The 72089-nt window shown below is 30.5% G+C and overlaps 1 protein-coding gene and 3 long non-coding RNA genes across 10 annotated transcripts; 2 read left to right on the top strand and 2 right to left on the bottom strand.

The window, feature by feature from the left end:
• Nucleotides 1–10033: 10033 nt before the first annotated feature.
• On the bottom strand, nucleotides 10034–12765 carry LOC133039155 (uncharacterized). The gene is made up of 4 exons (XM_061117983.1): nucleotides 12355–12765; nucleotides 11268–12278; nucleotides 10655–11172; nucleotides 10034–10563 (listed from the first exon to the last, which is right to left on the bottom strand). The coding sequence occupies exons 1-4, from the start codon at nucleotides 12751–12753 to the stop codon at nucleotides 10425–10427; spliced, it is 2067 nt and encodes a 688-aa protein (XP_060973966.1). The 5' UTR covers nucleotides 12754–12765; the 3' UTR covers nucleotides 10034–10424.
• A 19384-nt stretch (nucleotides 12766–32149) lies between these two features.
• Nucleotides 32150–37058, top strand: LOC115694797 (uncharacterized). Of its 4 annotated transcripts, none has more exons than XR_009688287.1 (4): nucleotides 32150–33600; nucleotides 34130–34290; nucleotides 34789–34883; nucleotides 36445–37058. It is a non-coding gene; the product is annotated as an uncharacterized LOC115694797 (long non-coding RNA). The 4 variants fall into 4 exon arrangements; XR_009688288.1 differs by lacking the exon at nucleotides 36445–37058 and having other exon boundaries at nucleotides 32154–33056; nucleotides 33497–33600; nucleotides 34789–35778; XR_009688286.1 differs by lacking the exon at nucleotides 36445–37058 and having other exon boundaries at nucleotides 32166–32655; nucleotides 33497–33600; nucleotides 34789–35778.
• A 1911-nt stretch (nucleotides 37059–38969) lies between these two features.
• Nucleotides 38970–42341, bottom strand: LOC115695327 (uncharacterized). The gene is made up of 5 exons (XR_009688594.1): nucleotides 41686–42341; nucleotides 40865–40973; nucleotides 40327–40428; nucleotides 39189–40201; nucleotides 38970–39100 (listed from the first exon to the last, which is right to left on the bottom strand). It is a non-coding gene; the product is annotated as an uncharacterized LOC115695327 (long non-coding RNA).
• A 1590-nt stretch (nucleotides 42342–43931) lies between these two features.
• On the top strand, nucleotides 43932–53660 carry LOC133038772 (uncharacterized). Of its 4 annotated transcripts, XR_009688289.1 has the most exons (4): nucleotides 43932–44831; nucleotides 45131–45777; nucleotides 47182–47348; nucleotides 47430–47759. It is a non-coding gene; the product is annotated as an uncharacterized LOC133038772 (long non-coding RNA). The 4 variants fall into 4 exon arrangements; XR_009688292.1 differs by lacking the exon at nucleotides 47430–47759 and adding an exon at nucleotides 53525–53660 and having other exon boundaries at nucleotides 43933–45777; XR_009688291.1 differs by having other exon boundaries at nucleotides 43933–45777; nucleotides 47637–47884.
• The last annotated feature ends 18429 nt before the right edge of the window (nucleotides 53661–72089 follow it).

The raw sequence follows: 72089 nt of genomic DNA, 5'->3' as shown, positions 1-72089 counted from the left end.
TGTTTATTTTTTATTGTTTGAGTAATAATTATTAATTATTTTTTATTATCAATTAATAATTATTTTTTAATTATTAAATTTTTTTATTATGAATTATTAATTATTGTTTTATTATGAATTATGAATTATTATTTTATTATCAATTAATTATTATTGTTTTGTTATTAATGATTAATTAAGATTTTTTTCGGTGAGATTTTTGTTGTAAATTATAACTGTATTTTTTTAAATGTTTGTGACAGATTCAACTGTTAATGCGTGTGTTATGTATAATGGTGTTTGGGAGCTTGATGGTAGAGATTGGATTTATAAAGGGAGTGCCGCTTTGACAATTGACATTGATCCGAACCTAAGCTACTCAGGTTTGGTTGATGTTTTGTACGAAGAACTGGATGTTGACAAAGCGGAGTATGACTTGAAATTGGAAGTAAATTACAAGTACAGGAAAGGCTATGAGTATCCTCCTGAAGTTATTCGAAATGATAAGCGTGCAAGGTACTTTTTATCTACACTTGCGAAGAAGCCAGATGAATTTATTCCTTTGTTTGTGACTTTGTTAAAGAAGAATGTTTGCGTCGATCCTAGTCCCACACCAAGTTTTGTTAAGGATAATCGTAGCGAGGTTGGGAGTTTTGTTGGTCCAGAAACAAATCCAGAGGTGTTGGTTGCAGATGTATTACCTGAATTAAACAATATGATGCCGAGTGCTGATATTGTAGCACAAATGCCGTTCATCGATGGTTTTTTTAATGGTCCAGACCCTGAATGTTATGTTGAGGGCAATGATGGCGTAAGAGACGACCAAGGTGCAGAGGCCCCTGCTGCTGTACCTTTGAACTTGACTCCACTATCGTACCAAATACCGCCGAGGCCACCGACACGGAAAAGAATGCCTCGTAGAGAAAATTGTCAAACACCTGGTACTAGTAGTAGTCGTCCAGGTGAAACCAGTCATGCTAGAGGAACTACTGACAGTACAGGTCCTAATAATGGTAGAGAGACCAATGATATTAGTGGTCCTACTGATGCTCGAGGTACCAATGTGACTGGATGGAGCGATCCATTTTCTTCTTCGACAAGTTACGGTAAATTCAAGGAGAAAATGTATACAAGAGAAGACATCGAGGATCATAGTCATTATATATCTACGGGTGGCACACCAGGCGGGGAGTTACATGTGGGAAAGTTTTTTAGAGACAAAGAGCATTTAAAGATGGTTGTTGGCCTGTATGCAATGAAGAAAGGGTTTGACTACTACGTTAGGAAGTCCGGTACTGATATTTGGTACGTCACATGTAAGGATACAGATTGTGGGTGGAGATTAAGAGCGAAGAAGAACGTACTTTCTAACATGTTTGAGGTGAGTACATTTCATAATGTACATACATGTTCCCTTGATCTTCGAGGAAAAGATAACCGTCAAGCATCACCTGTAATAGTTGCCCATCTAATTAAGGATAAGTTCACAACTGACGGCTCGGATCAGTTGCCCTCTGATATAAGAAAAAGTATGCACAAGGATTACGGGATCCAAATGAGTTACGAAAAGGCATGGAGGTGCAGAGAGAAGGCAATACACCTGACTCGGGGTACACCTGAAGATTCGTACTCTTTATTACCTAGTTACTTGCACATGCTACAGTTGCGGAATCCAGGTACCATCACGGATTTTGTGGTAGAAGATGGTCGCTTCAAGTATTGTTTCTTCTCTCTGGGTCCTTCTATTCGGGGTTTTAAGTTTTGTCGACCTGTTATATGCGTTGATGGGTCTTTCTTGAAGACTAGGTATGGTGGGCAAATGTTGTGTGCAGTGGCTTTGGATGCAGGGAGTCATATCTTTCCGATAGCTTTTGCTATAGTGGACAGTGAAAACCACAATTCCTGGACCTATTTTATGAGAAAATTGAAAGAAACGATTGGTGATGTTGAGAACTTAGCTTTTGTTTCGGATAGGCATCAAAGTATTGTTCGTGCTTTGGATATCGTGTTCCCTGATGCACTTGATTTTACTAACTTTATTTAGAACTTGTGTAAATTTCATTAAGAATATGTATTCCAACAAGTCAAAATCGGTGCACATTAGAATTCTATCATATTAGAAATCATACAAGTCAATTAATTTTGAAGACATGGACTCAAATTTTGCATCTCATTTTTAACGATTACTCACATAAATTATTTTTCTGCAAAAGTATAGATTTATATGTTTCAAAGACATTTAAATCTTAAGTAGAGAAATCGTGCATTTTGCATATTAAGATAGTGAGATCAAATATAAAATGGAGAGTACTACATTAAAATTCATGAGTATGGATAAACTCCAGTCCATTTGCAAAGTTTCTTTAAAAGCATGGGTTCATCGCCCAATACATATGCCTAGTACACCCAAATTATGGTGTGTGATAGATTTAAGAAACCAAGCATTGTTGGACATAGGGTGGAGCTACATAGCAAACTCCAAACTTTCCTAAATCTTTGTCTATTGATACTCTTAAATGGGGTGTACATATCGAATCGTGTTCTAACCAAAGTTGTTTCTCAAATATATTTTGAGTTGTGATAAGGTTGAAAACCGACTGGATGACATGTACACATTTTATAAATACCCATATATAGTTAGAGTACAATTGTCGAAGAAAAGATCTGGGCCCAAAACCATAAATGAGCATATTTCTTTTGAAAAGCTATAAGGTTTAAGGGTTACATATTTTATTATCCATCTCATAACACTAGAACTGTGGAATTAAGAATTGACTTGATCAGTGGGAGTGATCAATCTAGGAACCTAGTTTCTGAGAAAGATCATTCATATTTTCTCAAACTTCCACCTCAAGTATTAGATTAATAATTATGATTTAGTACAACAACCCTTAAGGTTAATGGTTATTGAGAATTCATAACTAATCATTAATAGTCTACAAGTCATTGATAAAATTCTAATAAGTTATGTTATTTAGTAATTGCTTATAATTTCTAAAATAACATGCATATTGAACCATTTGCTCTTTTAAGAGTTTGTTGGTCCATCCTTAAGATGACTTATTAGAACAATAAGATCAATATTTTCTAGTGATTACATTTTGTACAATAAGAGTTCAACTACAATATTAATTTGAGACACAAATTAAATTATAGAATGATAAAGAATTGAAGTTGTAGTACAATATGCCATGAATGAAGAAATGAATATCTTAAAGATCAATAAAGTTTATCTTTAGTAAAGTTGCCTAATGGGGTGGAGAACATTAATTAAGCAAAGGTTTTTTCACCAATAACATTCAATAGGCAACATTGAGAAACATAAAGATATAAAAGAATATTCATTGCTAAGAAGTTCATTTTGAAATAAGAATCAATAACAAAGGAGATATGCATTCTCACTTGTTTTTATAAAAGATTCTATTATAGACCTTGGCATTTGTTGCTTGTTTTAATTCATTAATCAATTCTAAACAGTGAACTAGAGGAGAAGGTATACAGACTACCATAAAGATTTTCCTCTAATAAGTGGTGAGAATATGCAAGATTAAAGTGTCTACCTATAGATTAAAACAAACATCTCACAAATTGGTATTATATCATCTTTTCCTTTAGGTTTGAAAAGAGAATTATGGAAATAATTATATACCAGAAGGTTAGTGGGAGTAATATTTGTTTTATACGTAGACAATATGTTACTTGCAAATGATGATAAAAGTTTTTTATATAAGTTGAAATAATTCATATCTCAAATTATTATTTTTGAGATAAGGAAAATAAATAATATATATAATTTTAATTAATTAGAGAGTAGCCACAACATCTCTGATTAAATAAAATTATGTATTATTCATCTGATATAACTTTTATCTTTAAGTGTGATAAATTCAACTCAAACCAGCATCTGAAAAATGGTCTAGAGTGAGAATAAATTAAGAATATTCATTTGCTTCTAATTTTTGAAGCCTAATAATGTATGCTTAAGAGTCTGAATAAGACTTTGCATTACATTTGTTTCAGGATCGTTAAGTAGTATCAGAATAACTAAAGTTCAGACCACTTTATTCTTCATACAAAGTGATGAGGTGTCTTTAAGATACTAAAATTATATTCATACATATTTTGTTAAGATGAATTGACCATCTGGAAATATAGTTAACCAATTAGATTCTAACGTACTTCACTGGTTGTATTGATTCACGTAAATCAATATTTTATTACGTCCTTAAGATTACCAATAAGTTATATTGTAGAGAATCTTGATTGTTATTTCCACTATAGAAGTCAGATTCATTTATTGTTTTGAGGATACATCTCGTATGATGTATTATAGAGTTTCATAGTAGGCCTAGAGTTCAGAATTACAGTTTCATTAGGCCATTAAGAAAATTTTGCGATAAATTCAGCTACAATATTTATGGCTAATAACTATAAGAGTATTGGTCGAAGCTACCATATCGACATTAAGTATTTAGCCATAAAAAGGCGTGATAAGTGGTCATTAATCACACAAAGTGAATTAGGTGATCGCATATATCCTTGACTAAAGGCATGCCGCAACACAAATTCAAGGATCATAAAGTAAATATGGGATTCAGTTAACCTATATGCAGTTTTTTATATTTGTACAACCAAAAATTATTCAATGAAACTCTAATTTCGATATTTTCTTATATCTATGTGCACCTTAATTTCATCTGAGAAAATTATCGTAAGAGGACCTGAATAAACATAAGGGTTAGGGTTTATTCACTTAAGTATATTGTCACATAAAGTACATTGTTATATAATAAATATATCGTAATACATGGAAGATAATACTCGACTTATAATGAGGACATGTCGCTATGATTCGTATGTTTATTATATAATGAGGAACGTTTGGGTTTGAATGTTTTAGTCTAAATGCTGACTAAGTGGGAGAATATAAGAATATTTTTATTTAAGGAAATATATTTCTATTTAAAGAAATAAATTTCTATTTAAGGAAATAAATAAATAATTGATTTTCTGATAAATGAATATTTTATATTCATTGAATCTGGACAAAATCAATTATGTAATATTCTATATATGGTCAGATTTCTATATTCATTACCTGATTTGATTTCCTGAATTTATTGTCAAAATATTCTGACAATTAATGTGGCGCATATGCGATGGAGTATCTCACCTATAAATATAGGGTCTCGGTCCCGAGCTCCTCACTCATTCCGTTCATAACAAGAAAATTCCATCTAAAGAGAGTTGAGAGAGTGAGGAAGCCCGATTACCCACATCAACCAGTTTCCTTTGCAGATCAAAGCTTATGTGGGTTTGAAGCTCAAGAATCAATGACTGGAGGTATTTCGATCCTTAAATTATAGTGTATATATGATTTATTAATTCTGCACTTTATTCATAATCATGTATGTTTTAGTTTATACATATAAATGTCTAACAATATATATATATATAGGGATATGATTTTGTCCGTGATGTAATTTCACGGAATGTATTCCGTGGTACATTAGATGGGTCTCAGGGTACATTAAATGAGTGTGACGGTACGTTTCTACTTTTTAACCCTAATTATCCCTAGATCAATCTCAGCCGTCATATCAAATAACTCCCTCATCTGACGGCTGTCGTACATCACGGATTACAATTCGTGTACAATAACGGGACAAAATCATATCTCTAAAAATGTATGTATGTGATTTGTTATATATATATATATATATATATATATATATATAGGATCTTTATTACATTTGACTTATTGACAAAGTAAAAAAGAAAAAAAAGCTTAATTGAAAATAGAACAATTACTTAAAACAAGGATCGTGATTTAAACTAAACCAATCAGTTATTAAGTGGATTAGTTTGAATTGAGTATTTTATGGGTTTGGTTTGGTTCTGAATTTTTTTTTTTTAAAAAAAATTGGTTTGGTTTTTTAAAAATAACAATCCGAACCAAATTAAAATTAACCTGTGAACACTCCTATACCACATATTCTTCTTCTTATAATATTGATTGATGACATATTGTCTTTTTGAATAAAAACAAGGGAAATTTGAATTTCCATGCTTAAATAACCCATATATTATTCCCCTAAACTAATATTATATATAATTAATTTTATATGACACTTTTTGTATTTTTCCCATAATACCCTCCCCACCTACATCTACCCACTCCAACCTTTTTCTCATCAATTCAACAAACAAAATCCCCACCCAAAAGCTTCCACAACCACCAAAAAATTTTTCTTCTCTTCACTCATCACTAAAAGCTACAACCTTCCACGCTACAAGCTACCACACTAATCCACCACATTACAAGCTCCATCAATGGGTAAGTAATTAATTTTTTTTTTCTAAATCTTGTTTGTTGTTGTCATATTTAATTAAGAACGTTGTGTTTGATGATTGATCTGTGGATTGTTGCTGTTATTTTGTTATTTTTTCTGTTATAATTTTTGCTGCATGTGAAAACTGGGATTTTGCTGTTTTTCTGCATTTTTTTTCGTCGGGTCCGATGGGGCCCGATGCTGGGCCGATGGGTGGCCCGACGTGGGAAAAAATTTGTTGACAGGGGCGAAGACCCGATGGGTCCGATGGTTCATCACTGGGTCCGATGGTCGGACCCTCCTCGGGTCCGATGTGTTTTTCTTAATTTTTTTTTTATTTTTTGGAACAAGGGTCCGATGGTCCCCATAGGGGTCCGATGGTCGGACCATCGGACCCATCGGCCCATATTATTTTTTTTTTAATTTTTTAATATAAGGTCCGATCCATCCTTGTGGGCCCGATGGTCCGACCGTCAGACCCATTGGCCCAATTTATTTTTTTTTTAATTTTTTAATATAAGGTCCGATCCTTGTGGGGTCCGATGGTCGGACCAATCGGACCAATCGGACCCTACAGGATTTTTTTTTATTTTTTTAATCTATTATTATTTTTTATTTATTATTATTAATTTATTTTATATTGATTTATTATTTGTGTTATTAGTTATTTTTTTATTAATCATTATTAGTTATTAATTATTATTTTAGTTAATGTTTTAAGAATTATTTTTTTTTTTAGTTATTTTATTAACTATAAATTATGAATTATTATTAATTATTGTTTATTTTTTTAATCTATTATTATTTTTTATTTATTATTATTAATTTATTTTATATTGATTTATTATTTGTGTTATTAGTTATTTTTTTATTAATCATTATTAGTTATTAATTATTATTTTAGTTAATGTTTTAAGAATTATTTTTTTTTTAGTTATTTTATTAACTATAAATTATGAATTATTATTAATTATTGTTTATTTTTTATTGTTTGAGTAATAATTATTAATTATTTTTTATTATCAATTAATAATTATTTTTTAATTATTAAATTTTTTTTATTATGAATTATTAATTATTGTTTTATTATGAATTATGAATTATTATTTTATTATCAATTAATTATTATTGTTTTGTTATTAATGATTAATTAAGATTTTTTTCGGTGAGATTTTTGTTGTAAATTATAACTGTATTTTTTTAAATGTTTGTGACAGATTCAACTGTTAATGCGTGTGTTATGTATAATGGTGTTTGGGAGCTTGATGGTAGAGATTGGATTTATAAAGGGAGTGCCGCTTTGACAATTGACATTGATCCGAACCTAAGCTACTCGTGTTTGGTTGATGTTTTGTACGAAGAAGCTGGATGTTGACAAAGCGGAGTATGACTTGAAATTGGAAGTAAATTACAAGTACAGGAAAGGCTATGAGTATCCTCCTGAAGTTATTCGAAATGATAAGCGTGCAAGGTACTTTTTATCTACACTTGCGAAGAAGCCAGATGAATTTATTCCTTTGTTTGTGACTTTGTTAAAGAAGAATGTTTGCGTCGATCCTAGTCCCACACCAAGTTTTGTTAAGGATAATCGTAGCGAGGTTGGGAGTTTTGTTGGTCCAGAAACAAATCCAGAGGTGTTGGTTGCAGATGTATTACCTGAATTAAACAATATGATGCCGAGTGCTGATATTGTAGCACAAATGCCGTTCATCGATGGTTTTTTTAATGGTCCAGACCCTGAATGTTATGTTGAGGGCAATGATGGCGTAAGAGACGACCAAGGTGCAGAGGCCCCTGCTGCTGTACCTTTGAACTTGACTCCACTATCGTACCAAATACCGCCGAGGCCACCGACACGGAAAAGAATGCCTCGTAGAGAAAATTGTCAAACACCTGGTACTAGTAGTAGTCGTCCAGGTGAAACCAGTCATGCTAGAGGAACTACTGACAGTACAGGTCCTAATAATGGTAGAGAGACCAATGATATTAGTGGTCCTACTGATGCTCGAGGTACCAATGTGATCGGATGGAGCGATCCATTTTCTTCTTCGACAAGTTACGGTAAATTCAAGGAGAAAATGTATACAAGAGAAGACATCGAGGATCATAGTCATTATATATCTACGGGTGGCACACCAGGCGGGGAGTTACATGTGGGAAAGTTTTTTAGAGACAAAGAGCATTTAAAGATGGTTGTTGGCCCGTATGCAATGAAGAAAGGGTTTGACTACTACGTTAGGAAGTCCGGTACTGATATTTGGTACGTCACATGTAAGGATACAGATTGTGGGTGGAGATTAAGAGCGAAGAAGAACGTACTTTCTAACATGTTTGAGGTGAGTACATTTCATAATGTACATACATGTTCCCTTGATCTTCGAGGAAAAGATAACCGTCAAGCATCACCTGTAATAGTTGCCCATCTAATTAAGGATAAGTTCACAACTGACGGCTCGGATCAGTTGCCCTCTGATATAAGAAAAAGTATGCACAAGGATTACGGGATCCAAATGAGTTACGAAAAGGCATGGAGGTGCAGAGAGAAGGCAATACACCTGACTCGGGGTACACCTGAAGATTCGTACTCTTTATTACCTAGTTACTTGCACATGCTACAGTTGCGGAATCCAGGTACCATCACGGATTTTGTGGTAGAAGATGGTCGCTTCAAGTATTGTTTCTTCTCTCTGGGTCCTTCTATTCGGGGTTTTAAGTTTTGTCGACCTGTTATATGCGTTGATGGGTCTTTCTTGAAGACTAGGTATGGTGGGCAAATGTTGTGTGCAGTGGCTTTGGATGCAGGGAGTCATATCTTTCCGATAGCTTTTGCTATAGTGGACAGTGAAAACCACAATTCCTGGACCTATTTTATGAGAAAATTGAAAGAAACGATTGGTGATGTTGAGAACTTAGCTTTTGTTTCGGATAGGCATCAAAGTATTGTTCGTGCTTTGGATATCGTGTTCCCTGATGCACACCACGGTGCATGCTACCACCACATTATTATGAATGTCAACCACAAGTTCAAGACTGACGTCTTCACGAATCACATTTACACGTGTGCGTACACGTATTCAAGATCAGAGTTTCACAGAGAATTTGAGAACATTCGGGCCATGAATCCAGCGGTTGCAAAATATCTTGAGGAAATCGGATTTGAAAAATGGGTCCGGTCGTACTTTCCAGGGGTACGTTACAATGTAATGACGAGCAACTGGGCTGAGAGCTTCAACAACACAACTAAAGATGCAAGAGGCTTCCCGATCACTGCTGCTGTAGCATTCCTGAGGTCCAAAGTCCAGAAGTGGTTTGCTTCACGAAAAGAAAAAGCTGACAAGTGGACGAAACCCCTAGCACCAGAAATGGAGGAGGACTTGGCATTGCATTTTGAAAAAGGTCGGTTTTTGAACGTTGACTCATGCGGGCCTTACACGTTGCAGGTTCACCCTGGAAGAACAGTTCTCACCGGTGGCGTAGTGGACTTGCAGGAAAAGAGTTGCACTTGCGGCTTGTTCCAGTGCATGAAGTTTCCTTGTCCTCATGCATGTGCTGCATCTCAGGAGCGAAGTATTAGCGTGTACACACTATGCTCGCCATATTACACAACAGAATATTGGAGGAGAACATACGAAGGAACAATTATGCCAGTTGGTGACGAGGATGATTGGGAATTACCTGATGACATAAAGAACATGACGGCTTGAGTGCTCGTTGAGAAGCAACCAGTAGGGCGACCCAAGAAGCAAAAGGTTGGAAGAATTAAGAACAACCGAACTGCTTGTAATGGTGAAAGGATTATCAAATCACGAAAATGTAGCAAGTGTGGTGCCACGGGACACAACAGAAGCACTTGCACCTAACGAGGTTTAACATAAATTTTTAGTTTATTTGTATCGTGATGGGTTGGACTATTATGTATTGTTATTGAATTAATGTTGGACTATTTTAAACATTAGAATTTGTGATATTTTATGTTTACATAATTATTATAATTTGTTGCACGAAAGAAAGGCGTAAAATTTGTATGAACTCTTGAAAAAACATAAACATACCAATAAAAAAAAAACCATTTACATTGTTATCTTAATAAATACCAAATAAAAAAACATTTGTTCATGCTAAATTCTGGTAAAACAAATCTACACACCACCGCTCTCTAAATTTCTTCATATTCTCATCGTGCACATTATCAAACGTAGTCTCCAGCATACTATGCTCGATGTGCTCTATCACGTACATCCCGCAGTTACCGCTGTATGAGACAATAAAAAGTAAATGAATAAAAGTGTGCAAATTAAATTCAAGTTAAATAACAAAAAAAAAATCAATTGTAATTAAGTTACCTTGTCTTTGTCTGTGGAACAACGGCCCGATCCATGACTTTTGAAGTGAAATTTCTGACCTGGCTCTCTGAGGCGGTAAGTTGAGGCAAGAGGATCATGTCATGACTCTCGAATAGGCCAGCCTGCAGCAGCAAATTTGGTAGTAATTTTTCCCACATTGCCAGGTGACGGTTCAATTCGTTCGGGGAAATCGATCCGAGGCTGGAGTCAAATATGTTCAACAACCAATGATCCAGATCTATCTCTAATGCCACCCAATGCTTTGCTCCATCGAAGTAGAGGGCCATATATATTCTCTCCTTGTTCTTCCAACTGGCCAAGAATTGACTTTCATCCCCTCGAATCAAATCTAATATGCCCTCGTCCCACTGATAGTTAGCCTGCTCATCACCCGCAGCTTCCCACCGAGCAATAACTCCTGCTGGGAAAATACACGGCATTATGACACATCTATTCGGGTAGGACTCGGGATAAAAGTGTTGCCGCCTCCTCATCAAATGGAATGCCGCATCCAAATGCTAAAACATGAAAATTAAATATGTCAGAGTTAAATAAAAAAGAGTTAGATAAAGTCTTTAAAAGCAAAAGCAGTAAAAAAATCTTACAAACTTACATCGTTCCCAAGCCAAAATTTTGGAGTATGCAGTTCGAGGAACCAAGACGAATGGTATTGACCGGTGAAGCACTCTCTCGGGTAATTGTTCACAATCTGGCCGAGTACCCAATTGTGAAAAGTCTTGAGCAGCTTCCGATCAACCACTCTAAGTGGGTCCGCATTCACGAGTGTCGAAGTAGCCCTAGCATTCTTCTTCATTTCAGTGTACTCAGCGAACCACCTAGGCCGCCTTCTCTTCCTCCGGTTCTCCATGACTTCTGGAGCTGTCTCTAACACCTGCACCTCAGAATCCTGAGTATCCCCGATGCTGGTGATATTCGTCTTCTCAGGTGTACAGAACATGTCATCATCATCCGGTTGGTAATCATTTGGGAGAATGAAGTCATCTTCCGGTGTCTGAGCCTCCTCTTCCGGTTGTGGCTGTGGCTGTGGCTGTGGCTGTGAATCTGCTGCCGGCCTTCCAGGATCTTGCAGGAGCGTCATTATCGTCTTCAACTGATCCATAATCGCTGTTTGTCCTCTTAGCAGAGCGGCCTGCCCCCTCTCCACAGTCTCCAACCTTGCCAAAATGGCAGGGTATACTGGATCGCGAGCCTCCGAGGTGCTGGGAATGGAAGCTGACGGGGGAACAGGAGGACCCTGTGACGCTGCAAGTGAGTCAACACCAGACCCATCAGGAACTGAAGCTGCAGATGGGTCAACACCAGACCCATCAGGAACTGAAGCTGGAGATGGGTCAACACCAGACCCATCTGGAACCGCGCGGTGCACGTGGAGGAGACGGTGGAGGTGGTGTAGAGTCTTTAAATATTCGGGCTGCCTCCGCTCGTTCTTCCAATGTGGAGGCAAGCTTTTCGGCCTGGCTTCGCAAAGCATCCTGTGTTGGTTGCCCATCCTCACCCAACACAAGTTCCTCCAAATCAACAAATAACGGAGGCCCGACCCGGTTATGTAACTCACAAACTCAATCTCGTTCGGCCGAGGACATAACACGGAGTACACTGTCAACTGAAAAATATAACAAATATATTAATATAATATATGGAAATTAACATGAATTCAAAATAAAGCGTAACAAACTTACATTTTTAGCAAATAATCTGGTCACTTCATCCTTCCCGAGTGTAGTTTTCGGCTTACTCTCCCAGTTGACCATTCTCGGAAAGCCATGCGACCTCCTCACTGCATACTCGTTGCCCAGCTGTAATATGGCCTCGTATGCCCAATACTGCAACGCTGCAGCATAGCCGTAGGCTGAGTATTTTGCCTCCTTCTGAGTTACTCCCTTCTCAATCTTTTTCAACATCTTATTCTTCACATCCAAGTAATCCTTGTTACAACTTTCCATCAGCTTGGTGTAAGAAATCTTTCCCCAGGGATACTCGTAGAAGAATGGAAGGTTATCAACCATTCTTATCACAAAAGGAGGAACGGCAGTCTTCTCCTCCTTACCAGTGAGGACGCCCATAACAAACAAGGCCATCCCCAACTTGTAAACATCATCGCCTTCGTGCAGCCTCTCAAAAACTCGCGCAGCTTGGCCGAAGGTGATCGAAGCACTACCGTTGAAATATTCCCGAATCAATAGGCCGAGCTTCCATTTTGTTTGATGTCTTCCTCAGTAGGGCCGGGCAATAAGTTTAACCCGGTGACCAAGCCGAACTCCACCCTCCCAAATCTACATCTCTTCCTTCCCACATAGAAATGCACCTCGTCCGGCTTGTCAGATTTTATTTTGTGAAGCATCAACTGATGAAAAAATGCTCCATAAAATTGTATGGGCGCTCTCTCGAAAAACTGTTTGAAAGGGGATTCCCTCACCCTGTCCAATAGGTTAAATTCTTCAAATTTAGCCTTAATCTTCGGGTAGTAGTAACTACCCCCGCGCCATGTGACACGGCCAGTGTAATGGTCCGACACTGGAATTATAAGATGTGCACTTCCCTGAAAAAAAAAAACCAACAACGATAATTAATAATTAATAATACAAAAATACAACAATTATTGTTTCTTTAATAATAAAAAAAAATTACCAATTTGAAATACCCCTCTCATTTTACCAATTTAGGGGGAAAATAAATAAAAAAGAAAACAATATCAAATAATTAATATAAAACAATTATTAATAAAAAATAATTAATAAAACAATAACTAATAAATAACATAAAATAATTATTAATAAAAAAATAGAACAATAATTAATAATTAATAATAAAACAATAATTAATTATTAATAATAAAAAAAATTATTAATAAAACAATTATAAATAATTAATATAAAATAATTATTAATAAAAAAATAAAACAATAATTGAAAATTAATAATAAAACAATAATTAGTAATTATAACTAAAACAATAATTAATAATTCATATAAAATAATTATCAATATGAAATAATCAATAAAACAATAAATAATAAATAATACAAAATAATTATTACTAGAAAAAAATACTAATTCATAATTAATAACAAAACAATAATTAATCATTAATAATAATAAAACTATTAATAAAATAATTATCAATCATTAATATAAAACAATTATTAATAAACAAATTAATAATATAATAATTATTAATAATTAATAAAACAATTATTAATAATTATTGTAAAACAATTATTAATAATTAATAATAAAAAATAATTAATAGTTACTATAAAACAATTATTAATATAAAACAATACCTAATAAATAATATAAAATAATTATTAATTAAAAAAACAATAATCAATAATTAATAACAAAACAATAACTAATACTAAAACAATAATTAATAATTACTCAAACAACATAACTAATAATTAAAAAACAATGAAAATTAAAAAAAATAATAAATACAAAATTATTAATTGGTAATCAAACAATAACTAATTACTAATTAATAATAATAAAAAAAAAAAAAAATCAACCCACGGGTGGGTCCGATGGGTCCGATTGGACCCCAATCGGACCCATCGGTCCATGCACTATGCATCGGCCCACCTTAAAATACGAAAGCCAAAAAAAACTTTGGACCGATGGGTCCGATTGGCCCGATAGAGTGCCCATCGGACCCATCGGTCCATACACTAAGCATCGGCCCATCACCCCAAAACCAGCCCCATCGGTCCTATCATCTAACCATCGGACCCGAGCCAAATGAGCCATCGGACCATCGGACCAGATGGAACAATCGGACAACCATCTTCCCCAGATCCGAATGGCCACACAGTCCCATTTTCACCATTTTCACAGTCCGATCACGGACCCGAATCCCATTTTCACAACAAAATTCCTAAATCTAAACAATAATATTTCAGAAACAATCTAAACTCTTTCTAAAAAAACAAAAAAAAAACACATACCTTTGACATTTTCGGAGTGGGTCGGGGTCGGGGTTGCGAGCGTTGGGGTTGCGAGTTGGTCCGACTGTGTGCTCAACGTTGGGGGTGGGAAATCGGCCGACTGTGTGCGATTTTACTTTTGGGTTTGGGGTGGGTTTGGTTTCGGCAGAGAGACGAAGAGAGAGGATGAGAGATGCTGATTTCAAATGAGAGGGGTAGTTTAGGAAAATTGTTTAAATGGTCATATATTACCAATTTTAATAACTTTGCATTTAGGGGAAAATTTTTTAGGTAATGTAAGCATATTAATTCAAATATCACAAATGACTTTTACATTGTTGGAGATTTTTCATTACAAGAGAAAATACCAGGAGTATAATCAAAATACATAAAATAAAAATAAATGTATTAGCATCAAGATTACATGAGTAGAAGAATAAGAGATCACAACTATTTACAATAATAATATATAACACTATGAATATAAAAAAAAAAAAATATATCTCAGGCTTATAAACGAAGTTAAAAAACTTTACCTTAAAAGTCATTTTTTTTTCCTTATACGGTCACTTAGGGACTATTAAAGATTTATCAAGCCAAATATGCTCAGTATAATATCTAAATAATATCTAAAGATGAACATTATATCCTCACAAGATTCTAGCCACACAATTAGTATTTTCAACTTCATGTATCACAAGTGAATAAATAGTGAGTATTTATTGAGTTTTCACTCCTATATAAACATGAATAGCCACCATAAAATTTTTGGTTGTTACCAATCATAAAATGGATGTTTATGGTATTAAATGGATCATTTAGAAGTGTTTTGAGTTCTTAAAAAGGCTCCCAATGTTCAAAAAATGCATATAATGCCTTGCTGAAAAAAAAATCTATTTTTTCAGCTTTAGTTCATTTTTTTTCTAAAGTATTCCAAACTACTCCCACTTGATTTTGATCTATTTATATATTTTATAAAAATCTCCACCAGCAATATTTTTAATAACTGTCATTCATTCACATTTATAAATAATTACTAATATCTTTTACTATTAATTTAAAAGTAAAAAAAAAAATAAGAATTACATATTCAAGTGATGGTCAAATTGAAGAATTTGTAATTCTTATTTTGTGATCACTCTATACACATTTTGTAACTCTATTGGACGAAACTATTATTTTGCTATACTTAAATATTTAATCTAAATGATCCAAAGATATAGTAGTAATTAGGTAAATGTAGTAATCAGTGGGGTCATCTATTGCTACTTATGTTGCTGCTTCTGAGATTATACCCTTAACCATTACACGGAAAGTGGACAAATGCCTTCGGGATTTCTGGTGGGGGGACACAGAGGAAAAGAAGACAATGCACACCATTGCATGGAATTCCTTGTGTCAGTCTAAGCTTAGAGGTGGTCTCGGTTTCAGATGTGTGGAAACAGTTAATAAAGCCTTCATTCTGAAATGGGCTTGGAAGGCTCTCACGGATGACTCAAGCATGTGGAGTCAAGTGATCAAAGCCAAATATTTGAAAGATAGGAACTTCTTGGATGTTGAGCAAAACTGTGGGGACTCGGGTATGTGGAAAGCAATTCTTAAAAGCCGAACTCTACTCAATAACAGTATCTGCAGGAAAATAAGGAACGGGGCTGATACTTCGTTATGGTTTGATCCATGGGTGCCGTCTAGCAACAGCCGCCCGACACCTTTAAAAGATGCAACTTTGGGGGTGGCATGGGTAAAACAATTCATAAACGAAAACAACCAGTGGAATGTCCACATGTTGCGGGAGTGGTTTCACCGGAATGATGTTAAGGCCATCCTTAATATCGACCTCCCTCAGGGCGATGCGAGAGACAGTTGGTTATGGATGGGGGAACCAAATGGAAATTTTTCCATCAAATCGGCTTGTCGACTAGTTAAAGGTCATACTGAGACTACTACATCTTCCCCAACATGGAAAACAATATGGAATTCCAAGGTGCACCATCGTTTGAAGTTCCTATGGTGGCAACTTGTTCGAGATTCTTTTCCAACAAGGGGTAAGCTGTCAACATTCATGGATCTTCCTTCCAATTTATGCCCTTTATGTGACCAACAAATAGAGACTACTATGCACCTATTCTGGAAGTGTAATTTAGCCAAAGCCATCTGGTTTAATACTCGATGGGGAATTCAGACTGAATGTGTTATGGTGGATAATTGGAACGATTGGGAACTCTGGTTTCTCATGGATGGGAACCGACCACAGGGCGTATCCTTTGATGAATTCATGACAACAACTCTTTGTATCCTGGAAACAATTTGGAAGGAAAGGAATAAGAAGATTCATGGCACTGCTGCAACACCATTAACTCAACTCAATGAGCAGATTCGCAGAAAAGTGGTGGATCATGAGATGGTAACCACTAATGGTTTGAGAGAGCTGACTGCCTGGAAGCCGCCCCCAGTTGGATGGGTCTGCAGCAACTCGGATGTAGCGATCTCTCAAGACAGTTCTTTCTTGGCAGCAGTGATCCGGAATGATAAGGGGGAAGTGTGTGCCATTAAAACTGGTAAAAGTGTGGTTACAGACCCGGAGATTGGTGAAGCCTTGGCACTTTGCATGGCGGCTGAGCTTGTGAACTCTTTGGGATATGATCAGCTATGTTTTCAATGTGATAATTTGACTGTCACCAATGTGATGCAACCTCGGGCAGCAGCAGCATCCCACTTCAAACTGGAGACAGCAAAGGATCGATTCACCAATTATTGCAGTAAATTTAGGAGTTGGGATCTCATCCACACTCCAAGAGCCTGCAATTTCATTGCCCACAACGTTGCAAAATGGGCTCGACTCACAAACACTGTCGGGAGTATTAATCCTGTGACTTTGGAGACAAATATTCTGGATGATTATGTGGAGTGGAGCCATGATAACGGGTGATGTTAGGAGGATTCTCTGAGATTTTTCTTATTGCCGCTTTGTTTTAGTTTAGTCCTTGTTGTGCTTTCGTTCGTTTTTTCTTTGTTTTTGGGTTTCCTGCTGTTTGGTTGTTTTAGACTCTTTTGTATGTGTTGGTTGTTCAATGAATTGGGTGCCGAGGCACCCTACCATTTATCAAAAAAAAAAAAAAAAAAATTAGGTAAATGTACATTTTAAGTCACGTAGATAAATGACCCTTTTATGTTATTTAATCCTTAAATTTTCATTTGCCACATAAAATTTTCTTATTTCTCACGTTTTTAATGTTTAACCTATATTTTTTATTTTTTATTTTTCTTCATCATTTTTTTATTATTTAGAAGAATATCACTTAAATATTGTGGATGATATTTATTTTTAATTATATATAAAAATTCACTACAAAAAAAAATTGCTACTTTTAGTGACAACTTTTTAGTCACAACATAATTTTTTTGTGACTAAATGTGACTTTTTGTCACAACAAAATGTTTGTGACTAAAACATAGTATTTAATTACAAGTTTTCACTAATTTAGTTTTAGTCACAACAAATATTGTGACTAAATATACATTTAGTCACAACAAATTGTAATTTTTATGACTAATACTTTTAGTCACAAACCTTTTAGTCATAATATAAGAATAATAATTTATAATTAGTCACAATTTTTTTACTTTTAGTCACAAGTTTTGTTGTGACTAAAAGTAAAATTTTTTGTAGTGATTATATATAATTTTTTTTTGATATAGCATGTATATTTTAATGGTGGTGTATATATTTGAATAATAATATTCTAATTTTATTTTTATTAAGAAAACATATGGAATATAAATTTATTATTGAGTATATTGATTTTTTGTTTTACCTATCAAATATATTGTGTTACATACAATATATAGGGATTATTTCACATATACACAAAAATAATAAAAAAATTACAAAAATAAAGTTTTATAGAATTTTAAAATTTTTTACATTTTTTTATTTTATTTACAGAAAATACAGTATTTTTATGTTGTACTCTTGTTCATTTGTTGTTGGCTTTTTGTTATCTGTATGTTATTTTTTTATTGTTGTTTTGATGTTATTTAGATGTTACTTTTTTTTATAGTTTTGTTGTTGCTTTCGTGTAGTTTCTATGAAAAACTGTAAAAATGTAAAAAAAAAAAAAAATTAAACGTAAAAATGTAATTTTTTTTAACAAAAAATAGTGTCTTATGTAATTATCTGATATATATATATATATATGATGATATGATATATTTAATTTGTTATATTTGTTATTTTACTAATTTTTTTTTAAAAAAAAATACACATTTACCTAATTAATAATATAGGAAAATTTACGTGGTATACTAAGTTTTGCTATTTTTTTTACAAAAATACTGTCTGACGGTATTTTTTTATATTTTTACTGTATCTTTTAATAAGTTTCATACTGCAATATACTATGTTAAGTTTTCACTGTTGTTCTACTGGTATTTTTTTAGTTATTTTACTGTTGTTTTGAGTTATTATGTTTTGTGTTCTACTGATATTTTATAAAAATACACTATTTTTGAAAAGATTTCCGTATGACAGTATTTTTGTAAGTTTCCCTTAATATATGTGTTTGGGGTCATTCCTCTCCTAGCCCAAATATTTGAAAAACCCCAATAGTCAATTGGTCTTAAATTAGTCCTGTGCTCTTTTTGGGCCTTTCTAGGTGGACTTTAATAAAAAAGTTAAGCCCACTAATAATTAACCCTCCATAATGATCTCTAAGACTTTTTTTTTTTTTTTGAAAATTATACTCTATACTTTTTTTATATTGTCCTCTTTTATTTTTACTCTCTTTTTTAAAGTTTATTATTTTTACTTCTTTTTTTAAATATTGTACCAATTTTATCCATGTCACTTCAAGATACTCTCCTCTCCATATGACTCTCTTATGTCAAGATATTTTGAGTATAATACATATAAAAAGAACCATGTTTCAACTAAATATAAAAATAAAAGTAAATTTAATTAATTAATTAATAAAAATGATATTTTTTAACTTCTTCTTCTTTTTTTTTTTGGAAAATGATCATTAAGACTTAATTAGACTTTATTTTGGGCTCAATTTAACTCAATTTTATAAGAAAACGGTAAGATGTTTAGTCCCTTCTAAGCTCTAATCCCTTTCCAAAAATAGATTTTTTCTAAAGAAGTAATCAAAAGACTATTTCTGAAAGTTTCAATTTTTCTTTTCTGGCAGCAACTAGAAGTAATAATTTTTAATGGGTTTTATTATTATTGATTAGACTTGTTGGTGAAATATTTTGCTTCTAATGGATGAGCATGAGGTGAAATTGAAGACACCAATAATCATGGTTACAACGCAAGTTCATGTATCATTAACAAGTAATGAAATAGAAAGTAGAATATCCTTCCACAAAAATTGAGTATTAATTACCAATAAATAAATTTTCTAGTTCTATGTAGTCAATAAAATTTCTATTGGAAAATAATATGATAAAAAAATAAAAAAACTAAAATTAACAACCGAAATAAAAGACAAATTATGAAGAATTTAATTGTATGAATAGACACTAGGGAAGGTAATTTAACTATTTATATACTCCATAGCTCAATAGATAATACAATTTCAACTATTCATTTTTATATATTTATATATTAAATGTAATTATTTAATAGAATTTTTTATTTAACTTTTTTTTTTTTTTTAAATTCTGTTAAAATTAATGTGACATTAACTATTAAATAATTTCAAATAAAAAATATTTTATATAATTGAAGTAATTTATATATCGCATCCTTTTCTTCTTAGAAACCGAGCTGAACCCCCAAAATACTCGTATTCATAACTTGCTCTCTTCATCTTCAAACCATTCATTGACACCATTGAAGTTCTCATTGTCTAAGCTGAAACACTACAATAAGATGTTTTTTTTGAGAATTGTCGAAGTAGTGATTTAATTTATGTCGTATGATGGAATTGCCTTTTATTTTATGGATAGAGGTAATAGAATTACGTTTTTTTTTTTGTTTGCAGTGTAGATTATGTTTGGGAGAAAAATCAGCAAGCTCAAATTATTATAAAAAATGCCAAAAGTCAGAAAAGGCCCATTTTATAAGAAATACTATATATATAAGATATATCCTAGGTGAAATAAGCATATAGGTGGAAGAGTTAGATACTAAAATAGATGACATATCTCAGATAGGATGAGATAACTCAGAAGAGATGACTTATCTCGGTTGGCTGGCATATCTCGGTCGGTCGACATATCTAGATCAACTGGCGTATCTTGGTTGGCCAGCGAGGTGACATACTTTTCATGGGATGACATAGCCTCGATGACATAAACATAAACAAAATAATGACTTACATTCAAGATGGAAGGTATATCCAAAATAGATGACTTACATTCAAGATAAAGAACATATACAAGACTAATGACTTAAATATCCTATATGAAAGCTACACATTATGTATAAAAGAGATATAAATATGGACACTTAAGATAAAATAAAGGACATTTGTCAAAATATATAAAGATACCTCATAGAAAGTAATAAACATATGTCAAAGTAAAATCTTGTTACGTTGACACGTAAGGGTAAAAGAATGATATAAATAAAGGAGGTAGTATAAAAAGGAAATTCCTTTTGGGGGTGGGAGAAAAAGAAAAGATCAAGAATAATAAAATAAATTCTTGACTATTTTTTTATCAATGATAAAATCATTTTTGGTCAAAACAGACTATATTATTCTCAAAACAGACTATATTTTTGGTCAAAATAGAGGAAGTGGGCATTTTGCTGAGACTGTAGAAGTCGTGAAGGTCTTTATTTCTATGTCGTTTATTGTTGTATCTGACTGACTATATTTTACTTTTCAGTTTTTTGATTGTATTTTGTTAGAACTTAGGTAATATTGAATTACGAGATTGGAATGAGGAGAGTTATTTTTATGGCTTACATAATTTTTTTTTTCCAGAATGTAAAGTCTGAAATCATTGTTGAGTGTTTAACTTCTAATTTTAGGGCTGACTTGACTGTTGTGGACAATTTGGTCCACTCAGGATTATATATATTTGCACACAACTTTGAAGTTGTTAAACGTCTCCAATGAATTGTTTAAGATCCTTGAGCTGGGTAAGAATATGTAACAATCAATCTAAATTCTATTATATATTTCTTGTAAATGTGGATTTTTATATGATTGTGCTAAAGTGCTTTCAATTTTTATGGAATTTTAATACTTATTGTTTGATTTTGATTTATCTTTGGAGAGAGAAATAGGGAAAGTAAAAAACAATAAGAACAAATTGTATTCACAGAAACATAAATATATAAAAGTATCTTCTATATCTAAGATATATACTTTTTCTTTATTTTTTCTGTGAACGTATTTTTGCATGATTTATATAGCTTGAATAAGTGTTCAAAGAGTTTTAAGTGGTGGGTTTTGGATTGGAGAGCATAAGCAGCCTCCTATAAAGAGAAGGTACTGAGTTTATCTCTATATAGTCGTATATGTTGGATAGTATGTGTCTATTGACTTGTAATTCTAATTTTTAGATTCTTATGTTTATGGATTGAATGTCATAGGCTGCTAAGAGAAGTCTCCACTACAAAAAATCTTACTTTTAGTCACAACAAAACTTGTGACTAAAAGTAAAAAAATTGTGACTAATTACAAATTATTATTCTTATGTTATGACTAAAAGGTCCGTGGCTAAAGGTATTAGTCACAAAAATTACAATTTGTTGTGACTAAATGTATTTTTAATCACAATACTTATTGTGACTAAAACTAAATTAGTGACAACTTGTAACTAATTAAATACTATGTTTTGGTCACAAGTAACATTTTGTTGTGACTAAAAGTCACATTTAGTCACAAAAAAATTATGTTGTGACTAAAAAATTATCACTAAAAGTAGCAATTTTTTTGTAGTGCTGGCTCAAGGAGGAGAAAGTCAATTTAATAGAGTCATCTTAATTAATCCATAGCATGCCAGAGAGTTATCCAAGGTCTTTTTTTTTTTTCAATGAATTAATCAATTTTCTTTGAGATTATTGAAATGCTTTCTAATGATACAATACAATGAGTTATTAGTGTATAGTGAAAAATAGTATTATATATCTCTGTGAGTTCAACATTCCACCTTATTGGTAATAAGAATTATGATTAGTGTATGTAACTTTTATATGATGGAAGTTAATTGTTTCACTCTTGCATTAGCCTTCCTTATTAATGTGCTTATCAATTTTGTTAGTGAAACTGTTTGCAATTTTCTTCAAATCGAATCTTCAAGATCAAAGAGTTGTTTAACTTAACTAAAATTCATTTTACTTTGTAGTCTTCTATTACTTTGTAGTCTTCTATTATGTGGATGTCTTCTATTACTTTGTAGTCTTTGTTTTATGTTGAAGAGCTTTGCAATTATTTTACTTTCTATTTTTCATGAATGACTTCTTCCTTTATATTTCTCCCTAAGATTGTGTATCTGTCTTAGGCAGTTCAATAAATTTTATTGTATTTTTTGTTGACATATTGTAAGAGTTCCACCATCATAGGAACAATACATTATGCAAGTCAGATTGTATTATTATTCTTTATTAATAACTGATACGTACTCAAAAATCTAGCAAAGTTCTAAACATGCTGGTCTTAGAAAATCAAGGCTTTACAGTTCTTAACATGTTGGTCTTAGAAAATTAGGGCTTTCCTTTTTCACTTCTTGCTTGGCTATTGTACCTAACTTGATAGTTGCACTTTTGGAGGCTTTGCTCGGGCTGGAAGGATTATCACTATTGCATCTGTAAGTTATTCTACTCATTTGATTAATTTATATATATATATTTCAAGTCTATATTCTTATATTACATTTAGTTTTGTAGGTGATTTTGTTATTTGACATTCCTTTTATCCTACTTGTCAAGTTCACAATCAACAAAATCAATTGGGACGTATGTAAAATCTGTTGGGGTAAACCTCATGCGTACACAACCTAAAACCTTTAAAAATATGTAAAAATATGTAATGATGTCATAGTTTTTAATCTTTTATACTAGATGTATGATCTATGTTCTATAAACAACATTTCTAAATTTTAGTACTTGAATCATTTGCTATTTCATTAATTATGGTCATATAAATAAATATATATATGTGCACTTACATTTTATATTCATTCTGACCAAACTATTAAATTAATAGAATAATTTAATTACTATGGCATAAATGTAATTAATAATTTATAATACTATTACTAATACTAATTTTTAAGTAGGAATAAATAAACTGACATTTATAATTAAAACTAGATAAAACATGCAGGTGACAAGTCACGTGTAGAATTCTTTCCAAAATTTATTACATGTGTTGTGTGACAAATTAGATTCAATCACTAAAATGAATATTTTTTCTTCAATTTTTACCATAATTTCAAACTTTATCATATTGCGAAATGACCAATACATATAATTAGTTTTTTTTTTTTTAAAAAAAAAAACATTTTATTTTTTGTCCCAATTCAAAATAACTTATATTTTGAGAGATTGTTTTTAGGATAAATTATTATATTAAAAGTACTTATAATCATATTTTTACAATAATTGTTTTTCAGTTATATATTTAATATAATTATATTTACTTTGTTTGATGGAAACATATAAATTTTTCATTAAGGTAATTAGGTACGAAACTTTCTTATGTTTTAGTTTTTATATACATAATTCTTTGTTCTTTTTTTTTTTTTTTTTTTTGTAGCAACACTCCTTTAGCTTTATTTCTATTTGTAAATTTGAACCAGTTAAATTAAAATTTTAAATGTTAACTGAGATTGTCACCGTGTACACCTGTATATACATGACACTAAAATCTCAAAGTTAATAAAAACATATCTTGCATACAAAAGTGTTCACAGTGAAAATCCAACTAACTTTTAATGGTAAAATTTTAACAGGCGTCTCAAATTTGCAATCGAAAATTAAAGGAGTATTGTCACAAAAAAAAATTAAAATATTAAGTAAATAAAAATTTAAACATAAAAAAAATTTTGACGCCGACAATTACTCTTTTTTTATTATTATGTTTTTGAAAATACATATTGCTACAAAAATATGTATTTAATTGAGTACTATTGAGATAAATTTTTTTTAAAAAAGAAAAAATTAGAGAGATAAATTTATTCAATTCTATTTGTCAAACTATGTAATTTTTAGTTTATTTAGAATGTATTTAAATAATTTAGTTCAAAACCATAATAAATTTAAATAAATAATAGCAAAAATAATTATTAGATTATATTACGAAAAACAAAAATCAATATTTTTAACACATATAAAAACAATCTTTCTCACATAATAATTTTGAGGATTAAAAATATATAATACAAATTAACAATAAATTTTAGTATACATGGTTGTTTAGGAGGTTATTATATATTATTGTATGTATATTTTTATACTACTTAGAAGTTACGTGCCAAGACACGTAAATATTAGTTTTATTTAAAGTTTAATTCTTTGTTGTTTTATTTAGATTGTATCTAAATGTATGATCATGCGAATGATTTGTTTTATTAAAGTAATATGTGTGCTATCATATTTGGTTAGTACAATATAATTGGGTATATATTTATGTTGTTAATTCCATTTTTGGCATATTTAATTGACAAAAATATTTTATTATTCTTTGTATATTTCGGCTGGCATATATTGATATGGTTTCTCTATTTGTATATATCTAAACTTGGAAGGAAAGTTGACTAGCTTTCCTATTTATGGAAATTGAGGTAAATATGGTAAGTTTTGATTACACATTAATTCTTTGCTAACCAGCTGTTATTCTGATCTTGTGTTGAGTTTCCCATTTTCTAAGATCAGGTTTCTTGAAGAGAAAACCGGAGCTAAACTTTCCTTTTTTATAAAAGGAAAGTTGTAGTTACTGCCCACGATTCTGTAGGTACAGAAACGAAAATTCCTGGACTGATTGAAGAATTATTTTAGGGAAGTTTCTAGTGGGTTGAAGTCTTGTTCAGACTGCATGTAAGCTGTCTATGTGATGTATATTAATTATAAATACATCTTATAGTAGCTAGGTTTTGTATCTCTTTCACACACTTAGAATTGTATTCATATCTTAAGGAAAAAGTGTCTTTGTTTTGTTAACTCTTTTATTCACTTTCATATCTTAAGAAAAGAGTGTCTTTGTTATATAGAGAAGAGTTGTTCTACTCTTACTCTGTTTATTTGTTGTTTGTATTGTCTTGAGTCTGTATTCAAGTCTACAACGAAGAAGAACATCAGTGCACCTTCGGGAGAAGGTATTTACAAGCTTTCGGGAGATTGCTTTTGAAGTCTTGCATCGGGAGGATACAAGCACACCTTCGGGAGAAGGGTTTTTACAAGCTTTCGGAAGATTGCTTTTGAAGTCTTGCATCGGGATGATACAAGCACACAACATTCGGGAGATGGTTGTATAGGCTTTTGGGAGATAACCTTTAAGCCTTGAATCGGGAGGATTGAAGCACTCTTCAAGGTGATCGAAGGGAGTTCGAGCTCTTGGAGTTTTATCAAGATTCGGTTAGTAGGTGGAATACATCAAGCTTGCGGCATACAATAAGAGGGAGTCTATTTATGCATAAGTCAATTACTTTGTATTTTTGATACCGATCTAATGAATCTTATCTCTGGGCGTGGCCCCGTGGACTAGTAACAATCTGAAAGGATTGTTGAAACTACGTACAAAAATCTTGTGTGTTTTTACTTTTATGCACTGTTTGTTTTTCTGGGTTTCTCTGGAGTTACAGAGTTGTATTCTGTAACTACAGAAAACATTTTCGCATACGCTTTTATTATTCCGCATTTAATTAATCACTTAATTAAATAATCAAACTGGGAATACTAAAATACAGAATTTCAATTGGTATCAGAGAAAGTCACTAAATTCTTAGTGAGATCTTGAGGTTATTCCGTTTAGCTTGTTTTGTGTGAGATGTCTTTGTTTGCAGAAGGAAGTTCTATCTCTAGACCTCCTCTATTGAATGAGTCGAATTATCCTTATTGGAAGGTCAGAATGAGAGCATTCATCAAATCGCAAGATGAGAAGGCATGGAGAGCTATTCTTACAGGTTGGTCTCAACCTACTGAAAATGATGAAAAAGGTAATACTCAGGTAAAATCTGAACTCAGTTGGACCACTGAAGATGAAAAATTGTCTGGTTATAATAATAAAGCTTTACATGCTATTTTTAATGGTGTTGGTGAAGGCTTTATTAAATTAATCTCATCTTGTGAATCTGCAAAGGAAGCATGGGAAATCCTTCAAATTCAATTTGAAGGTACTCCTGATGTAAAGAGATCACGATTTACCATGTTGCAAACTAGATTTGATGAATTGAGAATGTTAGATACTGAAACTTTAAATGATTTTTATGAAAGATTATCTGATATTTCTAATGAGTTCTTTGCCTTGGGAGAAAAATTAGATGAATCTGTCTTGGTTCGAAAAATTGTTCGAGTTCTTCCTGACAGGTTTGATACAAAATTGCTTGCAATGGAAGAGGCAAAAGACTTTGGCAAAATGAAGGTTGAGGAACTCATGGGATCTTTAAGAACTTTTGAGTTGAATCAACAGATCAAGAAAAAAAGTAAGCAAAGTCTCTCGAATGAGAAAATCAAAGGTAATGCTTTCAATGATTCTGAAATTATTGTTTCTGATGATGAAAATGATGATGAAATGGCCTTGTTAGCAAAAAATTTCCAAAGATACATGAAATCTGTTGGAAATAAAATGAACTTTTCAAAGAACTCAAATGGTAACATTTCAAGTAACAATCCCTCTAAACCTTTTTCATCTAACAAAAGTATTCGTTGCAGAGAGTGTGAAGGTTATGGTCATATTCAATCTGAATGTGCCAATACCTTAAAGAAAAATAAAAAGGGATTGAATGTTACCTGGAGTGATGATTCTGAAAGTAGTGAAGATGAAAAAGAAAAATTTGCTCCAACAAGTGTTTTGTCAAGAAATTTGCAGGAAAAAGGAAAATTCATGGGCATGAATAATACTTCGATCGATGACAACAAGGAAGAATCTAGATCCAAATCAGATGAGTCAGAAATTGATGAGAATTCTATGGCTGAATCCTACAAGGTAATGTTTGGTAAGTGGTTGGAAACATGTGCTGAAAATCGCTCCCTGGTTAAAGATAATAAAGTCTTGTGTAACAACATTAATGAGCTGGAAGATAAACTTAAATGTTGTGAATCTGAACTGTCTTTAAAAGAGTCAAAGATTATTTCTTTAACCAAGGAAATTGATAACATTAAAAAGAATGTTAAAATGCTAAATCCAGGTTCCACCATCTTTGAAAAAATTCAAAAATCTGGCCAATCTAATCATGTGGGGCTGGGTTATGTTCCAAATCAACCCGATTCTAATACTACTTTTGTTAAAACTAATAGTTTTGTTTCTGGAAGAACTGTTTCTACTTCGCAGGTTTCTGTTTCTACAGCAAAGCACTCTGCTGTTACAGAAAAGAAGCAACACGGTAAGTTTGACAATTTCAAAGGGATTGGAAGACGTTTCATTCCTATTTGCCATTTTTGTGGAATAAAAGGTCACATTCGACCTAAGTGCATAACCATGCAAAACATGTTTAAATCTAATTATCTTGGAAATAAACATGTTTTACAAAAACAAAAATGGGTTGTCAAAAACAAATGCTTGGTAGGTTCTACTTGTTTTAAAACTGCTGCTTCTAACATGTGGTATTTTGATAGTGGTTGTTCTAGACACATGACAGGTGAAAAAGAATTTCTTGAGAACATTAGACCAATGCAGTGTGAAGAAGTTACTTTTGGTAACGGTCTTGTTGGAAAAGTCATAGGGATAGGAACCCTCAATTTCGAAGGGCTTCCTAGACTGAAGAATGTCATGTTGGTTGATGGACTAAAAGCTAATCTTCTTAGCATTAGTCAAATTTGTGATCAGGATTATACTATGAGCTTTGATAGTAATCATTGTTATGTGTATAATATTCTTGATGAAATTGTCTTGCAAGGGTTCACATCTAATGATAACTGTTACACCATCACTACCTATGCTACTTGTCATTCTGTTATTGATAACACCACCGATTTATGGGATGAAAAACTTGGTCATATTCATTTTAAAAATCTGAGGAGATTGTCTAATGCAGGAATTGTTCGAGGATTACCTAAATTAAGTAAGGAGTCTTTGGAAAAATGTGGACCATGTCAGCTTGGTAAGCAACTGAAAATTTCTCATAAGAGTGTTTCTGATGTGAATACTTCCAGAGTTCTCGAACTCCTACATATGGACTTAATGGGTCCAATCCAGGTTGAAAGCTTGAATGGTAAGAGGTATATTTTTATGTGTGTTGATGATTTCTCTTGGTTTTCATGGGTAGAATTTTTTAGAGAAAACATTGATACTTTTGATGTTTTTAAGTATTTTTGCTTGAAATTAAAAGTTCAAAAAGATTTCAACATTGGTAAGATAGTTCGTGGTAAGAGTAATCATGGAAAAGATTTTGAAAGTACTGTGTATGGTAAATTCTGTAAATCCTATGGTATTTTTCATAATCTTTCTGCTCCTAAAATCCCACAACAAAATGGAGCGATTAAGGATTCCCACCTTCTTGATCATGTTTTAGATAAGGCTTTGTATGGCTTGAAACAAGCACCCCGTGCTTGGTATGAGCGTCTATCTGAGTTTCTACACTCTCATGGTTATAGAAAAGGAAATGTTATTAAAACACAGTTCATCACACACATTCAATTTGATATTATTTTTTCATATGTTGATGATCTTATTTTTGGAACTACTTCTAACTCTGAAGTGCAGGTTTTTGTTTCCCAAATGCAAAAGGAGTTCGAAATGAGTATGGTAGGTGAACTCACTTATTTTCTCGGTCTTCAAGTGAAGCAATCAGATGAGGGAACTTTTGTCACTCAAAGCAAGTATGCAAAGAATTTGGTGAAAAAATTTGGTCTTGAGAAAGCCAAACATACCAACACTCCCATGAGCACAACTTTGAAATTAAGCAAAGATGAACAAGGAGTAAAGGTAGATCAAACTTTGTATCGAAGTATGATAGGTAGTTTGCTTTATCTTACTGCTAGTCGTCCTGACATTTGTTATAGTGTTGGTGTTTGTGCACGATATCAGGCAAATCCCATGGAATCCCATCTTTCTGCTGTGAAAAGAATCATTCGCTATGTAAATAGCACTATTGATTTTGGGATTTGGTTTTCAAAAGACACTAATTCTAACCTTGTTTGCTTTAGTGATGCTGATTGGGCAGGTAATGCAGTTGATAGAAAAAATACTAGTAGTGGATTTTTCTATCTTGGAAACAATCTGATTCATGGCATAGCAAGAAGCAAAGCTCAATCTCTCTGTCCACAGCTGAGGCTGAGTACATTGCGGCGGGTAGTTGTTGTACCCAATTGTTATGGATGAAACAAATGATGGTTGATTATGGGTTTGATTTGAAAACTTTAACCATCTTTTGTGATAACACTAGTGCTATAAACATTTCTAAGAATCCTGTTCAACACTCTCGCACAAAGCACGTAGACATTCTTCATCACTTTGTTAGAGAGCTTGTGGAAAATAAAATTCTTGTCTTAGAATATGTTGAAACTAGCAAACAAATTGCAGATATTTTTACTAAAGCTCTTGACTCGATCCGATTTATTTCTCTAAGGAAATCCTTAGGGGTTTGTACTGTTTAATGCTTTTGTTTTTCATAATCCTTGATATTTGAGTTGTCTTAGAGTTCATAATGTCTTGTCTTTGTCCTAGAAGAAAATTTCAACCTTATAAGAATTTCAGTCATTATTTTATTGCTAATGTTGTAATGTTATGATGTCATACAGGTTTGTCAAGAAAATTGTTCACTCCTCACAGGATTATTCAGGTTCATCAAACAGTGTTATGTAAGCTACCATTTTCGAATAATGTTGTTCAAAAACTGTGTGTTCAAGCTCCATTGGATGAATAGAGCTACCTATCTCAATGTGTGAAAGCCATCTCTGAGTAAGTTGGAACTATGTAATTAGGAGTTATGTAGAAGATACGCTACCATTGAAAAGGGCTACCATTAAGGTAGTGTGACAGCGTCTCCTATGGGTACAATTTATCAGAAAAATTCTTTTTGACAAATTGGGCAATGTTCCCTGCTTACACTTTCACACACTAATGCTTGACACAGTTTGTGGTAAAAATTGTTTATTCTCGAAAATGGTGTTATGAAGCTGTTACATACTGTTTGATTTGCTTTAATATTCTTGGTGACTGAGTCAATTTTTCCTGTGAACCGGTATGACCTCATTCTATTACTTCATTAGCTTGATAAAATAATTTCTGATTATTCTTATGAGTTTGATTTTTTCATCAGGGACAAAGACAAATGGACATTGTGAATTCTAGTTGCAAAAATATCAAGGTTATTTTATTTTCCTGTCTTTTAATCAAAAACTAAACAAAATATATATATATATATAAAAAAAGGGTTCGTGATCGAGTTGTCAAGTGAGCTTTGTTAAAAATTCTTGTTATTTTTTGTTATGTTTCATTATGTTCTTAGACACAATTTTTTGCTCTTAAGTTGTGATTAGTGCTTTTTGTGTCTTTGTGTGTTCTCTTGTTCATTATTTGCAAATTTTTTTTTTTGGGGGGGGGCATTTTTCGAAAAAATAAAAGAAAAAGGGGAGCATATTTTTTTCTTTCTTTTCGAATTTTTTTCGAATCCTTGTAAATTTTTTCTTTTATTTTTTCATTTTATGGAAACATGTTTTAATTGTATTCTCTATATTGTGTTTCCTTTATTTTTGTTGATTTGGTCTTATTTTGGTATTTTTAGGAAACTTGTCCTTAAATAATTAATTATTTTTGGTTTTCTTTTTGGTGGCAATTTCGGATTTGGTGGGGTCTTTATCACTTAGATTTTGTGGGGATATTTGGTTTCCTTTTCCATTTAAGGAAACATTGACCATTTTTTTTAAAAAAAAAAAAAATCTTTTTTGGTTTCCTTTTTTTTTTTCTCTCCACACGTGATTCAAAGGTAAGGAAGTTACTTTCCTTTTGAGTTTTTTTTTCCTGATTTTGGGTAAGTAAAACCTTGTGTATATATTCCCAACTACCCACTCACCCACGATCACCACTCTCTCTTGTCTTTCTATTCTTTTTTCAAAGGTCTAATTTTTATTTTCAAAGTGTGAGAGTGTTTGTGCTCTAGGGTTTCAAAGAGATGGCCAAAACTAAGAATGCCCAACCGTCCAAGAAGCCCTCTCGTGGCTCTGTCTCTGCATCTCCGATCTCCCCTCCTGCGCCGCCTGCACCAGCAACCGGAGTTCCTAGTTCGTCATCTGTATGTTCTGATGAAAACTGCCTGAAAGTCGAAGACCAAAGCTTGAAAGTCGACTTACAACCTTGCTTCCCTTGGTGTTACTGTTGAACCTGCTGTTGCTTCTGCTTCTACAGAAATGGCTGAATTCAACTTGTGTTTGGGGAGAATGGAGACAAATCAAGCTTTACTTCTCAGGAAGATGGACAACATCATGAAATACTTCCGACCCAATGATGATGAATAAGTGGTTCAATTCTCTATCTCACTACAAGAAAGGGGACCTTTTATCCCACTTTTTTAGTTAACAAAAATAAAAAATGGGATAAAAGATATATTCAGACTTTCTATCCCACTTTTAGATTTGGAGCCTCAAATATGGAGAAAATTTTTTTTTAGACAAGGGCCCTGTTTGGTAGAACGTTGAAAAAAAAATATCAAAGGTAAAAAAATAAGTTCAAGATTTGATTTTTATGGGTTAGCCAAACGGGGATTAAGATTTTTAGGGAAACTTTTTATCCCGGTTATTAGTTAAAAACCGGGATAAAAAGTGTTTCCCTAAAAACACTTTCTTCTCGCGAAATCGCATATATCTCTGCTCTAACCTCAACAGAAACCCTCCCAAACTCAGAAACCCTCGCCCAAACCCAGAAACCCTCGCCAGCAAACCCATGTTAGCCTCCATCTCGCCCATACCAGAATCGCCCAAACCCAGCTGCTCAAACGATTAAAGGTAAACTTTGTTTCTTTATTATTTTTCCCTATTTTGCATTTTTCCACCATTTTTTTTCTGGGTTCAAGAAAATATAAAACCTGATATTTTTTTGTTAATAATGTTTTCTAGTTCAGGGATTATTTATTATGTATCATTTTTTACCTTTTTAGTTCTTAAAGATTTGATTTTTATAATATTTGAATGAGTTATTGATATAATTTTTTATGAGCTCCCTCTGCCAATTGTTGTACATCTTCTGCGAGTGTGACTTGTCTCTACAATAATATTTTTTGTTTCTCTTGTTGCTACTTTCATGGCTGTTTCTTTATTATATTCCATATAATTTTATCAACCGAAGGGTCTCTAGGAAGAAGTTATAGCAGCAGTAGCTTGTACTCAGGGGGAAGTATTGACAACAAGTAAGCTTGAATAATGTTGTTTTAAATTTTGTGAACTAGAAACAATAGAAACTTGAGAAAAGAAGGAATGAAATTCTAATGCTTACTAGTGACAAGTAGAATACTGCTATACTTATTGCTCTAATTTATTGTAATTTTGTTTCAAGAGATAGTCAAACTAACAAGATTATTAAGTTTGTGTTTTATTTGTATTATTGTTTGAAGTAGCCTAAAATTATTATCTCAAAGATAAAATAATTTTGTTCATTTACTTATAACATATTATGGACTCTACTTTATGCATAAGAGTGATTGCCATTTAATTATGACTTTTGTAAAGGTACTCATAGAATTCGTATGTTTTAATTTGAAAGTATTTCTATTCAAAACTTAATTTGCTATACTATTTTAATTTGATATATACTTGTGACTAGTTTTAATATGGATGTAAATTGCCACAGAATAATTGCAATGTAATGTGAGGTATTCATAAAAGAACATGATGTCCTTTCAACAAGCTTTATAAAAAGTGTTTTCTCAGTACATACCAAGAAATCGCAGGAAGGTGAGCTTTAATTTTTCTCTATTTACTTTTCTAATTCTATGCAAAATATAAGATAAAAAAATATTGTACTCATACCTTATCTATGAAAATCTCTTGAAATGACCACAATATAAGGTGGCTATTTTTTTTTTTAATTTGAAATGTGTAGATGAGCTTGTTGAAAGAACCGATGTGTATATATAAATAAGTAAAATTTGTTTCCACTAAGATTATATTTGATTAGGTACAATATTTTGAAATGACCATCATTATGTTGCAATCATGTATGTGAGGCACGCAATCAAGCATTATAAATATTTCAAGATAATGAGGTGACTTTCAATTGCCAATAATAAATCAATTATCTATTGAACTAGTAGGTGTTACTAGTTTTTAAAATTATTGGTTTTATACATATAGAGAAAGAGTAGATTGCTTATGGTCTTTCTTTACTAGTTGGGCCACACTTCACGTTGATTAATTTTCCAAGTTAATAATGTTTAATGTCATGTTTAATCTATTTTAAGATTTTTTATTATTTTATTCTCAGGTTGTAATTATTGAAGAAGAAACATAATAGAAGGAAAGAGAGTGAATGATAATCATAAGATCACATATTCAATTCCAATGATCAATGGTGAAAGTGATCATTACATAGTTACCAAAAACCTTAAAATTCAAAGATTCAACGAGACTCTTCTTGGAACTATGGTAAGTCATTCTGATAAGGGAAATTTTAATTGAAACTTTTAGTGGTGAGGTGTGGATTTATATAAAATGTAGTAGGAGTAACTCATGCATGCTTGGTGTTTGCCTTATGCCTACTTGTTTTGTTTCTTTTACTTTGAAAGTTTCTTTTATTGTTCTCTACGAAATTTTTTTTTTCAAATTGATGATTGGAAGGTTATGGTTTTTTAAATAAGAGTAAGGACAAGAAATGGGCTGATTGAACTATATTATGGCCATATTCCTTTTGTTGTGGATCTCGGGGCTGTTGCCATTGAAAATCTCCCTATTTGTCTCAAAGCTATCATATTTCCTTTTGGAATCTTAGGCTCAATATCAATATTCTTGCTATTCTTGAAGGTACCTATACATATACATATAGATAAGTAAATATATAATTAAGGTGATCGTAAAATAATTAAATTTAAACTGTTAAATATATTACTTAATAGAACTCCTTTTATATATATATATAATTGACAGTTATTGGAACAATTGCTATGAGGGACTATATAAGCTGCAACTATTGTCTTTCTCTTTTCTGTTGCGGAGTGGGTGGTGTCAAGGGAAAGCACAAGGTTAGCTCATAACAACCATTTTCCCTTTAGTTGCATATATATAGGTTTTTGGATTTTTATTGACAAGTGAGCATGATTTTAGAGTATGAAATGATTTGAAATAAAGTATGGTTATTGAATTCATTAGATCGAAGTAGTAATTTGTTTTATTTTCTTGGGTTTGGTTCACATTTATAATGTTAATCAACATTGTTGTTTTTTGTGTTAAAAAAAAGAGGTGTTTAAGAACTATCAAGGTTGTTGATTCATGATTGTGCTTCAGTGTTCATTCATACATACTACTCTCAATTTTTGAATTTTGAAGCCTAACATAGTTACTAATTTGAGATTATATCGTTTTTTTTTTTTTGCTGAAAGTTAGGGATTATATCTTGGTTCCAAGTTTTTTCTATGTCGATTCCGATGTGTTCAATATAGTTTTTATTTGATTTCTATATTTTTTTATTTCTGTGATGTTGCTTGTGCAAGTTCAATGACTGTTTTTTCGTTGTTCGTTTTGTGTGTGAAAATAGTGTGCGGTGGTGCTTAATAAGGTGAAATTTTTTATTATTAAATCAGTGTCAAGAAAATTTTCGGATCTCCCGAAAACAGCAAGTGTGAACTTAAAATTTCAACAAAAGAAAAAAAAAACAAGTGTGAACTTAAAATGTTTGACAGAGAGATTTTTTAACTTCTTTAACATATTGAAAGGATTTGTCTTTACATGTCTCTTGAACAAATATATTGATATTGTCTTTATTTTTCCTCAAGGAAAGACAAACAAATAAAAAAAAATATTACAATCTCAATACTAGTTTCATTAATCTTTATATGCCTCTCTTATGGCACGACATAACTGTTTTTCTAAAGAATCACATTACATATTTTCCTGTCCATAGTTTTCGATATTAGTGTATTGTCTTTACTTAGTTTTAATTGAATAAATATATTTATATTGTCTTTAGTTCACCTAAAAAAAATAGAAGAAAAAAATAGTGAAGTACCACTGCTAGTTTAATTAATCTTTATATTGCTTTTTCTGTTTACTCTGCAATTCCCAAAGAGTAATCATCTCTGTTTATTAATCTTTATATAGTTTTATTAATCCTCAATATATCATGTTTGAGAAAAGCTCTATATAGTTAATAGTAGTTTGATTTTTGCTTTGAATTGTTATTACATGAATTATTGTGGTTGTTAATTTGCATAAAAGTCAATTATAATCATTCCTAGGTGGTTGTTAATTTGCATATATTGTACACATTGCTTATTGTATTGTTATTTTTCTTTAGTTCTTTACCTAGAAGTTTTGGTTTTTAGAAAGGAAATTAGGTTCAATAGATTATTTTGTAATAACAAAAGTTTTTTTGTAAACTAAATTACCGATGACATTTTTTCCTTTTTTTTTTTCTTTTCTGTTTGTGTTATAAGGATTATGAAGTGAAAACAACAATAAATATTAAATCTTCTCATGTTAGTTTATTGATTTTATTCTTTACACACGATTATTTGAATGTGTTATTATTAAAATTATTTCTTTTCATGCTGTCACTTACAGTATATTATAACTTTCAATTTTCAGGATAAAGTCACAAGTATAGAAAAGTGAGGAAAAAAAATAGCTCATGGGAGGAATATTGTGCATTTTCTTTACTTTTGTAACTTGGAAGATTTATGGTATTAACTATGTGTTAATGTTTGTATATATAAAGTTATAATGGTATGAATGTATGTAAAAAATATTTTATTTATCATTTGTAAATAATTTTGTTGGTGTAATAAATTTTATTTGTTTTCCAATAAAAAACTGTACATATATGTGAAATATATATTATATAGGAAGTATTAATATATATATATATATAATATAGGCAAAATATGCATGTATTAAAAAATAAGACTTTTTATCCCAGTTTTTATAGAAAAAGTGGGATAAAAGGGTACATTTTATCCCAGTTTTTTCATAAAAAGTGGGATAAAAAGTACCATTTTATCCCACTTTTTTCAAAAAACGGGATAAAAGAGGTACTTTTTATCTCGGTTTTCATGAAAAAACCGGGATAAAAAGTATCCCTTTTATCCCGGTTTTTTAAATACCTTTTATCCCACTGGCATACATCCCGGTTTTTATTTTAGCGAAAACCGGGATAAAAAGCCTTAAAAACCGGGATAAAAGGCCTTCTCTTGTAGTAGTGTCTCTTGCTTTTTATTTGTGAATGCTTAAACTATTATGACCTTGTTCATGGTTTTTGCTATCTTTGGCTCCTTGATAGACAAAAAGGGGGAGTAGTACTTATTTTTTTTGGATTATGTGTTACAACTCTAGAACCTTGGTTTTAGGGAGAGTTGCTTGTTTGTGGTTTAACACTTTTCCGTTTAAAAAGTTGTTTGTGGTTTAACACTTTTCCGTTTAAAAAGTTGTGTTCTTCGGTTTGCAAGCTTTTCCGTCCAAAAAAAGCTCTATGTTTTATGTGTTAGAGAGCTTTCATGCAGGGGGAGTATTTTCTATACTCTTGTATCTTTAAAAAGCTATTTGCTTTGGTTTCTAACACTTGATGCAGGTTTTCTCATAATAAAATGTTTTGCCAATCAAAGTGCCAAAGGGGGAGATTGTTAATTCCATTTTTGGCATATGTAATTGACAAAAATATTTTATTATTCTTTGTATATTTCGGTTGGCATAAATTGATATGGTTTCTCTATTTGTATATATCTAAACTTGGAAGGAAAGTTGACTAGCTTTCCTATTTATGGAAATTGAGGTAAATATGGTAAGTTTTGATTACACATTGATTCTTTGCTAACCAGCTGTTATTCTGATCTTGTGTTGAGTTTCCCATTTTCTAAGATCAGGTTTCTTGAAGAGAAAACCGGAGCTAAGCTTTCCTTTTCTATAAAAGGAAAGTTGTAGTTACTGCCCACGATTCTGTAGGTACAGAAACAGAAATTCCTAGACTGATTGAAGAATTATTTTAGGGAAGTTTCTAGTGGGTTGAGGTCTTGTTCAGACTGAATGTAAGCTGTCTATGTGATGTATATTCATTATAAATACATCTTATAGTAGCTAGGTTTTGTATCTCTTTCACACACTTAGAATTGTATTCATATCTTAAGGAAAGAGTGTCTTTATTTTGTTAACTCTTTTATTCACTTTCATATCTTAAGAAAAGAGTGTCTTTGTTATGTAGAGAAGAGTTGTTCTACTCTTACTCTGTTTATTTATTGTTTGTATTGTCTTGAGTCTGTATTCAAGTCTACAACGAAGAAGAACATCAGTGCACCTTCGGGAGAAGGTATTTACAAGCTTTCGGGAGATTGCTTTTGAAGTCTTGCATCAGGAGGATACAAGCACACCTTCGGGAGAAGGGTTTTTACAAGCTTTCGGGAGATTGCTTTTGAAGTCTTGCATCGGGATGATACAAGCACACAACCTTCGGGAGATGGTTGTATAGGCTTTCGGGAGATAGCCTTTAAGCCTTGAATCGGGAGGATTCAAGCACTCTTCAAGGTGATCGAAGGGAGTTCGAGCTCTTGGAGTTTTATCAAGATTCGGTTAGTAGGTGGAATACATCAAGCTTGCGGCATACAATAAGAGGGAGTCTATTTATGCATAAGTCAATTACTTTGTATTTTTGATACCGATCTAATGAATCTTATCTCTGGGCGTGGCCCCGTGGACTAGTAACAATCTGAAAGGATTGTTGAAACCACGTACAAAAATCTTGTGTGTTTTTACTTTTATGCATTGTTTGTTTTTCTGGGTTTCTCTGGAGTTACAGAGTTGTATTCTGTAACTACAGAAAACTGTTTTCAGTACCAGTTTTATTATTCCGCATTTAATTAATCACTTAATTAAATAATCAAACTGGGAATATTAAAATACGGAATTTCATATGTCATAACAAAATAATACTTATTATTTACTTATGGAAATTTTAGAGGAACAAGATATAAGTTTTGCAAAATTTAAAACAAACATTATGCAACTAAAATTAAAGAAAATGTTCATTCTTAAGATAGAAGAAAAAATTATTAAAAAAATCTTAATTTATGGAATATTATTTGAAAAACTAAAACGAGTATAGTGAAATTTCTCCCTACTCTTCTATTGGTTTAGCTGCTTGAATGGTGTATTGACACTTTGAACTCATCGTTCGTTTTGGATCTACATACAACTGAAGTCTTCATTTTTTGGCCGATAATTTCTCCGTAGTTTTTTGGACAAACAACCTATGTTTCTGTAAAAATAATTAGTAATAAGATTTAATATACTTCTATTAATTATGAAAAGGTATAAATTTTATATATTTATTTTTTTATATTTACCTCGTTCGAATATGACTTTAATTGAACTACAGTACATGAGAATATGTTTTCTACAACATCTCCGAACATCACAACATCTAGCAACTCGATACCATCGTCAAGTACAATGTAAGAATACTGTCTGCACCAATATATACATTACATATAAGTAAATACAATGTGTTGTGTACAATTGAGAACTAAAAAAAAATCCAGTCACGATTTAAAAATTACAAAATTTGAATCCATATAATTGAGAACTAAAAGTAAAATCTCTACAATTGAGCTCCCTAACATGGTATCACGCATTTTCTACATATGCACTCTGCTAACATGGTATCACGATGTAATATTTATTCTGCAAGGCAATCAATCTCTTTCGAATAAGCCCCACATAAATACTTTCCAAGTTGAGCTTCGATTAAAAATATTGGAAAAAGTTTCTTACATTGGGAGCTATGATTACAATTTTGCTCTAAAGCAAGATCAAAGAGATCTTGCAAGAGCTATTGTGATTTCTGTTGCTGCCTGGGTTGCCCCTGTACCTCTACCTCGGCTAACGCTTGCAAGTAATATATTTGCAACCTATTTCAATGAATTTAGCAACTTAATAGGTATCACATTGTAAAAAATATTATATATATACACAGAAATAAATATATGACCAACTATATATAACATGAATCAAATTCATCACACCTTAGTATGAAGCATTCAAAATGAGCACAACTTTGAATTATATGTTAGCATGAACAAAATTAATATCTGAACTAAATTATTTCTTGGTATTCTCATCATGAACAACGAATATTAAGTAGCCATCATCTTCCTCAGACTCAACTCCAAGAAACTTTGGGACAAATATAGCCCCTGAATCGAATCGCCCCGGCCCCAAGTCATAGAGTCCTTGAATATTTCCACCAACCTCTAGACATTTTTTATCACTTTCTGGTTCAGCATGGAGATCAAACTTGACAATTCTTGTGACTTTTGCAATGCTGTCCAGTCTGGTTCCATATACATAGCGTTGTTTCCTTCATTTATTCGCATAAAGAAAGATATGTGAAATGGAAGAACAGACGATCTTAGCAAAAACTTGAAAGAAAATATACAAAACAAATGAAAAAGTAAGACAATTTCCTTCCATCATGTAAATTACCTGTCAATGTAGCTCTCATTCATTCTAGAAAAATCTAGGGCTGATGCTGAAAGTTGTTTTTGGGTAGCTAGACCAGTTTTCATGTTGAATCTCATCTCATACCTAAAAAAGAAAGGTGCAGTAAAATAATTTATAATAGGTGACAAAGGTCATATAGCTTTCTTAAGCTATATGAATTTATCCAAAACTTTTTCTTCTGTGAAAAAAATTAATTAATACAGAACATACGAACAATTGTATACAAAATTAGTACTATACTCAGGGGTTAACATAATTTAAACGGTGTGATCAGAATAAAATAGTGATTTAATAGTCATTAAGGAATATATCTAGCAGTTAGGCGCATGAGTTCTATCCATGTTTACTCCAACTACAAATGACAATAATACAATAAATAGTAGAAACAAATAAAGATAGTCCCTAAATAGAAAATGGTCAAATAAAAACCATGATGCGAGAAATGTATAGTAGGTAACATAGATTGTAAAGCCTCTAAAAATATCTAACACGAATAATTAAAATGATGATTGTTTCAAACCTTTGATCAATCTAACACCTGGCTAGGTTCATACTTGCCTTTTCGGAGCTGGTATCGGTGAATTACAGCTGAGATTGTATAAGCTAGGCCTTCAATAGTCACACTCTCCCTACATTGTAAGTTTTATAGACAAAGCAATAGATCAGATACAATAAAACTTGAAAAACAACCTAGAAGAGATATCATGTTTATATGTTCCCAAACTCACAACTTAAGTTGGACCTACTAATCCCCATTAATGAATCAAACATGAAAAACAACCTAGAAGTGTTAACATGTTTATTGCTAACTTTTTTTTTTCTTATTGGATCAGAATTTTTTTCGCAGGGAAAATCAAAGTTTATTCATACAAGGCCACCACTGTAAACAAGTTAAACAATCAATAAATTACTCAAACATAAAAATCACGGTAACAGATGCAACTCTTTCAACAAGAGAAATTCAATCAATTAAATCACAAATACATAATCAGCTCAGCTGTTTTCAAGTTACGGCCAGCTCTATTGAGCCTTCACACAAGCCCGGAGAAAACCGAAAGAGCAAAAGAAACCATGTTTGAATTGAAATTAATCTTTTTTTTAAAAAAAAAAAAATTGAGATATACTTACAGTTGCATGGTAGAGAGGTTGATACAAAAATAGCTTAAAATTTGAAAATTATATCAAAAGAGAAAAAAAAAAAAGTCTTACACTTCTAACGAACTGGCTGCAATTGAAAATAGTAGAAACTTAATGTATAAATTTGATGTCATTTAATGATTAATTAGGAAAAAAACACAACAATTACGACAATCATTAAACCAAAAAAAAAAAGATAGTTACCTTCATCATCAAATCTCTGCTGGTCGTCGAGCCTCGGTGAAATCAGTATCAAAAGACCGCTCCAAAGAAAGATCAACCATGCACGTACATGCTTTGCTTTATTTTAGTTGCTATATAATTTGACTTTTAATGACATAACAAATAATCATACATAAGTTAATTTATTTTTTTCATCTCTTTATGAACACCCAAAATAGATATAATTTCCTTTTCTATACCAGATACTAAATTTAGTAATATATATTACCTTTCTGACAATGGTTAGTTTTTGATTTACCACTGATAGACCACCCGGTGGAAGCCTAGGTGCACCAGTGACAAACTAGCAGAAGGCCCACTGCTGTTCGGGTGTGAACTCTCCCATAATCTCAAGCAACTATGAACTATGAACTTTCACTATTAGCACATTTGCATAGTGATGATAAATGATAGTAATGAAGTTACTGATTTCAAATGCATTTACCTCCCACATCTCTCTACGCCCACAAAGTAGACAATCCAACTCATATGATGTGAATATTTGTAAAGATGAGATGTAAAATACCTGACTGTTATGAAGAGTATAAAAAGTACTTAAATGTAAAAAAGCAACATTGTGGAGAAGAGATGATATAAACACTACAAAGTAAAACTAACTATAAACTGTCACATCATAGTGTAAACATGATTGTGATTAATTGTACAAAATATTATAAAGAAAAGAAACTAATATGATAGAGTAGCAGATGATACAAACAGTGTGAATCAAAAATTATGTCACATGTTTGGGACAACTACCTACCTATCAGATTGACAAATTCAGGATCTTCTTCAAAATTGAATGTGCATAAAGGCACATGTACCTAAAGCCTACATATTCATATTGTTCACTATAAAAACTATGCATTTGCACTTATCCTTTTAGCTTATTATTAAAATTCACTCTAAAACAAAATAAACACCGTCATTACCCACTTCTTTGATAATAAACTTCCACCAAAACCAGGAAGGATCACAAATATACCTAAAATTTCCTAAGTAATATTGAATAAAGAACCTATAGTTGGTCCCAATTACATTGAAAAAGAGAATACTGATGCATATGAAATGACGATTATGTTGTTAATTAGATTCAAAAAGATGTAAACATGTCATGAGCAATATAAACTTACAATCGTAATTTAAACCAGCAACTTTATTTTACCTAATTGAAACTGGCCTAAATGCTTCCAAACGCCACGCAATTCCAGTCTTGATTGTTGAATCAACAACCAGGGATTAAACAATATTCACAACAAATTCAAACAATATTCTCGTTATTTCTTGGAAGACAATTTTCCATCTCTTTATGTACACCAAAAACAAATCCAATTTTCGAAAGAAAAAAATCCAGTCACGATCAAACCTTTACAAAACTCGAATCCATATAATTGAGAACTAAAAGTAAAATCTCTACAATTGTCATCCCTAAGATGGTATCTCGCATTCTATATATGCTCTCTGCTACCATTTTGAACGACGATTTGTTTCAAAAATGGATGGATCAATCGAAAGAAGGAGGAGTCAATCAGAATGCCTAAATTTTTGCCAGGCCCAAATGAACTCAATACCACCAGGGAAGCCAATCCAGGTTACCCAGAACAAACAAGGCAATCAATCCAGGTTTAGGGCCATTTGAAAAGAATTGCGTGAAGAAGGGGATGGTTAACGAACGTTTAAAAAAATGGTGGATAGGTTAAATTTAGCAGAATATTCTTTTATTTGTAAATTATATTCTGTTAAACCAAAAAATGCCCGGCACTTTTAATATATAAAGATATATTAGAAGAATAATATGGAGTGTTTAAACAAATTAACCTAAGCTTATATAAATATTAAAGAGAGTACTTGTTTAATTAGAGAGAGAGAAAGAGAGATATGAGTATATTTTGACTTTTCAAATGGCAAAATTGTCTTTTTATCACATTTTATTTGATTTTACAAAGGAGAAAATTGTCATTACAATTATCACACTATTATGACACTTTTATAATAGTAAGATATAGAGTGCTTAGCACTATTCTTTATATCATGATGTATAAAATTTGCATTGCACGTAAATTTGATCTAATATCTTTATATATTAAAAGTGCCTATCTAACGGCAATTCTTGGTTTAACAGAATATACTTTACAAATAAAAGAATATTCTGTTAAATTTAACCCCAAAACCATCTACCATTTTCTTTTAACGCCGTTACCATCCCTTTCTTCACACGATTCTTTTTAAATGGCCCTAAAGCTAGCCAGAATCTCACTCTAAATCCCAATCTCAGTCCCAAACAACTTTTACCCATTCCACATCAATTGATATACCCTTTCAACACTCCCTACATCAGAGTTTCCAATCGCAGAATTTTGAAGATTTTGATCGGAGGTGAAAATTCCCTGACGATTCATGAGATCGATGTAGTATGTATTGTCGAAGATGTTAGGTGTTCGAAGATCTTGGAAGGTGAAGGCGTCGAAGTCTTTGGTTGGGCATATGGATTTGAGATTCTTAGTGAAAGTTTGGTCCATGATTCGGTCTTGGGGGTAGAGACGGTTGCCGAAGGATCCGCATTGGGAAATTCTGATGGTGTGGCCGCCTGAGAGGGCGACGACATCTGTGGGGTCGAGGTTTTGGTTGTCGGCGAGCTATTTGAGAATGGCTTTGGTTTTCAGTCAAAGAACGAGCTTTCCTTGCAAGAACGATTTAGGTTTTCAGTCGCTATTTGCCAATCGAGATTTCTCTGGCCCAGACTTTTCTTCTCCAATAATATTGCGATTTTTCAAACAAAAACAAATGCACAATGCCACTTTGTGAAAGAGCACCCCTAAAATTGAGCTTTCCCTCATGATTAGAAGCTGTGTTGTTACCAGCAATTCCACAAAATCAAGAAGCCAATACCCAAAAAGTTCCTATCGCTAAGCATTTAATCAACAGGCTCTCTTTTTTTTCTTCAAAAAATAATAATCAATGGAATACGGGTTTTGGCTTATTAGTCCTTATTCAAAATAGTTTGTCTTTGATATTTAATTTCGTAATTATTATTTTTCCCCTTTTAATTGCAGGATAAAAGATCTATTACTTCCTCATTTGTATGCGTAGTGTTCTTGAAAGTCTGTAAATTCCACCAAGATGATCAGGTTTGGAACTTAATCTACTTCATAAAAGCATGGAATATTAGCAATGGGGTATGAACTTAATTGAAATAATATATTTTGTAGGTATGTTATAGGTGGAAAATTGACATTAGAAGAGTTGTATAGGTAGTTAGAATTACAGGTTTTAGAGTTATCGAGTATGTTCATCATTTATTCCTTGCTAGATAAATAAATAATGAGACCTTATTTTTATTGCTTAATTCAATGATTATATCATCATGTATAGAATATTGTTTTGAAATGTTCATAAGAAATTTTCATCAGACAATATTGTATTGCAGGAAGTTGGTGAAAAGACTGTAGAGTTGAAACCAAATTCTCTCTTTGAACACAATAAGAAGTAACATCTTCACTATTTTATTGAGTTGTTTACTTGTTAATTCTTCTAGCAATTAAGACCATTTGAATATATGATACCTATTTTTAGGTAGGAGCATTTTAGACCCACGTATCAACTATTACAAACTTCGCTAAGATTTATTTTTCTTCCTTTTCTAGAAAGACATCATTTTTGTTTATACTTTCAAACTATTTGATTGCACAATATGAATTGTTCATGTAAACGAAGAACCAAAACCACCAACGTTTACTTGGTTTTTTTAAAAGTGAAATAAATCTAATCTTATATTGATTGATGTATTTATAATTTTTATCACTAAAGCTTGTATTTTGTCATAACAGGTGTGACAACCCTCCCAACGCTCCCTTAGAATCAAATACTATTAATTAAACTAGATTATCATTCTGATTGCAGATGTGTGCAAGAGCAGGATCTCCTACTGATGAAACTCTCGTAGATCTGTGCGAGAGCATGGCCTCCTAATGATGAATTATCGCTACTGATTGCATCTTTGAGTACAATGAGGCACAAGAAATATATAAGAACAATGAAATTACTGATTTGGTAAAGCAATTGAAACCAACTCAGGTATATATAAGAAATATGGTACTACTTACTACTTTTAAATGAATATATTGCTTACTAATTACTATCTTGATTTTGTTTTTATACTCTTTGCTGTTTATTTTATTATGCTCTTGTTCCCGAATTTAAAACTCGGGAATCGAACGGAGCTCAACATGTAGGTTTTCACATGAATTTGGCTTCATTTCGTTTTCTTATTGTTATTAGATAATTTATTTGAAAAAGCTTCATGGTGTTGTTTATTCTTGGAGCTGTATTGGAACTCTTTTTTAACTTCTTGTTTGTGGTTATTACATATCGATTAAACATAAATATGTTTGTCTTCCTTGTATAGCAAGGTTTAAAATTTCCAGTGATTGGTTTCTTCATTTCAAAATTTTGGTTATGTTCAAGAGAAGATAGTATAGATTTGAATTATTATATATTTAGGAAAACAACAAGTTATGCAATTTGATGCTGAATCATGCTTTTCAACTTTTTTTTCGTTAAATATTGAAATAACATAGACTAAAGTCATGGTGGAGCCCGATCGTTTATTTATTTGTATTGGAGTAGTGTAGTTTCATTCTTGTTTACATTGCATTGGGTATTGAATTGTTTGGTGACTGAGTAAGGTCAAACCAGTCACATGTATTTTAATTTTTAAGCCCATATGAATTTAATATATGTAATCACTATATCTTGACTACATTACACATTGTATTTATTTATATGTAATGTATATATTGGTGCAGACAGTGGTATTCTTACATTGTACAAGAGTTAAAGTGGTACATTTATTGGTGGAAAATCATATTTCCTCTGGCCTTTAGCCTTTTATTGTGTACAGAATATACATAATTTCACTGTTTAGAGTACAATATGCCTCTAAACAGTAATGCCCATACTCTTTTCTCATTCTTCTACTGATTTAATTTCACTACTATATGTATTATCATTGGTTTGCGGCACTTGTTGTTGTTGTAGTTGTGATAGAGGAAGGCTTGGTATATAGCAACCTACGCCACCACTACTAGGAATACATGCATAGTCTTGTTTAGTTAGTGTAGTTGCATTTTAATCATCATCATCTAGAGTAATGCCAATACTTTTTTTCCATTCTTCTACTAATTCATTTAGACTATTATATGCATTATCATTAGTTTGCGGCACTTGATGTTGTTGTGGTTGTGATAGAGTATGCTTCAAGATGTTGTTGTGGTTGTGATAGAGTATGCTTCATCCTTGTTGTGTTTGTTATTGGTTTCATCACATTGATCCAACAACATCAATGGTAGAAATTCTTGTAATCTTCCTTCTCTTTGCAATATGTTGATATATTGTGCTTCTTAATTAAATATCATTGATTTTTTATAATTAATATAATATTAATTTGTTTAACATATATAGTTTTTTTTTTCTTTTCAGAAAGCGTACTATTGGATTGAAGCTGAAATCATATTTAATAACATCAATCAAGATTTTTATTACATGTCGTGTGATTTATGTAATAAGAAACTTATGTTCTACAACGACAATGAAGAAACTGATTGTGAGAATCCAAAATGCAAAAAAAGATGTCTTCCCACACCACGGTAAACACATCATCACTAAATTAATATATGAACTTATTTGATATTCATATTAATCGTTATATATTTTGTATAAATTATTAGTGCAAAAGGACCTATGTACAACTCGACGATGGTACCGAGTTGCTAGATGCTGTGATGTTCGAAGATGTTGCAAAAACATATTCTCATGTATTGCAGTTCAATTAAAGTCATATTCAGACGAGATAAATATAAAAAAATAAATATATAAAATTTATACCTTTTCATAAATAGAAAAGTATTAAATCTTATTACTAATTATTTTTACAGAAACATAGGTTGTTTGTCCAAAAAACTACAGAGAAATTATCGGTCAAAAAATGGAGAGTTCAGTTGTATGTAGATCAAAAACGAATGATGAGTTCAAAGTACAATCAATACACCATTCAAGCAGCTGAACCAATAGAAGATTAGGGAAAAATTTCACTATACTCTTTTTAGTTTTTCAAATAATATTCCATATATTAAGACTTTTTTAATATTTTTTCTTCTATTTTAAGATCGAACATTTTCTTTAATTTTAGTTACATAATGTTTGTTTTAAATTTTGCAAAACTTATATCTTATTCCTTTAAATTTTCTATAAGTAAATAACAAGTATTATTTTGTTATGACTTAAATATATCCAATTATATTTTACTAACCAAATATGATAGCACACATATTACTTTAATAAAATAAATCATTCGCATGATCATATATCTAAATAAAACAACAAAGAGCTAAAATCTAAAAAAAAAAATTAATATTTACGTGCCTCGGCACGTAATTTCTAACTAGTATAAATATACATATATTTGATGTATTATAATTTATTTTTTGTGCTAATGTTATATAAGATATATATATATACATACAAATTTTTAGTATTAAATAATTTTTCATATTATTCATAAAAATTAAAAAATATTAGAATTAAAATGTTATTCATAATTACAAAACTTATTATTAAAAAACATTAATATATAGTTTAAAAATCTTTTGAAACTACACAAAGTGCCAACACATTCCTTAATATAGAATAAAATGATTTTTGCTCCTTGAATTATGACATTTGTAGAGTTTTACTTCCTAAACACTTTTGTTGTAAAAATTCTCCTTAAATTATGCGAATCGTTGCAAATATTTTCCTCTAGTTACATTCTGCTCATTTTCTATAACAATTTGCTTATAGCAATAAGTTACAGGTATAATTGTAGTATAAGAATTTAATTAATAACTTTAAGCTACTCAAAATTCAATTTATTGACATTAGGCACACAAACAGTAGTTCTAAGAATGCACATACATATTCTAATATTTATCACTAGACCGCTAGTTATGTATTTATTTTTTGTCTGAACTCTTGAATTAGACTATGAAAAAATCGAGTTTTTGCAAATGTCAATAACATATACGAAAATATAAAACTGTATACGTCTGCAGAAGCATAATGTAATTCTGTTACTGCAGAAACCAGTTTTGCAACGACAAAACAGAACAGGCAGAATATAAAAATATTTGTAGAAAATTAAATAACTTGACACAAGAGATTTGTACGTGGTATCAGTGTTATCCCGAACGCTCCTAGTCCACGGGGCCACGCCCAGAGAATGAAATCAATTAATAAAGTATCAACAATTACAAAAATAATTGACTTTAAATAAGTTTAGACTCCCTCTAAATTATTGTCGCAATCCTTTGTAATGCACTTTATGAATCTGACTTCTGAAACACCTTCAAGCTCGAACTCCCTTCGTCTTTGAAGTGTGAGTGCTTACTTCCTCCCGAAGTAAGGCTTCATCAAGTCTTCTCCCGAAGACCAAAGTGCTTACTTCCTCCCGAAGTAATGCTTCATTAAGTCTTCTCCCGAAGTCCACTCTCTTGTTCAGTCAAGTCGTTCTTAACAAACTCTAGGATAGGGTAAGAACTGATATATAAAATACTAGAACCTACATGAACAACTAGGTTCTCACATAACAAAGAAACTATCTTCTCTCAAATAAGATAAATGCAAAAAATAAATAATGGAAGAGCTGATTCGAATGGCTGCTCTCTAGGTCCTATTTATAGAGCATAGAAACCTTAGAGACAGTCACAAGATCGAATCTACAGCTGTACAAAACTTTCCTAAGATAAACACGATCTGTAGCATCAAAATTGGAAGCTGACGCAGCAAATCTGACTAGAAAAAAGAAACTTGCTATAATCGGGTCCGATCTTCTATTAAGTCTTGATTCCTGCCATAAACAGTTTACATATTCTAATTGTATCAAGACACAATCGAATTTCAATAAGGAAAAGGCAATAATCAAAGTTTCCTTAAAAAACTAACTTTCCATAAGAGAATTGCTTCTCTTACAAGAAGTTTCCATACAAGAAAAGTTCAGCTGTAAAAATGCATCTTTCCTAACATAGAAAAGAGCAATTAAAACCGAATAAACAAGGTAAGAAAATCAGGTATGAATGCAAATTAATCTTACTATAAAAGAAAAAATATTTTGTCATCTAACTTGCCAAAAAAGGACTTTACAGACTAGATTAATGTTTATATCAATAAATTATTTAAATAAATGACCAGAATGCAATTGTAAGGAAACATTTGCAACGATTTTTATAATTTAGAAGGAATTCTTGCAACAGAGAAAAATTTAGGGGCCAAAACTCTACAACAGTCATAGTTTAGAGGGGATAAACCCTATTTAATCTATTATATACACACACTCATATTTAGGATAGTTATTTAGGATTTGTCCTCCGAACTATAACCTATGCATTATTGTCTCCCCTAAATTTTTTAACCCGTTAAAATAGTCTCTAAATTATTCATAGTATTGTAAATTGTTCCTTCTGTCAAATTTTATCATATGTAGCAAACAAAATAATGACATGGTTGCTTCGCCAGTTACCACGTTAGCGCCATATGTATAATTTAATATTAAAAATAAAAAATATATATGTGTATTTTAAAAAAAAATATTAAAATAAAAATCAATTAATTAATGATATTAAAAAATTTACTTATAGAATTAAATTAAAAAATAAATTATTTTTTAAAATTAATTACAGACGTGTTGTTGATGTGGCAATTATTTAAACAATCATGTTATTATTCTATTTCTTACGTGTGACTAAACTTAATACAATGATCAATTTACAACACTGTGAATAGTTCGAGAATTATTTTTAACAAATTAAAAAATTTAAGATTATAATAATATATAGGTTTCAGAGGTAAATATCATTTAGTTATATTTTTAATGATTGATGATAATCGAAAGCCATCATTACCAAGATTTGTAATTGGTCGTGTGTGTAGAAATGAAAGAATATAATTGTAGGGCATTTTACAATTTTGTATACATTATTTTAATTAATTACAAAATATGTGCAAAAAAACTTATTATTATTTTCTCATACACTTTTATATATAATTAAAAACTTTTTTTCAATTTTTATTATAATATATATATGGTAATAATTATTAATTAGTATATATATGGTAATATTGGTTATGTTTATTTTTATATTTAGAATTATAATAAACATACTAATAATATAAAACATTTTATATATGTGTTTATTGGCTATGTTTATTTTTATGTTTACAATTATAATAAATATACTAATAATATAAAATATTTTATATATGTATTTATTTTATTTTCTATGAATTAAACATACTAATTTAATAAACAAAATAATAATATTCACATAAGTTTATTATATCACTCTACGTGTGTTATGTTTATTTTTTTAGTAATTTTTCAGAAAATAAATAATATATATATATATAAAAAAATTGTTTATCTTTATCTTTTTCTTTGTTTATTAATTGTGTCGTGTTTATTTTTTTTAATTAAATAATTTTTGGTATTTATAAAGTTATGTTTGTTTATTTATTTTTTAATGTAAGAATTATACTTCAATAAAAAACTCGTTCACTAACTCATTAGAAAATAATCAATATATAGAAACAATAGAAAGAAAATATACTTATTTTAGTATAGTATAAATTGACTATGTCTATTTTTATGTTTACAATTATAATAAACATACTAATAATATAAAATACTTTGTATATATATGTTTATTTTGTTTTCTATTTATTAAACATACTACTTTAATAAACAAAATAATAATATTCCCATATGTTTATTATATCACTTTACGTGTCATGTTTATTTTTAGTAATTTTAAGTATTGATTTATATTTATATACATTAATGTTTATAATTTTGATATTGTATTTTATTAAAAAAAAATCTTATTAAATTATAATAATTCATACTAAAATAGATAATAAACATTTATCGTTTAATAAAAAAATATTTAACTTGTTTATTTTTATAAAACTGTTTAATTAATTTTACGAAATTGTTTATTTTGAGGTTTAATAAACATATTAAAAATGTATGGTTTCATGTAATAAGTTTTCAAAATGTATAAATTTTTAAAATAATTTTTTTTTGCACATTTTTTGTAATTATTTTGTTTTTGTTGTACATTTATGAAAAAAGCCCATAATTGTATTGTTAATGTGTTCTCATGAGCTTAAGCAAAATGTGTCCACTTAAAGAAAGAAAAAAAAATGTGATGATGTATGCAATAGTGTTATCAATTAGTTTTAAACTTTATTAATTTAACATTAATGTTATTAATGTTAAATAAATTTTGACATTAATATAATCAAGTGTAGATAAAGGTAGTAGCAAAATTAGGTACCATCTATTATATTTTGTCACTCTAGAAAGGAAAATTATTCTCAATCTCATCTCTAAAAAATTCAATGAGTATGTACACTCTTCATAAATAATACAAGGAAATAATATGCATGTCACTTGAGATTCCTCATGACGTAAATAATAAACTATTGAATTTGTATATATCATGATTTTTTGAAATATAATGCCTATTATTGACTTTATAAACATCAATAATATCCATTAAATTTAAGTTATTAGTTCTATGTCTATCCATCTTAATTATACGTCAAGTGATTATCTTAAAAAACACTTAAAATTTCAATTGACACAAAAATTAATAAATAAAAACAAACAAAAACCAACTTAATTAAATTGATTATTATTGGAAGAAAAAAATAAATTGTAAAAATTAATACAAATTGTGATGGACCTATATTCTTAAAAATAAAAATTCATATGAAATTTATTTGCTACTATTATACAAGATTGGCTAGAGGGTGGGGCGGTCGGGCCTAAGCCACCCAGCCCCATAATTTCAAAAGCTTTAAAAAATTAAAATTAATATATACACATATAAAAGTTTGTATAATATATTAATATTTGATTCAGTTCATTTAACAATGAACTTACATAACAAGTGGTAAGTATAAGCTTATTATCATGAGGTAGTGGTTTGATTCTTCTACTTATCACTTTTTAGTTATTTTATTGAAAAATTATATTTTCTATTTCATAAAAATGCTAAAATATGTAGCACTTTAATAGATATACTCTTAGTAATTAAATATTATTTTATCAAGTGAGTTTACGTGACAAAAAGTTATTTGTTATATAGAAATAAAAAAAGAACTCAAATCATCTATCAAATATTATTTCTCAAATATTGCTACAAATGTGTGTCTTTGCCTCGGATAACATGTCGGTCAATCCCGAAAAACTGATGTAAAAAAACCATAATAAAATTTTACGTCAATTTAGAAATGACAACATTTATGTTGGTTTAAAAATAACATATTCAACATATGCATCGGTTTATGACAGACGCAACCTAGCATCAGTTAGAAACTGACGCATTAAATAAAAGTAAAAAAAAATCCACTTTAATTAAGGCCCAATTTACACTTGAAAATTCCACATGTATAAACTAATATAAACTTAAACCTAAAACATAATCAGTTGCACCCTCTCTCTCTCTCTTGACAATCGACAACCCCAACCGTGCACTGCCTCCTCCAATCATCCTAGTCATGCACTGCCTCCTCCCATCGTCTAGTCGTGTGCCTCTTTCTCTATCGCGTCTTGACACTAGCTTTGCCACCCACTCGCTGACAAGCCAAGGAGGCCATGAATGGCCTCTCCCCTTCTCCCTAGTCTCGACCCCATGTCGACACCACCATAAGTTTTCTTTGTTATCTTTCTCTTCTCTCTCTTTCTTTCTCTCTCGTGGGTGAAATATTTTTTTTTTTTTTTCAGATATCTGAGTTGGGGACAAAGACAAAGAGGATGACCACCATCCCTTTCTAGGTTTTGACCTCATGACAGTGGCTGTTGTATTTTTGTATTTGGATATGTTTTAGATTTTCTTTGTGTGTTTATTTGTGTGTATCTGAGTATTTGTATAGTTTTATTTAAGATCTATAAAATTAAAATTAAGATTAAAATCTGGGTATTTGTTTTAGATTTTAACTCAGGATGAATATCTGGATCTGTTTTTTTTTTTTTCTTTTGGTTTTTTTATTATGTCGGTGCAAAACCAATGAGAATGCTATGAAATTTAACTTTTACAATTAGCATCTGCTTTTAACCGTCACTAAATTTTGGTGCCGACTGTTGAAAACTGACACAAAATAATGTAATTTTTGTGTCTAAGGTTTATACATCAATTTTAGCAACAGACGCTAAAAGAATAAATGTAAGCTGCAAACCGACGAAAAAATACCATATTTGTAGTAATAAATTTAGTCTAAGCAATCAATAACTAACACATGTTATAATAGCCGCTTAACTTTATTATGAGAATTAGCCGATAATTAGGATTTATTGTCAGAAATAGGTTTTAAACTGTTATTTTCGTAATTATGGAGATATATTTAAATTTTAGGTGTATTATGTTAGACATTTATATGTATAAACTGAAATATATATGTTTAAGTATAAAGTGCGGAATTAATCAAACATATATACACTATGAATAAGGATCGAAATACCTCCAGCCATTGAATCTTGAGCTTCAAACCCACATAAGCTTTAATCTGCAAAGGAAATTGACTACCATGGGTAATCGGGCTTCCTCGCTCTCTCAACTCTCTTTAGATGGAATTTGCTGTTATGAACAGAATGAGTGAGGAGCTCGGGGACCGAGACCCTATATATAGAATATTACATAATTGATTTTGTTCAGATTCAATGAATATAAAATATTCATTTATCAGAAAATCAATTATTTATTTATTTCCTTAAATAGAAAATCATTTCCTTAATTAGAAAATAATTTTCATAAATAAAATATTCTAATATTCTCCCACTTGGTCAGCATTTAAACTAAAATATTCAAACCCAACGTTCCTCATTATATAATAAACATACGAATCATAGCGACATGTCCTCATTATAAGTCGAGTATTATCTTCCATGTATTACGATATATTTATTATATAACAATGTACTTTATGTGGCAATGTACTTAAGTGAATAAACCCTAACCCTTATGTTTATTCAGGTCCTCTTACGATAATTTTCTCAGATGAAATTAAGGTGCACATAAATATGAGAAAATATCGAAATTAGAGTTTCATTAAATAATTTTTGGTTGTAGAAATAAAAAAACTGCATATGGGTTAACTGAATCCCATATTTACTTTATGATCCTTGAATTTGTGTTGCGGCATGCCTTTAGTCAAGGATCTATGCGATCACCCAAATCAGTTTGCGTGATTAATGACCACTTATCACGCCTTTTTATGGCTAAATACTTAATGTCGATATGCTAGCTTCGACCAGTACTCTTAGAGTTATTAGCCATAAATATTATAGCTGAATTTATCGCAAAATTTTCTTAATGGCCTAATGAAACTGTAATTCTGAACTCTAGGCCTACTATGAAACTCTATAATACATCATACGAGATGTATCCTCAAAACAATAAATGAATGTGACTTCTATAGTGGAAATAACAATCAAGATTCTCTACAATATAACTTACTGGTAATCTTAAGGACGTAATAATATATTGATTTACGTGAATCAATACAACCAGTGATGTACATTAGAATCTAATTGGTTAACTATATTTCCAGATGGTCAATTCATCTTAACAAAATATGTATGAATATAATTTTTAGTATCTTAAAGATACCTCATCACTTTGTATGAAAAATAAAGTGGTCTTAACTTTAGTTATTCTGATACTACTTAACGATCCTGAAACAAATGTAATGCAAAGTCTTATTCAGACTCTTAGGCATACATTAGGCTTCTAAAATAGAAGCAAATGAATGTTCTTAATTTATTCTCACTCCAGATCATTTTTCAGATGCTGGTTCGAGTTGAATTTATCACACTTAAAGATAAAAGTTATATCAGATGAATAATACATAATTTTATTTAATCAGAGATGCTGTGGCTACTCTCTAATTAATTAAAAATATATATATTATTTATATTCCTTATCTCAAAATAATAATTTGAGATATGAATTATTTCAACTTATATAGAAAACTTTTATCATCATTTGCAAGTAACATATTGTCTACGTATAAAACAAATATTACTCCCACTAACCTTCTGGTATATAATTATTTCCATAATTCTCTTTTCAAACCTAAAGGAAAAGATGATATAATACCAATTTGTGAGATGTTTGTTTTAATCTATAGGTAGACATCTTAAGCTTGCATATGTTCACCACTATTAGAGAAAAATCTTTATGGCAGCTGTATACCTTCTTCTCTAGTTCACTGTTTGGAATTGATTAATGAATTGAAACAAGCAACAAATGCCAAGGTCTATAATAGAATCTTTTATAAAAACAAGTGAGAATGTAAATCTCATTTGTTATTGATTCTTAGTTCAAAATGAACTTCTTAGCAATGAATATTCTTTTATATCTTTATGTTTCTCAATGTTGCCTAATGAATATTATTGGTGAAAAAACCTATGCTTAATTAATGTTCTCCACCCCATTAGACAATTTTACTAAAGATAAACTTTATTGCTATTTAAGATATTCATTTCTTCATTCATGGCATATTGTACTACAACTTCAATTCTTTATCATTCTATAATTTAATTTGTGTCTCAAATTAACATTGTAGTTGAACTCTTATTGTACAAAATGTAATCACTAGAAAACATTGATCTTACTGTTCTAATAAGTCATCTTAAGGATGGACCAACAAACTCTTAAAAGAGCAAATGGTTCAATAACATGTTATTTTAGAAATTGTAAGCAATTACTAAATAACATAACTTATTAGAATTTTACCAATGACTTGTATATTATTAATGATTAGTTATGAATTCTCAATAACCATTAATCTTAAGGGATGTTGTGAATCATAATTAATCTAACACTTGAGGTGGAAGTTTGAGAAAATATGAATGATCTTTCTCGGAAACTAGGTTCCTAGATTGATCACTCCCACTGATCAAGTCAATTCTTAATTCCACAATTCTAGTGTTGTGAGATGGATAATAAAATATGTAACCCTTAAACCTTATAGCTTTTCAAATGAAATATGCTCATTTATGGTTTAGGGCCCAGATCTTTTCTTTGACAATTGTACTCTAACTATATATGGGTATTTATAAAATGTGTACATGTCATCAAGTCGGTTTTCAACCTTATCACAACTCAAAATATGTTTGAGAAACAACTTTGGCTAGAACACGATTCGATATGTACACCCCATTGTTGAGTATCAATAGACAAAGATTTAGGAAAGATTAGAGTTTGCTATGTAGGCTCCACCCCATGTCCAAAAAATGCTTAGTTTCTTAAATCTGTCACACACTATAATTTGGGTGTACCAGGCATATGTATTGGGCAATGAACCCATGCTTTTAAAGAAACTTTACAAATACACTGGGAGTTTATCCATACTCACGAATTTTGATGTAGTATTCTCCATTTTATATTTGATCTCACTATCTTAATATGCAAAATGCACCATTTCTCTACTTAAGATTTAAATGTCTTTGAAACATATAAATCCATACTTTTGTAGAATTCTAATATGATAGAATTCTAGTATGCACCGATTTAGACTTGTTGGAATACATATTCTTAATGAAATTCACACAAGTTCTAAATAAAGTTAGTAAAATCAAGTGTAATGAAGATCCCCACCATTTACTAACATTTATTCTATTTATGGAGATATGTTCCATAATTTTTGGTGCTATAATGTAGAAGAATTCTTATTAATAACACATTCTATATATGGTCAGATTTCTATATTCATTACCTGATTTGATTTCCTGAATTAATTGTCAAAATATTCTGACAATTAATGTGGCGCAGATACTGATGGAGTATCTCACCTATAAATATAGGGTCTCGGTCCCCGAGCTCCTCACTCATTCTGTTCATAACAGCAAATTCCATCTAAAGAGAGTTGAGAGAGCGAGGAAGCCCGATTACCCATGGTAGTCAATTTCCTTTGCAGATTAAAGCTTATGTGGGTTTGAAGCTCAAGATTCAATGGCTGGAGGTATTTCGATCCTTATTCATAGTGTATATATGTTTGATTAATTCCGCACTTTATACTTAAACATATATATTTCAGTTTATACATATAAATGTCTAACAGTTGGTATCAGAGCGGTTTTTATCTCTGCCTTGATTTTAGTTTGAGTTTCATATATATATATACTCGTATATACAGTGTTTATATATATATATTTAATTCAGTGTTGATATATATATTTATTTTCGTTTGTGTATATATTTATATATTCATATTCATTCAATCCCAATTATATATATACATATATATTTTCATACATATATACTTGTTTATTCATTCAGTTCATATATATATATTCATATACATATATATATATTTTTTCTTCATTTCATTACGTATATATGTTGTATATATATATATATATTATTTATATATCTAAATGCTATATACAAATATATACATATATACATTTCATGTTTATATATATACATACAGTATTTTTATTTTTCTGTCTATATATATGTATATATATTTATATATATATTGTATATGTATTAATACATTCATATATTAATATAGATTGTTCTAAGCATGAAAATCCACTTTGAAAAAACAAAGAAATCTCAAAATTATTTTTCAGAAAATTTTGGTGATTTTTAAAGTCTTTGTTTTATGTATTTTCGATGCATAAAATCTATATGAATGTCTTAATTTTTGCATTTAGATTCATTTGGAATTGATTTCATGATTTTTGGAAGTTTAAGGAAATTTTATCATGTCGTTTATGGCAGTGTATTTTTCAAAAAAAAAAAAAAAAGGGAAAAAATTTCGATTTTTTTTTTATATATTTTTTATTTATTTGGAAATATAAATTATTCTCCTATTCTTAATTTAGTCAATAAATTACATTCATTAATTTCCATTTTTAATTTAATACATATATTTAGAATTAATATGTTATTTAGTATAAACTGAAAATGGAAATTTGTTTTAATATGGTAATTAATTACATGATTTATTTAGGCATGTAATAATTGTGCAATTTGTATAATTGTGCATTTAATTATTTATTACCAAATTTATGTAATTTATTGTTTAAATTAATAAAATTTGAAAAATCTGCCATTAAGTATAGTCTTTAATTTTGCATTTAATTCATTCCATATAATTAATTGTACTAATTTGTATAATTACCTTATTTATACAAATTAATTATTAGTATAAATATTTAAGATATTATATGGTCATAAATGCATAATTAATTATATATTATGGAATTAAGCATTTAATTTATTATCATACAATAATTGTATTAATTTGTATTTATTTGGCAAATTTATGTTTAATGCAATTAATTTAGATTTGTATGATTTAAATGCTATACATAAATTCCTTTTATAGTGCTAGATATATTTAGAAATATTCAAACATTAAGATAGGTTGAATATTTTATATAGCACATTAAGTTTCATAAAACTTCATAAAATATTCATAAAACTTCCTAAAATGAATAAAATATGAATAAAATGTAAGTAATTTTGTGGTTTGACATAAGAAAACATGAATTTGGGACAAATGCTCATATCTAGAACGGTTTTTAATGATCTTCGGACGACCACACTAGGAGCATTAATCTCAGTGATTGTCTACTATGTTAATAACGAAATTACTTTTAGGTAGAGCCCAATACCTAATGTCAAAGTGAAAATATAATTTTATATAATTAGGGAGTAGCCACAACATCCTTATTTGTATAAAATTATATATTAATTAAAATTCACCTTAATGGACATAAATTGTAATTAATTATATAGGTATAATAATTTTACCCCACAGGGATTTTATTATATTTGTATAATTAATTAGGATAATATGTTAAATTAAATTCTCTTAATTTACCCCACAGGGAGTTATGGGGATTTAATTTAATAGTGTTATCACAAATTTAATTAAAGATAGATAATAAACCTTCATTTTCCAAAACTAATTGTTTAATTAAATCTATCATAAAGTTCATCTAATTTTATTAAATTTAAAATTTAGCCCACAGGCAATTTTGGATTTAGTAAAATTTTAATCTTCAGTTTATACTTTGGTGTCTAGTGAACCACATAATTTTAAATAATTAGGGAGTAGCCACAGCATCCTTAATTATATAAAATTATATTTATTAAGTGGATTAAGATCACATAATGGACATGAATTATGTGAACATAATAATCTTACCCTACAGGGATTTTATTATATTCACATGATTAATATGTTAAATTAAATTCTCTTAATTTATCCCACAGGAAATTATGTAGATTTAATTTAATAATTTTATCATAAAGTATAAAATTTTGAAACATTTATAAATAATTAAGTGTTTCATACCTTTCATTAAGATAGAAATATTAAACTTTAAGTTTTTCATAAATTGTGTAAATCTATCATAATCTACATCTAAATCTAATCTTATTAAATCAAAAATTTAGCCCACAGGCAATTTTTGTTTAATAAGATTTCATATGTAAGCATGTTTATTCATTGGTAAAAACATGATTCATTTAAACCTCAAAACTATATATGTAATTTTATTACATCACTATTCATAAATTTCTTCCATACCAGTAGAAATTTCCAAAAATTTATTCTGATAACTTAATCTAAAATGTACAGTTTTTACTGTATAATTAAGAAAAATAAATCACACTTTATTATCACCAATAAATTTTAATTTATTGTGTATGAATTCATTCTAAGATAGTTAATGTGATTATTAACACATAGTGGATTATTTTAGATTGTTATTCCACATTCATAATTTCTTGCAAGGTTTACAAATAAACCTAAGAAAGTCAGTAACTGTGAGCAAATCTTATCCACAGACAAGATAACTTCTCACATTTAGAAGTTTAAGGAACAAGCAATATAGTAGTGGCTTTGTTTTAAAATTGGCAAAGATCTTTATGTTCCAAGATTCTATTGAAACTTGATTTAGACACATTTAGAGGTCTTTACTACAAATGATGTCACTCATAAAGATATGCAAGTTCAATCTGACAATAAGAAATGTGTTATTAATAAGAATTCTTCTACATTATAGCACCAAAAATTATGGAACATATCTCCATAAATAGAATAAATGTTAGTAAATGGTGGGGATCTTCATTACACTTGATTTTACTAACTTTATTTAGAACTTGTGTGAATTTCATTAAGAATATGTATTCCAACAAGTCTAAATCGGTGCATACTAGAATTCTATCATATTAGAAATCATACAAGTCAATTAATTTTGAAGACATGGACTCAAATTTTGCATCTCTTTTTTAACGATTACTCACATAAATAATTTTTCTAATATATTATGTATATTATACATGAAATTTTATATTTTTAGGGTTAACACCAACTATCCCCAACTTCTTCAATGACTCCAAGTAAAATTAAACTATAACTTTTTTTTTAATTATTTAATTTTATTACTATAAAAAGCACGGTTGAAAAGTACGGGCAGTAAGGTTAATTTTTTTTATTTTTATAAAAACTGTAAAAGCTCACACATTAACTATCCCCAACTTCTTCAATGACTCCAAGTAAAATTAAACTATAACTTTTTTTTTTTAATTATTTAATTTTATTACTATAAAAAGCACGGTTGAAAAGTACGGGCAGTAAGGTTAATTTTTTTTATTTTTATAAAAACTGTAAAAGCTCACACATTTATAAATCCAAATTAATAAATAATATTTATAGTTCCTATTATTTATATATATAATTAATTAATTGTATAAAGTTTTTTTTTAAGGTTCATTTAAAAATTTTGCCCTAAAAAGTGAAGAATTAATATAATCTTATTTTTTAAAGGTAATTGGCGGCATAACTTCCTTAAGTGGCCAGGTTTTTGCAACTAACCCTCAATTCTAAAATCTTGGTGGTAAAATCTCCTAAACCCAAGTTCTGTTAGCACTTAGCCCTTTCCATTTATTTTTGGATGTTAAGTGCCAAGTTGGAATGTCCACGTGTACATAGTGTACACGTGGTACAATTTTATTGGTCCAGGTAAATAAATATTTAAAAAAAATTAAAAAATTAATTATTTTAAAAATAAAAAATAAAAAATTATTTTTCTTTAAAAATTAAAAAATTAAAAATTAAAAAAACAATTTTAAAAAAATAAAAATAAAAAAAACCCTAATTTCCTAATTCCCTTTTCTTTCTTCTACTTCTTCTCCTATCCTGTCGCACTCTCCTCCTCCTCCTTCTTCTTCTTCTAGCATCACCACCATCAACCTCAACAAAACCACAACTGCCCACTGCAGACGACCCATATTAGACACAGAGACCCAAGAAGTTTATCTTTTTTTTTTATTATTTTGTACTTTATGATTATTAGCGAGCAAGGGTGGGGTTCCTCTCGCCTTCAGATGCTCCGATTTCCACGGTCAACTGTGATAGCCACTCTGGATCAGAAAAATTATGGGAAGCCACATGCCACATGTGCACAAACAGTTGTAGAATTTTCTATTTTTGGCTATATTTAGAAACTAGGTATTACCTTTGGTCTTCACTTCAAAAACCTTCTTAAAATCTCCTGATTTCCTTGCTGAAATGTTGAAGTTTTGGTCTGAAAGTAGTTGTGCCCTCGGGTTCTATTTTCAGCCAAGAGAAAAAAAAGAGGATGGTCTTGATTCTTTGATGTTTATCTACTAATCACCTTTGTTTTATTCAACCTAATATTAAGTATATAAAATTTAGTCGAATCGCCTCTCGCGTCCAGGCAGCCCCATCCCTCGGCCCAGCCTTCGTCGTCAGCAAAGGGATTTGGGTCAGTGTTGATTTCGTATTCGGATCCCAACCCTCCATTCGCTAGTGGGTGGAGGTGTCACCGGCGTGAGAAGAGACAAGAGACAAAGAGAGAGGTCGCCGGCAGTGGGCAGTTGTGGTTTTGTTAAGGTTGATGGTGGTGATGCTAGAAGAAGAAGGAGGAGGAGGAGGAGGAGGAGGAGAGTGCGGCAGGATAGAAGAAGAAGAAGAAGAAGAAGAAGAAAGAAAAGGGAATTAGGAAATTAGGTTTTTTTTTTTAATTTTTATTTTTTTAAAATTGTTTTTTTTAATTTTAAATTTTTTACTTTTTAAAGAAAAATATTTATTTTTTATTTTTTATTTTTAAAATAATTAATTTTTTTTTATTTTTTTAAATATTTATTTACGTGTACTAATAAAATTGTACCACCTGTACACTGTGTACACGTGGACATTCCAACCTGGCACTTAACACCCAAAAATGGATGGAAAGAGCTAAGTGCTAACAGAACTTGAGTTTAGGAGATTTTACCACCAAAATTTTAGAATTGGGGGTTAATTGTAAAAACCTGGCCACTTAAAGAGGTTATGCCGCAAATTACCCTTTTTTTTTAATTCCATTCTTATTTGATTATTAATTATTTAGGACCAAGTGTAGCCCTTAGTTTAGTGTTCCAGACTTCTTTTTATAAAGAGGAGGTTCTAAATTTGAATCTCCCTCCCCAATGTCAAATTTTTTTTTTTATTATAATGTAAAATATTAATTAGTTAGGAAGTATATCGTTTACAATTTTACTTTTAGACATAATATTAAGCAAATAATTTGAATCCATAAAAAACTTACAATAAATACTGTGTAAAAATTTAATTAATATGTAAATTTTTGTGAAAATGAAAAAGATTTTTCAATTTTATATTTCAAAGTAATTCTTTTTATATATATTTTTACGAATATTAATATAGCATCTGGTAGAAAATTTAACTCTAATATAATAGGAATTATCTTGTGTAATTCCAACTTCAATATCATACAGATAAATATTAAATCAAAACATTCAAATCAAGAATCAAAATTAGCAAACACGTATTAAACCATAAAGATAAACATAGATGCATCTAGATAGCTTCCAGACACAACAACAGACGAGAATTATACTAGTTCTGATTCTAAGAGCATCGGTCGGTTTGGTCGGTTCTTTTCTATATAAAAATCCAAAATTCAGTTTTTAGTCTAGATTGGTGCAATCTAAAAACCGACCGATCAATCCAGAATCTATCTTAAAATCGACCATTTTGAACCTCGGTTTGGTCGGTTTAAACCCGTAAAACTGATTTTTTTTTTAAAAAAAAAGATCCAATTTATTCTATAAATACATTATTCTACATTTTACAACTACAAATATACAAATTAATTGTTCAAAAACTAATTATCTTATTCTTTTAACTTTAATATTAATAATTAAAAAATAATATATTATTAGTAAATATAATACATGTAAAAAAATTTAATAAATTAATATATATGTATAACGGTCGATTTCGATTTTTTCGGCCGGTTTATTACCCAAAAGAAAAACTGACCGTTCAATGGCGGTTTTAACCGTTAGCGGTTTTTTCAGTTTTTGGTTTTGCCGGTTTCGGTTCCAACGGTATTCGGTAGGTCGGTTTAAACAGTTTTTTTAGTTTTTTAGATTTTATACTCACCCCTACTTGGTCATACTCCAATTTGAAAGCGTTGCCACCAATTTTTATTGATAATAAAAATTAGAGATATCAATCTCAGAAGCTACAAGGAAATAATCACAGTAAATTATTCATGGTGTAATCCCTCAACACTCATTAACTCACTAACCCGAGCCAATATAATTGATAATGTTGCTCAATACAAATTCTCAATTTCAGCTCTCTTTCTCAGATATCTCTCTCAATTTCTCACTCTAACTTCTCTCTCTATTATGTTGTGTCTTCTTATTTTTGTTCTCTTTGTAATAAGAGGAGTAGTCCGTTTATATAGACCAAAGGACCCAAAATATTTATTGTCATATACGACAGTTAAGTTAATTAACGAACAACTAACTAATTGAATCTTGGTTGGAGGTTTAAAGAATAATAATACACCTTACATAGCAATTAACATAGAAACCTAAATTGTAACTCAAATCCACATACCAACCTACATAAAAATTTACAAAATAACTACTTGAGCAACCCACATTATAAAAATAAAAATTAAAAAATTAAAAGAAATAATATATAAAATAATTCTCAAATAAAAGTTATTTCTCGATTCAAATTTCGTATTAAAGACCTTGAGACAGGCCTCTTATATATCTTAAAATGTTATTTATTTACTTCCTTGTCTAAATGTTCAATGGATGTGTCGACAAGAAAAAACAATTAAACAAAAATAAAAAAGAATTGTTATGAGGTTATGATGGAAAAAGGGAGATAAGATTTAAAATAGAAAAAGAAAGGCACCTTAGGCGTTCAAATCAAGTAAGGAGTAAAATATAACCTCGTCAAGCTTTATTATCGTTATGACATTATTTTATTATGCTCAAAAAGATGCAAGCTAGACTTTGGTTTGACTATAAAGATATTAAAGATATTTGTTATGTTACGTACAAAATAAAATAGCAGCTTCTTGCCTAACCCATTCAATTATTTTTGGACCGAAAAAGAAACCATTTATTATATTAGTTATTAAAAAAATATATAATTTTAATAATATTTTAGAATTTTTTATTTTTACACTTTTATTATTATTTTTATAAAATTTTATATAAAAAAGCAACTTAAATCGTAACTAAAATTCATATAACAACCCACATAAATTAACGGAAAAACCAAATCATAAATTAAAAAAATAGTATTTAAAATAATAATTTGTGGTATGAATACCTAAGTTTAATTTTCGATTACAAATAAATGCACAAGTTTAATTTTTAACAGTAATAATATCTAAGTTATATTTGTATAACTTTGTAGGTAGCTGAACATTAAATGTCAAATCATTATCTACACTAGGTGTCATTTTTTATTGGTACATATAAATTATTTTAAAAAAGAAAATTAAAAATTCATGATGACTTGAATTAATTAGCTAGGGATTGTCACGTAGCAATTTAATTAATATTTAACACTCAGGTACATACAGAGTAGGGGTGGGCATCCGATCCAATCCAACATTTTTTTCCTCATCCGATCCAATCCGATTAGTAATTGGATTTGGAAAATCATCATCCGATCCAATCCAATTAGACCTTAAAATCCAATCCAATCCAATCCAATTAGTATTGGATTGGATCGGTTTTATAATTGGATATCCAATTACACACCTAAATTTTAATATTAGCTTAAAAATATAAAGAAAAATACGTAAAAAACTAAGTATCGCTTTTTATTTAAGTTTAATACTTCATAAATATACAATTCTTACAAGTGTATTGTAGCTAAAAGTTTTAAATAATTAAAACAATAACATTTCTAAGTAATAAAATAGAACAAAATATTATGAAAATAAATACACTAAACAATCAAGTGTTACAAATTCAACATACAAAAAAAAATCTAATAAAAATATAATAAATATTTATTATATTTTTTAATATATTTTATTATATAAATAATTTTTTAATATATATAAATGTAATTGGATTGGATCGGTTTTTAATTGGATTTTGAGATTGACATCTAATAACTGATCCAATCCAATTAGAATCTAACTTTTAGCATCCAATCCAATCCACAGGTTCAGTTCAATTAGATTGGATTGGATGATGCCCACCCCTAATACAGAGTTCCAAAAATATAAGTATTATTGCCGCCAAAAATTAAACTTAATTATTTATTTGTAACTGAAAGTTAAACTTAAGTATTTACATTGTAAATTACTTTATTTAAAATAATTTTCTTAATATTTTTGCAGCCGGGCTCATTTTGAAAAGGATAACTAAAACCGACTTGTATAGTCAATCCAAAGCCCGACTCTAGTGTCTGTAGGTTAGCTTCTCAAGTCCAATAAACACTGTAAAATAATAGTGTGATCTTCACTATTTATATACAATAATAATAATAATAATTAAAACATTAGATAAAACAAAATTAATTAATTAACAATCCTTCAATTTCACCAAGCCTCAAAAAAAAAAAAAATTACTCGTTAAATGACAAAAAAAAAAAAAACAGCTATTTCAGGCTCAACGCCGATTCAGGTCATGATGTTAACATTGTATTTTTGTACGCACAAAATGTTAAAATTTACGATCATAATTTATAAATATTTTTCGTTTTTTTAAAAATAAAAATATAAACCTTATCCTTATCTTATTAATTAAAATGTAGTTGAGACTTGAGAAAGAGGAGAGGAATGAGATGAATGATCCAACATCCCACGTGGCAGGTACATGCACATGGGCTTGGCTCGTGCCCAAACCAGAAAACGATCCATACACATGGGCCCACTTTGTCGTCCAGCAAGGGACCCACTATAAGCCGGCCCAAATCCACTCAATTCCAACTCCTATATAGATCATCAAAAGAGTTTTCACTTTTTTATGCAAAAAATACAGTTATCTGAGTCAGATCAGCGTGAAATTTCTGAACCCACTTTGGTTTTATTTCTTTTGGGTATTTTTTCTTTTTCATAACAAATGGCTTTATTATGTGGTTTTTAGTGGGAAATGAATAATGAAGACATTTTTCTTTTATGGTAAGGTGCTACTAATGCTTATCTGGGGGCATAGCATACAAATATGTCCCATTTTTGTTTTGTTTTTCCACTTCAATTTGGAATCTTACACGTATGGTGGGACCCATTTTCTACTGACTAAATCTTATTACACTAGCACAATAGCATATTGTTAAAAGAAACTCAACTGTCACATTAAGATGATCTATCTGGAAGGGACGATCACTCTGTCCCCCATAACATTATATAAATGAGATTATTAATTAAAGATTTCATTGAAGTGTGGACATTTTTTTTTTTTGGGTCACATAGGCTCCACTATCTAGGGGTTGTGGCTTCCCAAAATAAAGACTGTTAATAAGTTTCGTTTCAGTTAGTGCATTTTTCTGATATTATGCTTAAAAAAAAAGATTCTCTCTTCTTGATTATTGATGCTCTTCTCAAAGTACTCAATTTCAATGTTTGAAATCTTGTTTATTGAGAAATCAATATTCACTTTTTAAGATTTAAAGTGGAGACAACAAAGGATTGTTTCAATGAAAAGGCATACTATTCGATATAAGAACTATAATTGTAGTCGGATTAATTTGAACAATACCAAAATTTATGAGAGTAATTAATGCTATTAAGGACACTCAGATAAAACTTACGAGTACTCAAAGAATTGACAACAAACAAACAGAACAGATAGTGAAAAAATAATAAAAACACAAAGAAAGTATAGTAGTTCAATCGGAACTTGATCTGTTTAATCCGTTGTTGCAAAGATTTCAACTTAGTTTATTTGATTCAGATCACTCCTTTATATAAAAAGTAAGTATTCTTTAAATTTTAATAACTGATCAGTTTTAAAACCGTTTTACAATAAATAACAGTATTAAATCAGAATAAACGTTAAAGATAAGAATAGTTTAATCTGTCATTGCTTTAAATGTGGTAACGTATGCGACTTGCTTGGCGTGAGTTGTTTGTTCATATTCTTGCACAAACTCGCAGGCTTTTGATGCGCTTTGTATTCGCTAAGTGGCTCATGGGCCTGTCGTTTGGATGTCTACGTTCAACTAAGATTGTGTATACGGACATTTCGCGTGTTGATAACGTGGGACATTTGAGTCCCTGATGAGTCGTTGAACACGATCAGTCATTCGAACCAATCTTTATTAAAGAAGCGATCTTTACTAGTCATAGGAGAGGTCTACCTAGTCGTCGCACATATTTTGACATATATGCGACTTGTATTAAATCATCTTGGTCCTGCTTGTCTTTGACTATGCAAGGCATATGCTACTAGACTCTATCAAGATCGCATAATCTCGCTAGTTCAGATCAAGCGAGGCTAACTCTTTGAGAGTCATTAATAAATAGGTCATCTTTTCCTCGAGGAATAGATCCACGTATCAATTTTATAGTAGGCTGCTCTTGTATTTCTAGGCGAAAAATTCGCACTATAAAATTTATGAAAGAGATAAATATCATTCAACAGGAAATTGAATGTCATAAAATATATAAATAAATAACAAGTCCGTAAAAAGTTATGTGAAGATAAAATCGCATAATTTTTACAAGGAGACAATAATAGCACCCTACGCCGATACATGGGAGCGACCCCTACCAAAATGACCTAATAGCCAATGTCACAATAGATTCAGTGAAAAACACCAAAAACAAAGCAACAAAAAGGAAATACACAGAAAACACAAAATCAACACAAGACCTACACAACAGAAAACCACAACTAACCATACATAAAGATCTAAATAGAGCACCACAAGATGGGACCACCCAGTATAAGAAACAAAACAATGTAAGGGTTCACTGCCCTCGAGTAGGGCTGAGCATCGGTTGGTTTGGTCGGTTATTTTCTATATAAAAATTCAAAATTCGATTTTCGATCTAAATTGATCCAATCCGAGAACCGACCGACCAATCCAGAACCTATCTTAAAATCGACCGTTTTGAACCTCGGTTTGGTCGGTTTAAACCGCCTAAACCAAACTTCAATTTATTCTATAAATACATAATTCTACATTTTACAACTACAAACATACAAATTAATTATCTTATTCTTTTAAGTTTAATATAATAAAAAAATATATTATTTTTATATATTATAATACATGCAAGAAAAAAAAAACTTAATAAATTAATATATATATATGTATAACGGTCAGTTTCAATTTTTTCGGTCGGTTTATTACCTACAAAAAACTGATCGTTCAATGGCGGTTTTAACCGTTAACAGTTTTTTCAGTTTTCGATTTCGTCGGTTTCGGTTCCAACGGTGTTCAGTAGGTCGGTTTAAACGGTTTTTCAATTTTCTAGATTTTATGCTCACCCCTACCCTCGAGCTGAAACTCGCACCCTCCTCTTTCTGATTACAACTTCCACGAGTGCCCCAGAGAGACCTCTATCCTCCTCGGGGTATGCCGTTGGGTTTCATCCTGTTGTGTTTCATCTATCTATTGCCAAATGAAACTAGTTTAGTCTATTCTTTTCTAATCTATTGAGATATGTAAACAAATTTATGTTAGTTTTGTGGTACTAATTCAGGTACGCATTGAAATAAAAGTTTTTGATTATCATCGTACCACATCTTCAGGATCACCATATGTATATACATTAAATATGAAATAAATAGACGAAAAGAAAATTTACCTTTTAAAGCCTATCAGAGTATTCTTGTTTTTTTTTTTTCTGTAAGTTGTATCCTTAGATGATGACGAAGAACTAACATCGTAGTCTCCCGAATCTTCCACCACACACAAGAACTAGTGTAGGCTAGTAGGATATAAATTGTATATGATATTCTTAATTTTTTTCAACACATTAATCAGATTAATTCTTTTTAGGCTTAACAAAATAATTTGTATCAGTTTTTGTTTATATGGTATATTTAAATTAAAACCAATAAAAATTTTATTTACTGAATTATTTAAATTCAAATAATTTATTAAATATATTTAATTATTTGAATAAATAATATAACCGAATTAGTTATAGATATTTATTAATTATAACTTATTAAGGAAATATCTCAACCAACAGAAATATCTATAACTACTTTTCAAATTTAAATTTCAATAAATATTTATCTTTTAAATTAGGCTAATTACCAATTCCCCCCCCCCCCAAAACTTTGACATATACCAAATCATGTCCCTTGAACTTTTTTGGCCGTTAAAAATTCCCCCTGAACTATTGAGATTATTAGATTTAAGGACTTTTGTTTAATTTCATTCAATTTTACTGTTTCAGTGATTGTTTGTGTACTAAATCATGCTCCCCAGACTTTGATATCTACCAAATCATGCCCCTCAAACTTTGATATGTCCTAAATCATGCCCCCTGAACTTTCATCTATGTTAGATTTTTTTTATTAAAATTAGACAAAAGTCCTTTTTGACAATCTTAATAGTTTAGGGGGAATCTTTAACGACTAAAAAAGTTCAGGGGGCATCATTTAGTACATGTCAAAGTTCAGGAGAAAAAATTACTAATTAGCCTTTAAATTTATTAATTAACCCAAAAACAAATCCGGTGGGACAGCCCTATTAGTGTGGGTGCCTATCACTGTGTCAAGACATAGTGATAGTGGCACCACCTATGTCTTAACGAGACACTGGTGGTGTCTATTGTCTAGACAACTTTTATCTTTATCCCAATTTATTTAATGTTACTTGAAAAAATGCTAATGTTCTTCTCTTTCTACTTCTATAGATTTTAATGCCGAGAAAATAGCTTGCTTCTCCCAAATCCTTCATTTAGAATTGTTCGGCTAACCACTTTTTATGTCTGATAACCTTTCTACATTGTTTCCAATAAGTAGAATATTATCAACCTAAAGAACAAGCAATACCATGTTGGTTTTATCGGTACTAAATCATGTACGCATTGGAAGAGTTTCATATTATTAATTATTGAAGCCGACTTTCGTTAATTAATAAATATAAGTTTTTTTTTGTAATAAATATACTTTGGAATTAAATGAACACTAATAATAATAATAATAATAATAATAACAAATGACAAGAGGATTTTTAACTTGGGTTTGAAGTTAATTCTTTATAGTCCACGAGTCCATCTTATTCTGAGATTAATAAATTGTATACAGAATACAATGAAAGACTAGTATATCTCTCTTTTTCTCAGATTGGTCGTCTCTTGTTCTCTAGATTATTATATCTCTATTTATAGGAGTTTAGAGTGACAACTATTCCCTTAGAATCTTATCACTTGTAACCATTCGTAAAATGTGGACAATCCCCACAGTTCACATTTACGTCACATGGGATAATGACAAATAACTTCTTATAACTATTCTTTTAACTTTATCTATAAGCAGTTATGCTGACTATGACTTATTCTTCTTGTAATGCAATCAATCTCTTTAAGACGCTTTATCATAAAAATTAGCACTTAAGTATACTTCAAGTATTACTTCTTGCGTTCTTCTATTAATGATGAGTGAGGCATACGTGTGATGCTTATCACAATTGTTGGGTTTTGTGCCCTAAATAAAACTCATTTCAATATAATCAGATTTACTTATTAATAAAGATCAGAAATAACATTTTATGTTGCATGGTTCACATGATTTATTTCATGATTATATATATAATGTATGAATTCATTTTTAAGTCCAGAACATATGAATTTGTTAATGATTATAGTGTTGTCAGCACAGTGGAATATAATCTTAATTATATGTTCGAAAGTTTATTTCTTGATTTGTCAGAACACTGGATTTAGACTGACATGGTATAATCAGCGATAGGTATTCTTACACCTTGGAAAAGTGTTATGTCCTTTCCAGGACATTGGCAAAGTTTACCAGTATCGGATCAGATGTATGGAGTATACATCGGAAGGG

The sequence above is a fragment of the Cannabis sativa genome, chromosome 6, assembly GCF_029168945.1.
Source record: "Cannabis sativa cultivar Pink pepper isolate KNU-18-1 chromosome 6, ASM2916894v1, whole genome shotgun sequence".
NCBI lineage: Eukaryota > Viridiplantae > Streptophyta > Magnoliopsida > Rosales > Cannabaceae > Cannabis > Cannabis sativa.
Note: the sequence above shows the minus strand (reverse complement) of the source record. Positions and strands in the feature narration are given on the sequence as shown.

What these genes read in the sequence shown, in the direction of transcription:
- LOC133039155 (XM_061117983.1), bottom strand. Translation starts at nt 12,753, where the DNA reads ATGGCCTTGTTTGTTATGGGCGTCCTCACTGGTAAGGAGGAGAAGACT. An exon ending in AATTTTGGCTTGGGAACGAT is followed by an intron (nt 11,173 to 11,267) that starts GTAAGTTTGTAA and finishes TTCATGTTTTAG; the next exon opens with CATTTGGATGCGGCATTCCA. An exon ending in GTTCCACAGACAAAGACAAG is followed by an intron (nt 10,564 to 10,654) that starts GTAACTTAATTA and finishes TGTCTCATACAG; the next exon opens with CGGTAACTGCGGGATGTACG.